The sequence below is a fragment of the Lagopus leucura genome, unplaced genomic scaffold, assembly GCF_019238085.1.
Source record: "Lagopus leucura isolate 7727_CA_CO unplaced genomic scaffold, USGS_WTPT01 Super-Scaffold_100002, whole genome shotgun sequence".
Classification (NCBI taxonomy): domain Eukaryota; kingdom Metazoa; phylum Chordata; class Aves; order Galliformes; family Phasianidae; genus Lagopus; species Lagopus leucura.
In genome coordinates this window covers 9,386,489-9,457,805 of record NW_024962263.1, presented here as the reverse complement: position 1 = coordinate 9,457,805, position 71,317 = coordinate 9,386,489, and the positions used below count along the sequence as shown (strand labels likewise).

At 42.4% G+C, this 71,317-nt stretch overlaps 1 protein-coding gene and 1 long non-coding RNA gene across 5 annotated transcripts; one reads left to right on the top strand and one right to left on the bottom strand.

The window, feature by feature from the left end:
• Positions 1-33,075: 33,075 nt before the first annotated feature.
• On the top strand, positions 33,076-70,248 carry LOC122178779 (desmoplakin). 4 transcript variants are annotated; one of them, XM_042869188.1, is made up of 24 exons: positions 33,076-33,390; positions 41,356-41,458; positions 43,102-43,250; positions 43,555-43,729; positions 46,318-46,446; positions 47,538-47,588; positions 48,437-48,598; positions 49,560-49,664; positions 50,794-50,889; positions 51,427-51,552; positions 51,950-52,102; positions 53,232-53,386; positions 53,912-54,038; positions 54,557-54,761; positions 55,262-55,479; positions 56,259-56,425; positions 56,740-56,878; positions 58,210-58,403; positions 59,216-59,378; positions 59,968-60,051; positions 60,924-61,031; positions 61,661-61,759; positions 62,575-64,866; positions 66,295-70,248. In XM_042869188.1, exons 1-24 carry the CDS (start codon positions 33,200-33,202, stop codon positions 69,487-69,489), a joined length of 8,586 nt encoding a protein of 2,861 aa, XP_042725122.1. In that variant the 5' UTR covers positions 33,076-33,199; the 3' UTR covers positions 69,490-70,248. The 4 variants fall into 4 exon arrangements, with proteins under 4 accessions (XP_042725122.1, XP_042725121.1, XP_042725123.1 ...); XM_042869187.1 differs by having other exon boundaries at positions 33,076-33,396; XM_042869189.1 differs by having other exon boundaries at positions 33,077-33,396; positions 62,575-63,540.
• Positions 35,060-35,685, bottom strand: LOC122178780. Its single transcript, XR_006178477.1, has 2 exons — positions 35,557-35,685; positions 35,060-35,394 (listed from the first exon to the last, which is right to left on the bottom strand). It is a non-coding gene; the product is annotated as an uncharacterized LOC122178780 (long non-coding RNA).
• Positions 70,249-71,317: the final 1,069 nt, after the last annotated feature.

Below are 71,317 nucleotides of genomic sequence, written 5' to 3'. Positions count from 1 at the left end.
ATGGGTTACAGCAGTGCTGAGGCTGATGTGATAACTATCCCTTAGGCGGAGAGAATTCCTTTCTGTTGACCGCAGATCTGCTGCTCCTTCATTCTATTGCTCACAGGGTATTCAAGTGTCAAAATGTAGCATCCAGATGAGTTTCTTTCCCCCTTCTGAATGAAAACATCTGCACTGCTGTCATGACTTGAACTCAAGCTGCTTTGTCACCGTGGCTTTGGGAATGTTTCTGTAAGCAGGACTGTATATTGTCTGACACGTTTGTCAAAGTATGCATGTTTTGTTATCTGCGTTCTCTGAAAATGGATGGGAACGCAGTTCTGTCAGGCAATTGGTATGAGTTTTTACAGCTGCAAAAGAAACAGCACGGCTAACTGAACTGCTTTAACACTCTTTTTCTGGCTAAAATATAAAGACTAAATATCTGAAGTACCACCTATGAAATCAAAACACCCATATGTGAAATGTTCAATTGGAGAATCAGGTGGGGTATTTAAGAGAGGACTATAGCCTTGTCTGGGGGAAGTGTAGTGAAGAAGACCACATCCTAAGGCTGGTATTTAGTTCTGCTCAGAACATGAACCCACAGGGCATGCTTCTGTCCCCTGGTCTGGTGCTGTGTGTGCCATCAGCTGCTATGTGAGGAGGTTGTGGTAGCATCACCCATGGTCATCCCAAGACTGGTGGCTCAACCCTGTGGTGTCAGTGCAGGGAGGAGTACAGTCAAGGCGAGAGCTGAGGCTCCTCACTTTGGACAGGAGAAAGTGAAAAAGCAGGATGAGAGGCTTAAGGAATTATGGAAACAGCAAAGAAAGTTAATGCTCAAGTGTTGTTCACCAAACCCTGCGATAGTAGTTAAAGGAAACTTAACCTGGTGGAGGGTTGGTTTGAAGCAGATACAAGTACTTTTCTTGGGACAGCCCACAACAATGCAGATAAGCAGAGGTTGAAAGTCAGCTCTCTAATGCTGAGGTGCTGTTAACTTTTGTAACTTTGTATTTTTAGACAGACTGAACATGTGGAAGGCGTCAGATTCTCAGATATGGGTCAGATACTTGGAGAGATGCATTTCTTGGAATTCACAGCCAAAAGATCTAGTGATATTTGAAAGCATACGTCATACAGTGGAAGTATTTACAACTGCTATCAAAGACAAAAGCATAAAAAAGCAATTTAGTCCTATTGTAGGACATTCCAGAGCAGTTCTCAACTGCCAGTCACTGAGCCTCAGTGGGAGGAGAGGAGTAAGAAGGAAGTACTCTCAGCAGGTATCTTCTGTTCCATAAAAGTTGATCTGTGAGGTGTCTGAGTTTTCTTTTTTCCCCACCCTGTCCATCTTCCTAAAATGTAGTATGGCCAATTTGCCTTCTGAACTGTTGTGAAACTGCATCTCGGTTCTGAGGACTTCAGCAGTCCTTCAGTCTGACACTGATTTGTTGCTTCTCCATGCTGTGGGTCTTACAGTACATAGCAATAGAAGGACTGGGAGGTGGAGGTTGTGGATTTAGTTTCCCCATTGTGAGGCCAGTAGAACCAGCTTTGCATGTAAGGAGCGGCTGCTTAGAGAGTTTTCATTTCATTTCTGTGCTAAAATATTTTGGTTGAACAATACAAAACTAGCTGTGGCAGGCCTCTATAGCTCAGGCACGCTTGCTTTTGGCATGTGTGCCCAGACAAGAGTCGCAGTGATGGTCCCTCAAGATATGAAAGAAGTGAGGCTGCTGTTTTCTGAGGATGAATGTGCCGTGCAGCTTTTGTTCATGGCCGGTTGAGATGCTACTGATGTATGGCTGCAGAGGTGGAAGAGGATTCCATGAACATTCCATTACTTTATTTAGCAATGGGGTGTTGTAGAGGTGAGGCACCAATACAGAACATGTTGAGTGCTTCTCAGCGTATCCTTAAACCTATGGGATGCTCCCTGGGGATGCTTGCAGAATGATGAGAGACTGCAGTGGTTGGAAAGTGTATGGAGGTCTCCCATCTGTTTACATGGAATTGCCTGTCTCCATTTCTTTACAGAGAAAGTATTTGGACACTCAGTGAGCGAGGAAGCACTCAGAAATGGTTTTGCCACTTTTAATGAAATTTAAGATGCTGTTTGGTAAAGAGCATCACAGATAATTTAAATACAGTAAGCTGAACGAGAACTCATTTCTGAGTTTCTATGGCATTGCTGTAAAAAATAAATACATAAATCTGTAACTTGCTGTTTTTACAGTTGTACTTTTTGTCCTTCTACAACACCGATAGACTTTGGAAGCAGTACCACTGAGCTCTACCTTAGTGTCTCATGGCTTTCCTTGTCTTGATGTGATCTTACTTCCTTGTGCTCATTTTCATATCCTCTAGAGGGAGAAGTAAGCTGCTCAGGCTGTTGGAAGGTCTGCTGAGAATGAATTAGTGTATGAACAGTGCTAATGATGTAAATTTTGATGGATCTGTATGTGGCACCTAAGCCTTTTAGTTCTCCTGAATTTGTAGTTCTTGGGCAAAGTGTTATGCTCTCAAAGGTGATAGAGTCATAATTTGTTCTGGGCAGGGCTCCAGCTGGTGTTAATGATGGATTTAGGATGAGACTGCAGGCAGCACATGACAAACTCCAAGGAGACATTTTTCCTGTGTGTATGAAGACCTGTGGTGAGAATCTAAAACATCCTAAGGATGCCACTCTGCAGCTGTTCAAACTTGTGGGCATAAACTACAATCTTGTGTAATGCAATAGACAGTAACTGCTTTCCCATAAGAACTAGCTGTAAGCACAGTTTGACAGCTGTTACTCTCTTCTCCTATGATTGTTTGTTTTCAAAGGGCAGAAATAAGGACAAACTTGGCCTTTCTTCGTGGTGTGCAACAACCCGCCTCTGATCTCTGCAGACTGTGTGGACCTGTAGCCTACAGCACTGGATTTAGGATGCTCTCTAACCTAGCCTGGAGATCTGTGTCTGCTTTGAAGCTCTCAGAGGCCATAAGAGGGGGATTGTTGAGCAGGAATGGCTACTGGCAATGTTGCTTGGTGTTTGATTTTTGTTGTGTATTTCGGTTTTGGATTTGGTGGGCTTTTAAAATTGTTTTAAGATATCTGATTATATTGGGCTGCTGCACAGCAAGAAGGCTGTGACCCTTATCTTGGTATTAATACTGGGCTAAGGGAGCGATGGGGATGGAGAACAGAAAGCTTGGCCTGTGGCTAGCTTCTGAAGGACACTTGAAGCCAAAGAGTTTACTTGGCGTTCCTTTTCTTAAGCCTTGCTTTTCACCTCCCTTTACCTAATCTGACCCCTGGCTCTTGCAGCTTGACGTGAGCACCATGCTTGAGGGAGAGAGATGTTGCAGACCATTACCAGCACTTTGGCTTGAGATCTTGACAGCAAGTTTGAAAAGATTTCTTTATGGAATTCTTCACTATGTAATTCTGTGTCTGTGAGGTATATGAGTTACAGCAAACTTAGCAATATAACTTTTAGCCTATAAATAGTCAAAGCAGGTTGGAGTCCAGGTTTGGAGAGGGAGGGCTGGATAAGCAGGCTAGGTCTGAAGATGAAGTGTTGAGGTGAGGTCAGGTATGTAAAGTTTTGGTTTTTTTTTTTTTTTTTTTTTTTTTTTTTTTTGAGTAATGTTTCCTCCTTCCAAGCATTCCAGTTTTGATGTGCGTGCTACTGCTGATTCTTTTGGGGATATGCAGATCTTGCAGAGCTGTGAGTTGGCTGGAGTAGATGAAGGTAGATGCTAACTAAAAATACGTAGCGCAGAGACTGTTCAATTCATTCTTATTTGTGTGCTTAGGATAAGACATTGCTCCTAATGCACTTATGCTACTAGTTAGAATAGAAACCTGAGAAATCTTTGTCCTCTGTCCTCACCAGCCTTCTCATTCTGCAGTCCTCTGATGTGCACGAGCTTGCAGAGTATGAGTTTGCATGCCTTGCAGAGTGTTAGGTCTCTTTGGGCTATAAACTAGCTTCAGTGTGGACTTGAGCTACTACTACGGATGGTAGACCTCAGGTCTATCATGTATTTGGGCCCTCAAGGGAATGTAAGGAGGCAAAATAACATGTGGAAACACTGTTGGTACAACTTGTTTTGCTGTAATAGTGGTGAATATGAAGAACAGTGGTTCTTTGGAGGTGGTGACCACTCAAATGATGGAGCAAGTCAGGATGAACAAAGCTAGCAAGGGAAAAAGCGGTTGAAGAGAGGAGCTGTCATGTGGTGATTCTCCAGCACCTTCTGCACCATCCCTTGTTCTGGATGCTGTCATTAATCTGTCTGCAAGTTGCCCTTCCTTATTGGCCCTTCCTTGGTTGATCAGTGCAACCCAGGGTGCTATTCACTGTTGAGGATTGGTAGGGAGCAGACCAAGGGCTTCATCCCCTGAAAAGCTTGAGTCCTGGTGCAACTGATGGGAGCTGAGAGATGGGAGGATTAAACAGAGCTGAAGAATTCCTATCTGAGCAGGGGTGAGGGATGTGTTTCTTGAGGATGGTCACACTTTTGATGTTCTATTATGTTAGTATTAGTGGAAGAGAAAATAAGTAGTTCTTTCAGAGTTCTAAAGAAAATGTCAGTTATGTGGCTTTATTTTGCCAATTATCATTACTACTTACAGCACTGGAAAGGACTGTAAAGGAAGAAAATACCCTATTTACAATGTTCTCTTTAAATCTCTTGCATTAAGATGCACTTTAGTATTACATACATCACAGATGAGGCATAAAATCTGTGGGATCATCACAGAGAAAAACCAGCTTTTTTCCTACTGCAGTCAATCAAACTCTACTTTTCTTTATTTCTTTAAAGGGCAAAATTTATTACTGTAGGAAGTCACAAACCAAGTTGAATTTGACCTCATTCATGGCTTACCAAGTATTTAGATGAATTTAAAGCTTTCCTAAGATGTCGTACTAAGGAACATGGTTTAGTGGGGATATATTGGTGGTAGGTAGGCAGTTGGCCTGGATGATCTTACAGGTCTTTTCCAACCTTAGTGTTTCTATGATTAGCAAGCCCTTGTCAGACATGTTGTATGAGCTTATTTCTCCTCCCACTGGTGAGCCAGGAACTCCCTCTCATCTTCTTCATTTGGGGAAACCAGTAGCGGTGCCCAAAGACGCTCCTGCTAAGTGATTTCCACTTAAAAATGAAACGTCAGCTTTCTATGACCAACCCGTGTAATTGATGGACTCCCTGTAAAAGAGCCGGAGTCCCCTGTGGCTGCCTGTGTATTGCATTGTGCAGAATTAAAGGATTCCTGTTTGTATTGGATCAACAATACCTGTACTGTTTGCTTTGAAGCATGTTTAATGAGTCCATTTTATTGATGGTAAGCCTGGGTGGTGCGCTGTTCTCTTCCTTTGAGATGCTGGAAGTATTAGAGATGGGAACTGAGAGTAACGAAATGAGTTTGGTGGTGAGACTTAAGTGAAAAGAAAACATATTTCATTGAGGCTTGAAAGTAACCTGCTATTGGCACTGAATTCTGGGCAGCCAGGAGAAACTATCACACAGTTTGTGCGGAAGGGAAAGAGGACAAGTGAGAGAGGAAATAATCTGGCAGAAGTGGGATGCTTCAACACAAGGTGCAGCTTATGGAGAGCTGTCAGCATGCTCTGTGCTATCAGCCACGTGTGTCTTGGGTAAAAATGCATAATAAGGGCACGTTTAGACTTGAGCCGGCCTCCTTGCTGCTGCTTTTTGCTATCTCATAGTTATGTCAGTCAGGACAGTGAAGAGATATAAGTTCCCTGACCAGTGTGGCAGCTCTTGCAAAAGCCTCGAGATGGTGATGTCTTCTGACAGCTTGCTTCATACGTAAGGGGCAGCACAGGCAAAAGATGAAAAGATTTCAGTGGGAAGGAAGCTAATAACAAGCACATCAAAACAAGCTTCATAGGAGAGGTTTTAACTTAGCATCACAGGGAGCAATTCTTTGCTGATGTAACGGAGTCCACCAGAGGTGTGCTTGGGAGCATGATACACTGTGGATTTATGCTATAAAGACTCCCAGGGTAGCTGTAGCCTTGCATCTCAGGGGAGATTTGAGTTGGATATTAAGAAAAACTTATTCTCAGAAAGAGTGGTCAGACACTGGAACGGGCTGCCCAGGGAGGTGAAGTCACCATCCCTGCAGGTGTTAAAAGATGTGTGGATGTGGCACCGAGGGACGTGGTTAGTGGGCATGGTGGGGATGGGGTGGTGGTTTGACTAGGTGAGCTTAGTGGTCTTTTCACACACACAGTAACTCCCAGACCCCAACAGGGTCTGGCTGCACAAGGCATGGTGATTGAGCTACCTGTGCTTTGGATGGGTCTATGATTTCCCCCAGATGTCTGCACTCATACAATTTTTTGGTTGCTGGGTCAGAGATAATGATGCTGTATTGGTGTATTTGAAAGAAGCTGCAGAGTGCTTCCAGCCTTTGCCAATAGTAAGACCCCAAATCTGAGTGAAACAAATGGTTAGGTGGTGTGGGTAGGAGCAGTTGTGTGGTTTGGGGCTGCAAAGTGACTTCTGGAACAGGGTACTCACAAGCCCAGTTCAGGAGCTGCCAGCAGGAGAGGTGAATGTAAAGGAGTTGTTTAGAAGAGGATAGATGGATTGACTGATGCTTGGAGTCTACTTCTCAAAGGGAGAACTTGCAACTCCTGCAGGTAGGAGATGGGCAACTGCAAAGGAAGTGCTTCCTCTGCTGTTTGGAACTGGGGACTCTTCCGCATCCCTCTTGTAAGTTACAGTGAAACCCATGCAAATGCTAATGGCCAAATTCTGTTCTTAGTTACACCCATGCAGCCTTCCTGAAGTCAGCAGTTGTCTGTTTTGCAACCATTACCTGATGCAATAACTTCAGGGCTGTGTATCTGGAAGGTTTAAGCCGTGCTTGCATTCTCAGCTCCATGACAGCAAACGCTGTCTGATGTGAAATTGTTGCAGTCTGAGTAATTGGTGATGAATAAGTGAGGTCAGTGGCATTTCACAGCAGTAGCACACAGTGCTGGGCTGGGGGTGTTCCTCCTCCTCCAATACCTGTAAGCGTAAAGGGGCCCAGGACAGGCTGACCCTGGCTCTCCCTCAGGTTGGAATGCCATTTTCCCACATCAGACACTCCCTGTGCTAATTACACCCTTCTTAGACTCGCCCTTCAGCAATTACTTGTCTAAGCCCTGCCTCAAGCTGACATCACTGGAAAGTCCAATAAAAATACAACAAGCTTTCAAACCATCCCAGGAAAGCAGAATGGTGTATTATTAGTAGTAGTATTTCAATGCAGCTGTTTGCTGCTGATTTGCTTAGCCTTATCTCATAATAGGAAGAGTTTGGGCTCCCTCCTGGCAAATGGCCTCCAGGGTCAGCAAAGCCCTTGTCTCTTCTTCAGTGATGTGCTTGGCTCAAAGCGCTTTGCAGCAGCTCCTTTCTTTGCTTCTCTTTAACTCTTCTGCTCAGTATCAAATGCTTTCTGTTGGAGGTTCAATCCTGAGCTTCCCAAACCTTGAGATACCATCCCTATAAGTCACTGATCATCACCTTTGTTGCTTCTCACTGTACGTCAGCATATGTACAATGTACATCACCAATGTGCATCTGGGGGTGACGGGTTGATGATAGGACTAGATGACTCTAGATGCCTTTTCCAACCTTAACAATTCTATGCTCTGTATTCCCTTTTTTTATTCTTATTTCAAGGTTGATCACCTCCTTAAGATAATACAGATATTTTCAGAACTTGCATTTGCTCGGGAAGAAAGGAAAGCAAGTGGCAACTTGCCGTTTCTACTCTAGTATTAAATGTGGAGGTTGACAGCCCTGCCTGCAGCACGGGGGTGATCCTTGATGATCCTTGACATCCCCTCTAACCCAAGACTCATATTCTAACCCAAGAATCATATTCTATGGTTCATTTACATGTTGGGTTTTTTGTTGGTTTTCTTTTTTTTTTTTTTCAGTAATACAACTTCAAACTAGTCCATGAATTCTCTAAGGACAGAATTATCACATTTTCGTTATAGGTAAAGCTGGAAAATTGGACCTGAATCAGAGCAAACAGATTTCTTTTTTTCCCTTCATTATGATCCTGTCTTAACTGGTACACGGCTCATCCCATGACATCAGAGTTGGTTTGTTTTTCAAAAAAAGCTCTTGGTTTGCATGGAAACAGTAGTACAGAAAATAACTTTCCAACTAAATAATAAGAAAGGAAACTACTTGTGCACACACAGCCAACAGAGGTAATTGGAAATTTTTGCGGGCCAGGATTCCTGTTCTGTAACACCTGATGATGGAAGCATGAGGCTTTGCAGTTGTAAACATAATTTCTTTCCACCCTGCTTGGCAGTCATATTCATTTTTTGGGTGTAACCCTTTCATATGCACAGCTGTGCGCTCCATTCCCACAGCCAGGCATGCCGGGTAAACCTTTTGATCTCTCATTCTGGCCTTCTCTTGCTTGCACTGTGTTTATTACAGCTTCATAAAACTCCTCCAGACCAGGGTGTGATGGGTGATCCTCGAGGAGCTGCCCTCCCTCCAGATCTCTCTGATTATATCGAGCTGATGGTTTCTCCCTGACAGGTGCAGGCAAGCTGATCCAGAAAACAGAACAAGTCATTTCTGTAAAGTACGGCTCACCTGGGGTTGTCTCTCTGCTGTTGTGCTCGGGTTGGGAGAGCAGAGGCTTTGCTCAGCTTCCAAATCATCGACTCCCGGTTTTGTCTCTAGTACCATAACCTCTTTGAATCCCAAATTGCTGGCCTTGTGCTTGCTCTTGCCAATTGGTACCAACCATGGCTGTTTCTCTAGGCACAAGGAGCACAAACGGGAACAGCCCTTGGAATGTGTCTTTACCTTATTGCTTCATTGGTGTTTTGCTGTCTGGTTTTTATTTTTATTTTTTCCTTAGGATACTGATGCACAGTGTGCAGTAGGCTCTGCAGGAGGTGTTTTCTTTTAAAGTTGTACACTGAAATCCCTGGTTGAGATAAATCCCTGTGTCATGCCCCGCATGCAGAAGGTACTGCTGTGCTGTACTGCTGTGCTGGAACAGCTGCCCAGAGAGGTTGTGGATGCCCTGTCCCTGGAGGTGTTCAAGGCCAGGTTGGATGGGGCCCTGGGCAGCCTGGTCTGGTATTAAATGGGGAGGTTGGTGGCCCTGCATGTGGCAGAAGGGTTGGAGATTCATGATCCTTGAGGTCCCTTCTAACCCAAGCCAGTCTGTGATTCTGTCCTGCACCTCCCTGGGCCTTGGCTGGCAGGTGATTTGCAAGCGTTCTGCCTGTTTGCAAAACACCACAAGTAAAAACAACTGTCTGTGTTTTGCTCTGATTTAAGTAGTGTGAAAACCAGCCACAGACCTTGGTCTCCCTGCAGATCATGGCGTGTTGCCTTGCTGTTGCAGTGATTGAGAGGAACAAGTGCTCTGGAAAGATGAGTCCCCTTCTCCATTCCCTGTGGCTTGATATGGGGGAAGCTCTTTAATTTTGGGGGTGCTGCACATGTTCTCAGTTCAATGTCATGGAAGCATCAGAGCTGTGGTGTAGGACACTGAGCTCTCTGATGCGTTTCCCATTTGTGCGTGTGTATTGATCAAGTGTAGGTCTGTGATGACACGAAGCCATTCTCTGCATGTGAGACACGTGAAGCAATGTGAAAAACACTTTTTAAAAATTTGCATATACTTCCAAGATGTGTTTTTCTTTTCCCCTGTATTTCTGGGTGTGCATACATCAGTTGAAGCTGCATTTTGCAGAAATACATGGTGGATTATCTCTCTTTTTTGTAAGGGAGGAAAAAACAAATCATGTTGCTAGCCCACCGTGTGATGCCTGAGGAGTTGGGATCGAATCTTACTCTGAGAGGCGATGATATACCAAGCCCATGCGTCAGCTCAGCTACTTTTTTTTAATCTCTGTTCTGTGATTTGTCTGTGCTCAGCAGCTTTCTCTTGGCTGCAGCAGGAGCCAGCGCGGCGCTGGGGGCAGAGGCGTCACCCAAGCTGTCTCTGCTGATGAAACTGAAGCTGCTTCCCGAGCGTTCCTGTCCTTGTGTGCTGCTGGGTGAGCCCGCTGTGCAGCTGGGGCCCATCTGGGTGTCTGCAAGTGATTTACGGTGCTCGGAGCTGCAGCTGCTTTGTGTACAGAGGCGGCTCTGGGACCACCGCTGTCAGCCGTCACCACCACCGCTCAGGCTGAGAATAATGTTGAAGAAAAAGAGATCCTTTTTTTTGTTTGTTTTTGTGGTACTTCGTGGTAGCTTTTTCCATTTATTCTTTTGTTAAAAGATGGAGGGCTCTAAGTCTTCAGCACATCTGAGCTTCGCTCTTTCCTTGTGGTTGTCTTTTGAGAGTGAGTTACTGGGAGCTGACAGGAGGAATTGCAGGGGGCTGCTGTTCTAAAGCCTGTGCAAGGAATTCCAAATCCGAATACAAAAATCTATTCTTGGTAGAGTTCAGGCCTGGATTAACACGGGTATTCATTAGGATGCATTCGATCCTGATGATTTGAAGGCAGTAGTGACAGTGATGACGGAGTAGGAATCCTGTTTCCTTTTCTCCCTGCTTACTCTTAGTTATCTGAAATGCCCCAACTCCCCGAAAGGAGGTGGTGGCAAGGTGGGAATTGGCCTCTTCTCCCAGGTAACAGCGGCAGGACAAGGTGATGGCCTTGAGTTGTTCTAGGGGAGGTTCAGGTTGGATATTGGGAACAGTCTCTTCTCAGAAAGAGCATTGAGGCAGTGGCACGGGCTGCCCAGGGAGGCAGTGGAGTCACCATCCCTGGAGGTGTTCAAGAACTGTGTGGATGTGGCAGTGAGGGAAGTGAGTTAGAGGGCATGGTGGGCTTTTGGATCTCAGTGATCTTTTCCAGCCTTAATCATTCTGTGATTCTATAGCTGCAAATCAGGAAGGTTTAAGCCACTGTGATGCTTGTTGACAATGCAGTGTGTCTGTGTAAATGCACATAAAAACAACACTTGGTATCAACGTTACCAAGATTCCTGAGAGTTTTACTTGACAAAAACTTGAATATTGTTGGTTACTTGATAAAGGAATGTTGTCTGATTAGTGTCACAGGAACATACAGGCTATGCATATTAAAGCAGGGATTAATGCCCATTTTTTTTTTTTTTTTAACATAGAGATGCACTGATCTTGTTGATGCTCATTTGAAGTAAATTATAAAATCAGCCATCTTCAGAGTCTCATAAATTAATACAAAATGAAGTTGGAAGAGTACCGTATTTTTTGTTTTTAATGAAAACAGATGGTATTTTCCAACTCTTAAATCACTGTAAGAAACAGACCATTTTTGTCTCTCTTTCACTGAAATTGTGCCACAAATGTACTTTTCTTTCCAACCACAATCTAATAATGCAAACCTCACGAGTCTACTATATGGGGCATATCTAGCTATGAATGCTTAGATAATTAAAATATCCCTTTTGATATTTTCTTCCACTGAAATTTGAAGGTAATAAAAATAATTATGATGTATTTACAGAATTCAGTGGTTTTGGAACAAATACAGAAGTGTCCTAAAAGAGAAAAACGTCCACAATTGTGTAGCAGTTAGTGTGAGAGCATTCATGTTATTTGAAATAAATAGATCTCAACTAACAAATACACCTCCATACGTAAACATGTAATACACCACAGTAATATTTCTGACCCAATGATAAATGTGTGTGGGCATGCCATTAACACTAGGATGTATGTTTGCAAGCTCTGGATAGTTGGAAGGAGAATGCATGGAATCTGCATGCCCCTTGCATATTTCTTAGACATGAATGTGCTTCTAACCTTTCCTCAATCTGATGACCTTTCCATGACAGGAAGGCCCATTTCTTGTATGTGGACACTGTGCAGGCACTGGGCACCCAAAGTCTTGTAGGAGAAGAGAATTCTCATAGGAACATGAAGCGTATTTTGTCTGTGGTTCTGTGTCTTGCTGCTAGTGCTGGGGGTTGAGCAGCAAGCAGTCCTGAAGGATTAGTGCCTTCAGGGTGGCAAAGGCAAGGTGTCTTCAGTAAGGGGGCTGACTGCAGCATGTGCCATTGACCACTCTGCTGAGCTCAGTGGCTGTTTGCTGGTGCTGTATTTACAAAATCAGTTAACAGTGGCAGTAGATGATTGGAGAAGTTTAAACTTTGGGTCTCGTGGGAGAATGAATCCTTCAGAAGCACTACATGGAGTTCTGTGAAAAGCTTTATTGAACTTAGAGGTGATGTGGAGCAGTGGATGCAGGTTTGGCTTCTGATCTAAGTCAGCAGTTGGATGTAATACAAGTTATAAAATTTATAGGTGCTCTGGTGAATCCATTGTCCCTTATGCCCATTACAGCCATAAATATCTGAATGATGTAATTACTAAAGTCAGTTAAAGGGAAGATTATGACTGAAAATGAAGGAGCCTCCATTGATCGCTATTGCAGTGTCCGCCCTTGGGGAAGGATGCAGAAGTGTGGCCATAGAGAGAAGTCATTGGTGGAGTCTCACACAAGTCTTGGCTGTTCTCTATACCCATGCATGATCTGGGAGAGTGAGCAGTGAGTTGAGAAAAATCATCGGAGAATGCTTAGGGATGAGGAGGTCAAGGGTTAACTTTGTGGCACTAACTGAATGAGGAAATAGGTAGTAAAATACAGTGCAGGTAAGCGAGGCGTTTGATAAGGAAGTGGGGAAGCAATCCCAATTTTATATACTGCATTGAGTACCAAATTGTGATTGCCAAGCAGGAATGAGTTCTGGGTTTATAGTGGAGCTGTGAAATACTCTCAATTTGTATTTATAAAAAAAATAGCAATTCCTTAAAATCCATTGTATCTGAGTCAAAACAGTCATTCCAGTTCATAGGTGTAGGTACGTACCCCAAACTACCCTGTGGAGTCTGAATGCTGACATTGGTCAACCAGCCTTGTGTTTCCCATATAAGCTTCTTGTTCTCAGTTACTGCCACTTGGTTTCTCAGTTCATAGTACTGTATCTGCCTCAGGCATAGGGAAAGGGATCAGCCTGAGACATGAATTAAGTGTATAAAAATTAATCTCTTAATGTATCCCCTTCCATAGCAGTTGGTGCTGGTACCTACATATTGGATGGGACCGTACTCTGTGTTTGGAGAACCAAAGAAAACATGGTATCCTCTTGTTTATAATGATTTTTGGTATCGATACTGGAGGTTTCAGGTGCTAACAAGCATTTTGACAGCACTGTCAGTACTTTGCAATTGCTGGGGAGGCCTGCCATTGCTTCTGCTTTGCCACAGGCAATCCATTCATTGCCTGCAGTGATTGTTATTGACCATTCATTAGGTTTATGTTCCAGACTCCGTGGCCTAACGTTTCTACAGACATGGACTTGGGAAACACTTGTTTCCCTTGTAGGCCACCTTTTACCTACATAGCAGAGGGCTTATGTAGAGCTCAGTGGGACTTCTCATTTCTGAAGGGCACAGAGAATGGGAAAGTCATATGCCCATCCATATAGGTCATCCATTTCACACTCTGTACCAGAAGAAGACAATGCGAGGAATGTGCCTCGAAAATGAGAGTTGCTTAAAGAAAGCATCTATGGCTTCTCTCTTGATTGGTATGCTTCTTGCTCTGAAGATTGCATGAGCATGGTGGGGAGAAAGGAGCTGGATATGTTCCTGTGCCTCTTACAGGCAACTGATGGATCTCTGCAAGGTGCTGTTCAGCTGGGGCCTGATGGGAGCTGGGGCACAAAGGACCCGATGAGAGAATGGCTCAGCATCTTCCCTGACCAGGTTTTTGGGTGAGAAAATGTGTAAAATAACTGAGGAAATCTAGCAGGAGCTGGGAGATGTTGCTTGTTGCAGTGGGGGAAAAGATGGCAAAAAGTGACAGCATCATTGGGCTTGTGAACATAGTATCTCCAGCAGGTCAGGATGAGTTTTAAAAGCATGTTTGTCCAAATACAAATTAATATACGAGTGAAGATAGGCATCTTCACAAGCAAAATCTAGGTGCTACAGTGACAGTGTGGGTTTTCCCTCCTTTCCCTTTCACCTGCTGCTTTGCTACTCTCAATGGGCAAGGGACAATGTCCAATTTGTTTTTACTGTTTTGTGATTCAGTGCTCACTATTGATATTGTCTACTTGGATAATGTTGTCTTTTCAGGCAGAAGACGCTGCCTGTGGAAAAAGCACACAGTAATAAAAATAGGGGAGCTATAAATGTGGGTTGGCCCACTCCTCAGCTGCTGTACATTACTGTGTGCACAGTAACTTCCCGATAAAGTATTGCCTGATAAATATTGCCTCACTACATGGCACAGTAAAAGATATGTATAATAAGTTTCTGAGGAGGCATACATAATAGAATGGTTTTGGTTGGAAGGACCTTAATGTTCATTGAGCTCCAACCCATTGCCATGGGCAGGGTTGCCACCCACTAGATCAGGCTGCCCAGGGCTTTGTCCAGCCTGAATTTGGATGGATAAAGTTAAAACCAAGTGGTGGGCCATGTTTAGAAAAAGAAAAAAAAGTGGTTGGCCATAAAAAGCTGATGTGTCAATGAGCTCTGTGCTGCAAAACCCAGCAGTGTGATGGCCCCTCTAGGCTTGTTCCCTGGGGCAGTGCCAGAGAGGCCGCAGCCGCTCTTGGTTGCACGGCTGGTCTCCAAACTGTGCTGGGGTGTGCAGGCTGTGGCTGGCCTTTCAGCATGGTTGCAGCTGAACCATTGGCGAAGCTGTGCCTGGCAGTTTGGTCTGCTATTGTGGCACATGAGGAAAGGGAACTGCAGGGAGAAAAAGGCAGGCTTGGCTTTTAAAAGCATTTCTTGAACAAGGCCATTGGGATCTTTGCACTCTGCCTGCATTCATCACACACCTTGTGATGGGAAGGGCAGCTTGGGAGCGAGGCAGGACTGAAAGCCAGGCACACCTGAGAACAGCTTGGAATTGGCAGGAAGCATCGGTGGGCAGTGGCATGTAACTCCATCAAAGGACATGCACCGACTGCGTTGTTGCTCTTTGGCATAGGGGCAGGGAATATTGTTTTGGCTCTCCTTTGAGTTGGGCATCGAACCTGTCCCTGAGCTTCCTTTCCTTACCATGGTATGCTAATAAAAGCCCTGGCCTGACTCTTTCATCTCATCCCATGCTTTGCTTTGTTGTTGCGGAGTAGGAGCAAGGGAGGGGGCTGAACAAAGAGAGATAAAGCAGGTTTGTTTATGGCTGAGTCAGAGGAGTGTTTTCCTCCTCACCTAACAGCTGCATTAATCACTGGCACTGCAGCTACTCCCACTGATGGCCAGAAAGAGGCCTGGGTTTCTCACAACTTTGCTGATACCAAAGGAGTTCTCTGCAAAGGCTTCCTCTTAGCGGGTACAATTATAGTGTTTTAATAGGCATGCAAGATGTGGAAAGATTTTTAATTATTGTGCACTAAATAGGGCTTAACCTCAGCAGGAACAATTGTTCTGAATAATTTCAGATTAAATGAAATGATTTTGTACTAGCAGTGAGGTAATCGGAGCATCACTGGGCAGCTGAATAAGAGTGGCTGATTCTGCAAAGGCATTACAATCTAATTATGGCATTGTGTATACTATTGTGGGGTTTGCTGAGGGCCAGTCAGTTCAGTATGGTCTAGGTAAAATCATGGGTCCAATTTGCAGAAGCCTTTGACTGTACGTGCTCAAATGCTTGCATGTCAGGATAAAGTAAATAAGACGTTTATGCCTATGTAGGGAGGGACTGAATAGTTCCATGACTGAAACTTGCTCTGATTTTGCAGTAATGACCTCAGCTCCTTGATGAGGGCATGGAGCATATCACTGGCTGTCTCCATCCTTGTGCTTCAGGGCCATGTTTAGGAAGGGGGAGACAGTATTTTTAAACATAGGAATCCCCTTCTCTCTCACTGATGTCCTTTAAGGTAAAATTTCCCTGGTGAACCATTCATCCCAGCAGAGTGAAGTTCAGCACTTTCCCCTTTAAACTCTACCACAGCTCTCTGAGCTTCCATCTCTCAGATCCTGCAATACCACGTAGAGAATTTCGAAAGTACCTGTGTGAGTTGCTATAAATCCAAGTGAAAACAAGTAGAGCTTGTGCTCCTAAATTACTATGGCATTTTTGAAAAGCCTCCTCTTAGACTGATGGGGAAAAAAAAAAAAAAAGAAGAAAAAGAGTGGAAGGATAGAGTGGCAGATTACTCATTTATCTGAGTAGGAATAGTACAACGATAGGGGAAAGGAGGGGGTAAATATTGCAAAAACCTGACCACTTTATTTCAGTCCTTCTGGCCACAGAGGTGCCATCCCTGTTAGGCCCACAGTATCTGAAGCCTGTCTTAGAGAAAGGACTACAGACTCATAGAATAGCTGGAGTTGGAAGGGACCTTAATGACCACCTAATTCCAACCTCCCTGCTGTGGGCAGAGACACCTCCCTTTAGATCAGGCTGCCAGGGCTCCATCCAATCAGGCTTTGAACACCTCCAGGGATGGGCATCCATAGCTTCTCTGGGCAACCTGTTCCACTGCCTCACCTCTGTCATTGTAAAGAGTTTCTCCCTAATACCTAATCTAAATCCACTATCCTTTAGTTTAAAACACTTGTCATGTCATTACACACCCTGATAAGAGTTCCTCTCCAGCCTTCCTGTAGGCATCCTTCAGGTACTGGAAGGCTGTTATCACGTCTCCCTGGAGCCTCCTCTTCTACAGCCTGTACACCTCAACTCTTTCAAGCTGTCCTCGTAAGACTTGTACTCCAGCCCTCTGAGCATACACATGTCCCTCCTCTGAACTCTCTCCAACAGATGAATGTTCTTGTGCTGGGGACCCCGGAGCTGCAATGGGGTCTCATAAGAGCAGAGTGCAGGGGAACAATCACCTTGCCTTGCTGGCTGTGATTCTTATGATGCTGCGTAGGATATCGTTGGCTTTCTGGGCTTCAAGCACTTGTTCAAGCTCATATTGAGCTTCTCATCAACCAGCATCTCCAAGTCCTTCTCAGGGCTTCCCTCGTTGCCCTCATGCCCAGTCTGTATTTGCACTTGGGATTGCTCCAACCCTTGCAGCTTCTCCTGGGCTACCGCAAGGCTGAGCAGGTAGTGAACTCTCTGGGGCTGGGAGCTCCTACTGCCTTTTCCCCAGGTTCTGTCTATGTTGACACGTCACAGTTTCTGACTCTTTGAGTGTGCTCAGCTTCTGCTATAAGCAGTGGCATGTTCAGTTGCTTCTAACCTTGAAGATTACCATGCTCATTGTGGGGTCTCTTGCCAATACCTGCATGCTCAGTAGTACAACAGGTTGCAGCTGTTCCCCCATCCTCAATTCCTTGGACTGACCTTGCACTTTGCTCTTCGGCATCACTAAGGCTTCCCATTTTGCCACATATCCTTGGCTTTCCTCTTTGCCTGCCATGTGTTTACTGGAGCAAATTCGATGTCTACAGTGTATATGCCACCCAGAGTTCAGAGTTTCTGTTTATCTGATTGCCTTGTGCACATGATTTTTCTTCTCACGCTTCCTCAAAAATGTTATTTCCCCTCAATCTTCACAAGTCCCATGGGTGGCTGCACCCTCTGCTCCTACCCATCCTTACTGCAGTAGGCATCTTTTTAATGTATTTTTCATTGTCAGAGTGATTGCCAAGCCAGGGAGTCATTTTCAGCTTGGAAGGCAATGCTGCAGAGAAGCTTGAGGGTGTAGAGTGGGGCAAATAGAGAATGGCAAGTGTTTTGGGCACCCTGGTACAATAAAGCGCCCCTTGGCTGCTAAGGGAAGAGAGCATTTCCTCATGTTTAGAGAGTGAAAAATCCTCTATTTCCACACGTGGTTGGCTGTGTAGGTTATTTTCACCCTTTATTGTGGTCTGCAGCTTGCTAGACCCGTAAAAATAGTACCTTGTGTTCTCTGTATGGTTAACTGCTAATTACCGACAACCATCACTTATGGAACAAAACCAGGCAGCCATCCAGGTAGCATGTTGCTACCTGTGACATTGAGCAAATCATTTCAAATTCATTGATAGGAAGGGGGATGGGAGAGCGGGAGCCACCTGCCTTCCCACACCCATAGCCAACCGCCAGGACAGCCTTGTGGGAGCTGGAACCTGCATTAAGAATTGGAGAGGCACAGTCTCCTTCCCCAGAATGAGGGTGTGCCCTTCATAAAGCTCAGATCCTGTGAGACATTGAAAAGAATAAATGGGAAATGGCTTGTCCTAGGGGTGCCTAACTTAGACATTGATGTGGCTTGGCTTCTTGGGAAGCTGAAGGCTAAAACTGTTGACTGGTCAGCTTGAAAGTCCTTTACACCCAAAGCGTGTGAAGGAAGTAGCTTTGGACAGTTTCTGCTTTGTGATGATGTTTTGGAATGCGTGGAGACTTGAAGATGCTACATGCTTTTCATGCACTCTTTGCAAGTTTATTTTGTTCCCAAACATCACTTACCAGAGGCTCTGAAAGATTCCTACCAAAAGATGGTTTTCTAAAAAATTGCTGTTCATTTCAGATCACATATAACTAGTATGGAGGAGAAAGGGAAAACTGACCCAACCAATTCTTAGTTCCTTCATGCACTATTTCTTTCTGAGCCACTGCAGGATAGAGAGAGCTAGAGCTAAATAAACAGCAAGTCTGGGCCAAATCTGGAGCCTCTGTGCACGTGTTGAATTTGCTCACCTCAACTTTCTCCACTTTTCAAGTTCAAGTACCTTCTGTTTTCATATTTACACATCTTGCACTTCCTAGGCAGGTTGCAGGAGTTTGGGGAGTGAGGTGTGGGTCTTCATTCTCCCAGGTAATGTGGGTGGAGGCAGAGGGACATTTCTTTATGCCCATCTCATCTCTTTTAATTAGCAAGAACTTCAGTGAGGACTGAGATCGTTTTCCTGTAAAGTACTGGGGATGGAGCCCTACCTCTGGTTCACAGTTCTCCAGGACTTGTGTTAAGGTGGCAGACACAACCTGGGTGACCACAAGTGCATTGTCTTGTAAGAAGAAGGTAAGTTATCATGAGCATAATGCAGCCTTGTGCCCAATTCTTCTATGTGAGCAACAAACCTATTTCACTGTGAATTAAATATTTCTCTAGGCAGCATGGTTGTACAAACCAAGGTTATGTGTCAGTCACTGAAATTAGTCTCCAGTCCTTTTGTATCTCAGAATGCCTTGGTGTACAGCCATGCAGCAAAAAAACTGGATCTACAGTATGGTAATACATTTTAATTGAGGCTTAAATACAAGAATACATAGCTGAAGCCAGACAGTGCCTCATCTTGTGATAAGTCTTCCCAGGTGCCATAGGCATGAAGTGAAAGATGGAATTCCTTTCCTTTCTTTGTATTAACAATCGGAGACCTAGTCAGGCAGTTCCCTCCACACCACTCTTGACCAGCAGTGGTTTGGCTGTGCACCAGCAATGAGCTGTTTCCAGCTCATGTCAGAGCTCAGAAGAGAGATGGGAGTTTACCTCCCACTGAAGAGATGATAAATGCAAGAGAAAATCCTGCTTCTTTAGGTCAGAGCCTTTTTATTGCAGAGGGACCCTATTGCTGGAGGAACACCATGAAGGCTTCTGGCTTGTGGCCTCTTCTCACCCCTCCTCTTCTCAAGAGGCGAGCTTGGCAAGAGCTGACTTTCTGATGTTCCAGGACTCCCTCGTGTTGCATTGGCTGCCCAGGGCCATGAGGGAAGGGCCTAAGATATGGCTGTTTTCAGCTGTGGCAGCTCCTCTGGGATGGGGAAGCCCAGGAAATTTGTAACCACAGATCTGCTGCTAGCTGCAACAAGATGAAAGGCATGCTTAATGAAATAAATATATTCCAGCATTACACGTGCAAGTCAGGAGAAAGACAGCATGCATATTACTGCATTGCCTATTTGTTTGTATACATTATGCTACATGTAGGGGATCAAATGTCTGTTATTTATGCTATGCTGATAACAGGTCTCCAGACCATGCTGTCTGGCTGTGAGCCAAACGGTGGGGCTGTAATATGCTTTGCTCTATTGCTGTGGTTTTCCCTTTTATTAAAAGACTTTTTTTTTGTGAGTACTGTTCTTCAAGGTGAGATGCAGGATGCAGTTGTAGAGCTGTGGTAGATGGCATGATTTAAGAATGAAGGGGTAAGAAAAGCTTAAGAGACTAAAAATCTTCTATCAGATCAAGAAACATGGCTAAAAACTTTTAAGCTTTGCACCACAGCATCCATCCCTCTATCTTGTCTTTTTCCCACTTGAGCTTTATCAGCTGGCCCAATGCAAGATACCACTTCTCCTAGCAAGTCTCCCACTCTGCCTGTAGCTGGGTAAGACTGAAGTGTCCCTGCACTGCTTACAGATCTGGGGACAGGTTGAAGTTAAGATACCAAACTGATGGACCCAAGATCCAAAATGATCCTTCGAAACTAATTTTTCCTCTTAACCACTCTTCTGCACAGTCATCTGAGGTAGGATTGGGACTGCCTATCTTTCTAAGAGCTGCTCTAACTCAGCCACAGAACACTACTTTGATTCAAGATTAGATTTACAAGGTGAGATTATAGATTTTTGCTCTGCACCTGGGACCATTTATATTAACAAAACTGTTCCTTTTGGCTTTAAAAAAGTTCATCTCTGTGGAAAATTCAGAGCAGATTTTTGACTATGCAGGTTATAATAGGATTTAGAAAATGTCTTCTCTGTTACATGTCTTGCAGCTGCCTTGTGCTGCCATATCCAACCTGGCTTTCCTGTGAGGCAATGGTTTGAAGTGTTTGCGGGCTTTTGCAGATGAGGGGAAGGAGTGGAAAGCAGCTCCTTGGCTCAGGGCAGACTGGAATGGCAGCAGTTGCAGGTCTGGCAATCCCCATTTGGATGAGCAGTTTGCTCCCTTGTGCTAGGTGCACAAACTATGTGTTTGTAGCTCATCCTAGCATCCCAGCCAGGTCTCAGCTTTCTGTAAAACTGCTGTATCAGACAGCTATGAAGTCTGCTCTTGGCCACCTGTTTCTCTGTGCCTTTTTTCCTCCTGAAATTCTGAACTGCGCTGTTTTTTGCTACTAAGTTTTATACTGTGCCTCAGCTCCACTGGAGTTTAAATCCTTCCTTTGGGGGTGAAACTGCCTCCTGCGACATGAATATTAGTGAAAAGCATTAGCATCTCATGCATAAATATGCTGTTTTGTTTCTTTCCCTCGAGTAGTTTTTGGCTGCCTTCTTGCAGGTTATAGAAGGAGAGATGATGCCGACAGGTTGGGAAGCGCAGCTCTATCTTTCATACGCTTTTCTCAAACCCTTTCAAGAACAACGAAACGTATTGCTTTAACAGAAATTAGCTAAAAATTGTGGGCTAAAAGTTTTTCATCAGTCTTACCTCCCTTTTGGTAAATTCATCAGTTGTACCTCCCTTCACTGCTCGTTCGACGTGCATCTCTCTGCTCAAGTCAGGCTCCCTTCCTGCCGCACTAACTGTGAAACACTCTCCAGATTTTCCTTGTTCTCTGTGCGGTTTGGAGTCTGCTGACACCACAGTTGATGGCCTGTGTGACCTCTTCTCCCTGCACCTCCTCACAAATTCCTTTCTTATCTGTCTTTTGCTCTGCTCCAGATTCCCTCCAGACCGTAGACCATACGTGTTTACAGATCCCGACTTTATGCCTTCTAACAAAGCTGGCTTTCATCCTGGCACTGAGTAATGTGACTTTCCTCTTCTCCCCACAAAAACCCACTGTATACGCATGAAGCCTTTAAACAGTGGCATCTGAAAGGTTTATACGTCATTCTCCATGTCTGTCTGCTTATATCATCAATGTTTTTATGAAGTAGTTGCTACACTTTTCTGAATCTGCTCTAGCTGTATTTTGACTAGACTGTGGTGACCTTCGGATTCTCTGCTCTGCATGTTTATACATCACTAAATACGTTGTTGATGCTCAATAAGAGAATTCCACACCTTTGAAATTACTTTTACATGAGGAAGCAGCTTAAGAAAAATTTGTGGAATGAGAAATTGTCACCTCTAAATTCCATGGAATTCAGCCACAGGGTGTTTAGGGCACAGTCGTACGCTGATTATTGTCACCTTGTAGTTCTAGGTTACCACCTCACTTTGTCATTCTTTTCTATGTGGATCAAACATTGTCCCTGGAAAGTTCCCTTGCTTTTTGAAGTTGCAGATCTCAGTGATTGCTGAGTTTGTAAATTTGTTGCTCAGAGAAGCAGTGGGTGCCCCATCCCCAGGGCCAGGTTGGATGGGGCCCTGGGCAGCCTGATCTGGTGGGTGGCAGCCCTGCCTCAGGTGGGGGGGTTGAAACTGGATCCTCTTTATGGTCACTTCCAAACTGAGCTGGTCTATGATATGAAATACTGGTACATTTTTGCCCGTTGAAATGACTTGATCTCACTGCAGCTTAGTTTTTTTTTTCCCAGATGGATTGTATGGGGCAGCACCTTATTTTTTGGGGGTGATACTCAGCTCCAAGAAGAGCTCTGCTGTGGCAAACTTCAGACCTGCAAGAAATCCTATTGTTTGTCAATGGGAGAGGCCCCACCTCAGCTGTAATTAAAGCCCAGCTCATGTCATGACTCTGTTGGCATCCTGAGTGAAGCTGGTGTTCCCTGAGATTGAAGATTATCTGTTTCTTTTGCTGCTAGTCCTTTGAACTTCCTGTGGTCAGGGATTCCTAGTGTTTTAAACTAGAATAACAATTATGAAACTGTCCCATCTCATCTGGCCGGGTTCGTGTCTAATTAACTTTAACAAGAGTCATAATTTTAAAAGTGATTTCTCAAAAGCATTATAACTTAGGACAATTAAGTCTTGAGAGAAAGAGCGCGAGACAGGGAGGGGAGAAAAACAGAGGCACTCCTTGGGGCAGGGCACTTCATGAGTATTAAACGGCTGTGACTCATTCCTGCCTCTAGTCCCAGCACAAGTAAGACCTTTTGAATAAGTTCTGCCTGCTAGATAAAAACTTGTTTGCAGGTGCAAAAATCCTACAGCACATGTTGGAACAAGCACCTTTATGGGCTGCTCCCGTTTAAAACAATTACACAGAAATGGATTTATTTTTCAATCTGTTGGTGCAGCTTTTTTAGTTGTGGAAACTTGTCAAAGTCTGCAGAAAGAGGGGAGAAAGGGGAAGGAAATGCAGACCAAAGAATGAATGAATTAACTCATTTGCCCTTGTGGAGCAGGATGTTTTTATTATTATTATGCATGAAATGTGTATTAGTATGTATGGAACAAATCCATCAGTCCATTTGATGGGCAAAACCTGATCTTTTTGAGGATGTGAAGCCAGCAAGGAGACTGCTCATGTTCCAGCACGAGCGAGCCCTTGCTCTGACTTGTGTCACCACCTGCGCTGGTGGAGATGGGCTCTTGCTGGAACAGCACTTAACAGCCACACTGTGTGCCCTCAAGGCTGGCTCTGCACCTATGCAGGGCAGTGAAGGCTTTCTCTGCTCCCACTGAAGCCACGCCAGCAGCTGCTTCCACACCAGGGATGTTGGATCCTTACAGAGGGCAGGGAGATGGTGGCAGGGAGGGCTGCAGATGTTGTGTGTCCTTATGGTGATTACCATCAGTTGTGCAGAGCATGCCCACACTGCAACCAAAGGTGCATCTGCAATATGGGTGAACTCCATCGTGCTGCTCTCTGTGGGGTTGGCTTGGGTGGCAGTGGCAGCGTGACCAGTAGCAATGTAGCAGCAGCATGGAGCTGCCCCAGCCTGCTCGAGATGTATACTTCCTTAAAAATACTGAACAGTTGTGGCATGACTTCAGGCTCTGCCTCACAGTCATGTTTTCTCCCCTTGCTGAGAAGTCAAGGATTTCAGCCATTGAGTGCTTTAGATCCTCCAGTGCTTTTACATCCTTCAGCTGTTCTAACAGCTCCTAGCTGCCCTGTAGGAGAGTGTTCATCTACTTCAGATGAAGCAACACAGTGAAACGAGTATCTTGGCACAACAAGACTAAAAGCAAACCTACACCATTGCTGGGTTTCTCAGAAGGTAAACGCTGACACGTAGGAAAGAAAAATCTGAGCTACCATGTAGCAGAGTGTCTTGTGTCCCTGAAGCCAGGAACTGGGAATTTTGTGCCCTCTGGGAGGGAGCTGGTTGGCTGCCTCTGTGTGAGAGCCTGGGGCAAACCAGCATGAATGTGGTATGGACACCAAGAGGACCAGGAGTGAAACAGAGTAAACTGCTATGATAGCACGCAAGTATGCTAAGGATGATGCTTAATAGTTTTACAACTTGTATTCAATAAGTGATGAACATGAATTTATTTTTTTTTTAAGTTGTGGATTAATTTGCTTGAAGAAGCTGATCTTATGGCCTTTGGAATAAGTAACATTCCATGGTAGGTATGCTGTTTGTGCTGTTATCAAACCTCTCTGGTGAAAGCTTTATTACATGAATGAGATGAGGGTGATTGGGAATAGCCTACATGGATCTCCCAAGATTGTATTATGAATCATAATGATGTAGGCACTGTGGGACTCTGGAGGTCTCTCATCCCACCCCTATCCAAAGCAGAGCAGATTACCCAGGGTCTTGTCCAGTTGGATTTTGAGTATCTCCAAGCTGGAAACTCCACAGCCCCCCTGGATACTTACTGCAGTGTTTATCCTCACTGTAAATTAATTTTCCCTACTGAGATGAAATTTCTCACTTGAGCAGCATCTTTGTATCCTAGCTGGAACATACTGGTCTAAATGAACGGATTAGTAGATGAGTGAATAACTGCCTTCTTTGTTGAGCTTGATGAGATAATATTGTATTTGGAGGCCCTTATAAGCACAGTTCTTCTAGATTTATTCTGCTGTGTATCTGATTTACCACTTTTGTCAGTGACATGGAGGTGGAGCAAGAACTCACCCTCATCAAGTCTGCAGCTGACACCAAACACCATGATGATGGGGACAGCCATCATCATGGACTGCCACTCAGAGGAACCTGGGCAGCTGGAGGAATGGGCCAACAGGAACCTTATAAAATTTTCTGTAGTTTGCTCTGGCAGGGAGGAAGATCAAGAGCCTGAAGCAGCCTGGGCTACATCAGAAGGAGCATGGACAATGTATTGAGAGGAGTTAAACTGAGAGTATTCCCTTCTATATAGTGTTAATTAGATCTCATTTACAATCTTGCATCCAAATTTCAGCCCTGTTGCAAGAACTAAGTTTATAAAGTTGCTGCTAAGCCCTCTTAATGTTTAGTATTTGGATATCAGCCCTGTGAGGAAAGGCTGGTGGACCAGGACTTGTCCAGACCAGGGGTGAAATATCTTCATGAAGTAAAGAGCAGCTATGAGGCAGTTATCAGAGTCACCAAATCTCCTCACAGTGGTATGTGTGGTAGGAGGAAAACAGACAGTGGACAAGAGGAGGTCAAATGGGAGATAAAGAACCTTCTGCTATGAGATCAACAAGCAGTGGAACAGACTGCACAGTGAGGCTGTGCAGGCACCATCCATGGATGTGTCCAACTCTGGCACTGAGGAGCTCCCTTCAGGCACAGTGTATTGCACCACTTTCCATACAGCAGCACCAGGTGCTCCTGCTTCTCCTGGAAGATCCAGATCTTGTTCTTATCTGCATCAAAGGAGAGTGCATTAGCTACAGAAATACAAGAAAGCACAGTGTTATAAACAGCTGCCCAGTCCATAATTATTGTCTTATTGCTTTCTCACAGACAAGACTGGCACTTTTTCAAAGATGTGGCTAGAGTCTGTCCTGGAGGGGAGGACGTACCTGGCATGAAACTGGCAGGACTAGACTTATTCATAATTTAAACTCATACTACATTTAGCAGAGTAGTGTGGACAAGTGAAGTTTTATCCCATTGAGGGAAATCATGTCTACAGCACGTAACATAGCATGGTCTTTCTTTATCTGCTTACAGCTGTTCTGAAGGAACATGGCAATCTAGAGCTTCCTCACGAGGGGAGTAAAGGGGCAGCACTGATCTTTACTCTCTGGTGACAGCAACAGGACCCGAGGGAATGGCATGAGGCTGCAGCAGGGGAGGGTCAGATGGAGTCTAAGAAAAGCTTTTTCTCCAGAGGTCAGTGGGTATGGAACAGGCTGCCCAGGGCAGTGGGCACAGCCTCAAGTGCTGGAGTTCCAGAAGCATTTAGACAACACTTTCAGATGCAGCGGCTGGATTTTGGGTAGTCCTGTGTGGAGCCAGGAGTTCGACTTAATGGTCCTTGTGGGGCCCTTTCAACTCAGACTATTCTATGATTCTATGATACGTGAGCATGTTAAACCTGCTAAAATGCATGTACAAGGAGGCATTGTTACATTGAGGTGATCTTGTTTCCTACAATGTCATTCAGAGGTATTTCCCAAGAATCCACACAGAAAATAAGACCTCAGAGCTGTTGCAATAAGGTTAATGTGTAATGACCTTTTTCTTCCCTGTTTCCCATCAACTTCTTTTGAATTGATGTTAGCCTCAATAATCATGCAAGAGATTTGCATTTTTATGGAAACAGCTATATCCTATAGCGATCTAAGTCTTCCTCACAGAAAGGTGGATCTGAGCAGAAAAAGAAGAAATTAAGTCATATTTTTATTTCCTTACATGTCTGATTTAGAGCTACTCACATAGAGAAGACATTGTAGATGTTGAAAGATATATCTAAATCAAATGCGGAGCTGGGAAGAAAACATTAATGCAAAGTAAGTTCCTTAGCATCTCATCTCCTGTCAGGGTTCTAATCTTCTGGTCTCTTTATCAGACTGTTATGGTTGCATGCAGCGCAGAAAGAGAAGGCAGAAAATTAAATGTAATAGTTTTATTTTTAAATACAAGATTTGTGAAGGTGTTTGGGGAAAGAAGGCAAAGTGCACCAGCTCTTGAACATGGAACAACACAGGAGCAATAATTGAGGACCGAGAAGGAAGAGAACATTTCGTTGTAAGTCTGAGTGAAATTTATACATCTTAGGAGCTGTGGTAATCACAGGTAGTTCACAATTCCCAGTGGCTGCCTCATGGTATTCTGGTCTTGCTGATGATGGCCTCTCAAGTTTACAAGGGGTTATGGTGCTGTCTCTGCATTTGTAATGGAGAGGAATACCATTGTCATAAAAGAGCCTCCCATTTTTGTCTTTCTGCTTAACATGACTCAGCTGGATAGAAGAGAAAGGCGACCGCTTTTCACTTCTGAATTCGTCTTTAGAGAGTTGCGGATGTGTGTGGCAGGGGGAGGCTGCCTCTTTTTTCCTTCACTGCATACTTTATGGTAACAAAATTCCCTGTTCACTATACAAATCACAAATCCCTGATCATAACAAAAAGTCTTCTAGGAAACTTTCTTATGTCAAGTTGTACATGTTCAAAAAGGCTTTCTCGGCACAAAACAGTTCTTAATGCAGCTCTCACTGCATAGCCAGGTTCTTTTGTTTGCATACCCAACATACTGGTTGGCTCTATGAGCAAGCACAGCTAGAGCACACAATGCTGTGATAGCATCTGAAGTTTGTGGAGTGGGAATCTTGGTAAGAAGGTTTCCATTTCTTCCAGGAGATAAATCACCCTCCATAGCCTTGGGGTTTTGGAGAAGAAAATCATCTTGTAAGGATGACACCTCCACTTCTCAGTTGGAAGAAGAAGAGCTTCTGGCACGGTGAAGAGCTAAATCTTTATCTTTCCTGTTTGTTATCAAAATAGCTTTGGTATGCCCCACAGCTGAACATGAAACAAGTCTGCTTGCAAAAATTAATGCAAACTGAGCTAACTGCCATCCTTTTTTATATATTAGATCAAATTCTCCACTGTCCTCCACAGCCTGCAGCCATTATACTCTGTAAAAGTTCAGCACAGGGGAGATGTGCTTGCAAATCTGTTTTAAAAGTCCTACTTTTCTACATTAAGTTGGTAAAGATATTTAGGATCTTTATAACTGCTCTGATCTGGTTTTCCTTCTTACAAGTTACAAGGTACTTGTAATTACGGTGGTAGCATTTTAATAAGACTATCAGTGCCTCAAGCCAATGCCATAACCCAGTTGTTTGACATGCTGGGATGACAAGCATCTGTTATAATGCTCAGCCTTGCTGATGGAAGATTCATGCTAATGAGGGGAAACCCTGGCTGTCTATAGACCTACTGTTGCAGCTCCCATTTGATCCTTCACTCCCATTTCCAAGAATGAGCAGAAGAAAGGGATGGGTGTCAGTCATGCTCTTCATCCCTTTGGGCTCACAGGTACCTGGATGCAAATCAGAGCAGCTCTGGTGTGAAGTGGCTGTGAAGTTTCCTGGAGAGCTTCCCGTCCCATTTCTGATACTGTGTGCAGCCCAGCTGCACTGCAATATCTAACACCAAATATCAAACTGAATAATGAGGGAAGATGCACTCCTCAACAAAATATGAACTTTTGGTAATAATTCATCCTCACAAATGAATGCATATTGCATGCATGTTATTTGGCTGAAGAAATGTTTGACCCACTACGACACAACAGCTAGGCAGAAATAGCCTCCTATTGCTGCCAGCACTATTAAGTACCTTCCTGTAAACTTCTCAAGCTCTGGCAAATGCCAGCAGGTGTTGATGAAACATCATTGTAAAGGGAATTTTTAAAGGAACAGAAATAATGCATCATTACATAATTGACCTTGTACTGTCACTGTTAGGTTTCTCTGCTTGCAGCAACACAAACTCAGGAGCTGTGTAGAAAATATTGCGTGAACAATCAGTCGTGGCAGGACCCTGGTGGGAAAGGGATGTCACATGCCATTCTCCTTCACCTGAAGCAAAGCAGCAAGGCATCCTGAAACTTTTTGTCTGAGTAGTCAGTCAGGTTCGGCAAGGATGACACATCCTTCACCACACCCTTTACTTTTGCATGGTAGAGAAAGAATTTTGCAGACCTAGGATGCATTTTCTCCTTGAATTCAAGAAGGTTGCTTTTTTTTTTTTTTTTTTTTCCCCTTACTAGAAACTAGTAGTGTAATATTGTCTAAAAAGAGCACAGATGGTGTTCAGGTGCCTGGGAATGGCAGCCCTTTGCAGACAATCCTGGGCTTGGCTAGTTACAGGATGATATGGAAAATCTCATGTCAGTCATTCCCTGCCCTTCCCAGCCCCTCCAAACACTCACTGGGGCATACCTACCTTTTCAAATGGATTATGCTGCAGGGCATTATAAATCTGCCCATAATTAGACAACAGTTGAGTGAATATAAGATATCTTGGAGTAAGTTGTCTAAGTTCTCTAGCTTTGTTATTAGTGACATTTCAGACTGTAGTTGCTGTAGAGGTGTTGCTGCTGGTGCCAGCTGGCGAACCTCTTTTCCCACTAAGAGAGAAGGTCAGAGTAAAGACTTGGGATTTTGAGGTCAAGTGAAGTGAGGAAGTGAAAATTCCTGGGACTGGCCTTCATTTCCTCAGAAACAGAGACTTTGTGAGTGCTGCCACTCAGGCTGAGCTGTCGCTTCCCAGGCAGTCATTGCACAGGAGTGATGATGCACAGCAATCACGCTACAAAGATACATACCCAGATAAGTGGCTTGCACGTGCAGACTTGTCCTCGCTACGCAGAACTGTAGGAGGTAGGAACACGGAAGTAACATTCTGTCTTACCATGACGATTTGGTATTTGTTTGGAATTCTAGACCTATTTTTCATAAGCAACAATAACAAAAATCAATTGCCAGGTCATATTCACATTGCTGTTTTGAACGTCAGCTACCACCAGTTATCAGCGTGTTTCAGCTGTTTCAAATTTGGTTCTTCTCCATGTGAGGAACGTATCAAAGAGAAGATGGTATTAAATAAGCTCACAAGATGGCATGTGAAGTAGGACGGGATGGCAGCTGCTGTTATAAGCTAATTAACAAGCCATGGAGAGGAATTCAGCTTATGAATATCTCCCTGGTATAGACAGAGACAGTCACCTCAGGTAGCACCATGATTAATAAAAAACCCACTACCCAGTATTTGAAGCCTGAAACACAGTTTTTGGGTATATCACTTGGGGCTGAGAAATCATTTTCCACAAAACCTAAAGAGAGAGAGAATGCATAGCCCTAGTGTTATGAATAAAGCAGCTTCCCTCTGTTCACTGATCTGGCATTCAGACACAACCGTATCATCTTCACATCCATGTAGTGGCATTCTGTTAATTTATCCAGTTCCAGAGGAGGTGAGTTAGGATACAGGACTGCAGAACAGACCACAGCTCTTGCTTTCAGAAGCAAGGAGAGAATATTACGTCTACTTTAGACTAACTTGCTTAAAGACAGTCTTCTAAGACCCAGACAGTTTTCATGAATCCATGTATTAAGAAACAGAACTCTGTATTCTAGGAGCAGTGAAGCAAGGTCAAAGCAGTTATCTTCAAATTATGACTCCAATGTTTTCCCACAGTAAGTAGAGTTTTAAGCTATGCCCACGTCACTTGTTATTGTTTCAAGATAACCAATTCCACCAATTCTACCTCCAGATAGCACCTACAAAAATTTGCTTTGTTTCAGCAAAATAAAAATAGCTGTATTTACTGATTTCTACTGCCTATGCATGAAAGTAGCTTGCATGGGAGCACTGAGCTGTTCTCAGTGTCAGTTCAGTATTATTCTCTCCTCTGAATTCCAGAGGGGCTAATTGTGCAAGAAGGACCAGCAGAATCCATTTGCTACTTAAGCACATTTTTCAACATGTCCAGGTAACAATGACTCATTTGGGCCTCTGGGTGTATCATATACATGCTGTCTCCATCACAAATAATGGAGTGTCTCACTGAGCTGGCACACTAGACCAAGCTGAAAAAGGTGGGGCTGATTGGAGGTGGTGCTAAAACTCAGCAAGAATGCCAAATCACTGTAATACTTGCAGATTTCTAAATACCCATACATATAAACAGACAACTTTCAAAGGGACCTGCTGAAAAAAAATGCTTACCATTTGTGTATTTATAAATGCATCAGCTCTTGAAAAATCTGACTTTTAAATATGCAGGTGTCACGAATGCAGTGATCTCTATATCTGCGTAGTGAAAACCTGGACTGTATCTGTCGTTCTTACTCAGCCTTACTGTTTTTGTATTCTGCTCCCTGATGACTTGGAGTGTAACGTCAAATCATCAACTCGTGCAGATTTGTTCAAAAAAGCACCCCAAATCCACATGAATACATAAACCTGTATCAATCAATCGATACATGCGCTGCTACGTAATGATTCAATAGTACAGAATACATATTCCAATATGGAAGTCACTGTGTGACTTCACAACTAATGGCCAACTTGCATTTTGCTACTTCGTAGTACTCCGTACAGCCCCAGGCAACATCATATTTGCTCAGAACAGCTCTTAGCTTCCACTGTGCTGCATCCACCACCAACTGCAGCAGCAGGTTAGGTTCTTCTGTCATTTACAGCGGCACTGCAGAGGATTGCTCTCTTTCAGTTGTTTTTTGAATCAGATGTGTCAAACACATGAAGTGTTCAGATGTGTCAAACACATCAAGTGTTTGAGTTGGGATGTGGTTTATCACTCAGATCTAAAATACCAAGAAAATAATTGGTGCAGGAAAGATAGAAAAGGGCCCAAGAATTTACAGATGTGGATGACTTACATAGCTGGCTGGCTGTACAGCACTTTGAGATGAATGCCTTGGCAGATTTATCCATGAGTGACAGATACTTCTTAAAATTTGACCATCTTTCCTCAGCTTTCTAACATCAAGGTCAAGTGGCCAGAACAGCTGATGAAGTGCAGTTAAACACAGGTAAGAAACGGTTTCAAGTTGGTCCTTGAGACAAAGCAGCAGTCAGTGGCTGAGAATGAAGGAGCTGCTGGGCGTCCTACAGCAAACTGCCTTTGCTGACATTCTGCACACACCCAAATGTGTTAGAGCAATTTTGTCTCTGGCATCTGACATTTTTCACTTTTTAAAACTAAACTTTCAGGCATCAAGAAAGCCATCCATGGATGTGATGGTTTCAGGGCCTTTTTAGAAATGGACTGGGCTTGGAATATTGGCAGTGCTTCTGCCTGGCGGACCTCTGGTGAGGTCACATCTGGAGTACCCTGTCCGGTTTAGGGCTCCTCTGTCCAAGAAAGATGGGGAACTTCTAAAGAGAGTCCAGTGGAGGGCCACCAAGATGATGAGGGGTCTGAAGCATCTCCACTGTGAGGAAAGACTGGGGCTGTTCTGCCTGGAGGAGTGAAGACTGAGTGGGGATCTCAACACTGTTTATAAACATCTGAAGCGCAGGAGCCAAATGGATGAGACCAGGCTCTTTTCAGTGGTGTGCAGCAATAGAGCAAGGAACAGTGGGCAGAAACTGGAATAGCGGAAGTTCTATCTGAACGTGTAGAAAAACTTCTTTACTTTGGGGGTGACAGAGCACTGGAGCAGGCTGCCCAGAGAGGCTGCGGAGTCTCCTTCAATGGAGAGATTCAAAACCTGCCTGGATACTTTCCTGTGCAACCTGCTTTAGCAGGAGGTTGGACTCGATGATTTCCAGAGGTCCCTTCCAACACCTACAACTCTGTGATTCTGTGATTCCAGTGTGTCTGTGAACTGGTGGAACCATTTATACTGCTTTCCAATGGGCACATCAGCGGGGAGATGGCTGCTGTGTGCAGAGCACGCTCGTCCATGGTATAACCACGCTGACTTAACAGGTGCTGTCTTTGTTGAGTTCAAGTTGCCTTCCGGAGTTGTACCATGGTATTCGGAATCGTTGGTGCACCTACAGCTATCGTCACCACAGCGCTCTGGAGGCCATGCAGTACCATGAGGAAAGCGGTAGATTTCGCCTAAATTCGATCGGAAGTTTTTAATGAGGCCACAACGTCCGCACCGAGAACTCGTGAAGGAACCAAAGCAGTCAGCGAGCCCGGCCGGGGCCACGCCGGTGCAGAGGGCGGGGTGGGAAAGCGCCGGGCCGGGCTGAAGGCGAGGCGGCTCCACGCCCCGCACCGCCGCTTAAAACCGCCGTCGAAAGGTGTGGCTTCGCCTTTCCTGTGCCGGCGGGGAGGGGACGGGACGGGACGGGACGGGACGGGACGGGACGGGACCTTTGCTCTTGCTGCAGCCGCCACCACCACCGCCTGCAGCCTCCGCCGCCCAAGACCCGCTGCTTCGCCCAGCCACCCTCCCTCACATCCCGGCCCCCGCCCGCCCTGCCGCCCCCTAAGCTCGGGCTCTCCGGGCGGTGAATGCCGCTCTCCCCTCCGGCTGTGGGTCGGCTGTCCATCCGCTGCCCGCTTCGCCCTCTCTCCGTCCCGCCGCCATGAGCATGAACGGCGGCTCGCACCCGCGGATCAACACGCTGGGCCGCATGGCGCGGGCCGATTCGGGCACCGACCTGCGCTACGAGATGAGCTCCCATGTGGTGAGCGGCGGCGGCGGCGGCGGCGGCACCCACACTCACAAGACCTACTATTACCAGAAGACCTACGGGGGGGACTACGCCTCCGACGGGTACGGGTAGGTGGTTAGGCTCGCCGGTGGTTCTGTTGACCTCTTGGTCTCATTATTGATGCCACTGAGCATTGCTTCTGGAGTGCTGTTTGTGTTCAAGTCCAGCCCTGGCTTTATTGCTAGGACATCCTGATCGGATTGCAGCAGGATGAGAGTCCAGTGTATACAGTAAGCAAACAGCAGCTGGCAACTTGCAGGCTACACGAAGCGAAGCTACGTGTGCCAGCTGAGAATCGGGCTTTTGGGAATTAGGGACCCTACCCAGTGGTGAGAGCTGTGCTTAGCATCTGCTGCCCAGGACCAAAGAATGAAGGACCAAACTTGTGTTCTTCCCAAATTTGTTTGTTGCTTTGCACAATTCTTAGTTCTTCATTTCACCTTTGGTTTCGTTTGTACCTTTTGATTAGCTGCTGCTGGGACATGTCCACCTACTGCTGCAGTAATACGAGAATACCTATTATTGCAATATAATTAGAGCAATGCAGTGCTTTACCAAGGGAGAGTGAGTGTTAGGACTCCGAAGTATTGTCACTGTGTTGCATTTTTGAGGGTCCGTTTTGCCAGCAATGCTCCACTACGAGGGGTTGTACTGCTTTTAAGAGGCAGACGTGAAAAATTAATGACAGAGCATGTTGCTTCCTCACTGTTCTTCTTCCTGACTTCATTCCAGCACTGTTACAGTGGTGTGACTTCCCTGTTAGTCTGGCTTTCACTAGAGAATAAATACTTGTCTTTTACTTAGCATTCTTTGGCTTTTGTTAGGTAATGCAAACAAGTACGTAGTTTGCTAGATGCTTCTTTCTTTACTTTTCAGTGGTCCCTTAGCACAGGCTTGATGAAGAGGTTAACAGTCTTCCATCAACATACTTTCATTGACTCTCTGTAAGATAATGTTCTTACCTCTTTTTTGGCAAGGAAGTTACAATGAAAGTTCCTTTTCACCTTATTCCAACGTCTTTTTGTGGAACTAAAGACCCTTGCTAATGAGATTCAAATACATATACGTATTTTATGTATAATGTACATGAAGAGGTCTGACCATAACATTTATATAAGTAATTGCAATGCGTTGTATGTGCTTGCATCTTACGCATGGCATAGATTTGTTTTGGATTGGTGCTGACTTGAATGATGTGTCCCAAAAAATGATGGAAAAAAAACAGGCCTGATTTTGCACACGTGCAGAAAATGCTCTGAATCCTATGTGTGTTGTGCTTGCAGAACCAGGACTGTGGTCTCTGGAATTGGTTTTGGTTGTTGTTAAGCCTGATATTGTTAATGCTGAATTTCAGTGCCAGTTACCAAACCTAAAGACAGAGGCTTCTTTTTTTTCAATGAGGAAAATTCCTGTTGCTGAATTTTCAACGCAGTAGGATTCAACATAGGGTCTGGTCTTGTAAGATTTGGGGCGTATTCTGCCAAACAAGTCTGTGCTGAGTGTTACGTTAGTCACAGAGCAATATAAGCCGCTCCTTACCCTCAGGGCTCAGCAAGGTGCTTTTACAACGTTCCCAGTTTCTTCTGGCTTGGGAACTCAGGATGAGCTTGGCCCTGGGTACAGATACTCAGCTTGACGTTGAGTCATACACCTCTGAACTGCAAATTCATCAACCAAGTATTTATCAATGCCTTTGCAATGGGGAGATGCTAGCAGAGAAGAAGACAGTAGCAAGTTTTGCAGTTTTATTTGTCATGGCTGAGATCAGGCGAAAAAATAATAAAAAGAGCATAAGATTTGTGGTTACCAAGTGATGCCTTGCTGTAAGAATTAATTGGTTTACACACGAGATATGTTTGAAGGTTGATGTAATGTCAGTGCCTTACATGTAGAAAAGGAGTCAGAAATTCACACTGAAGCCTTGAAGTTACTTGCAGGGGGCTGGCAGACTGAGTAAATTTAAAAGAAACAGATTCAGAATTGCAATTTCGCCCATCCCGTTGGCCTTGTGGTGGTCTGCAGGATCCTGCCCAAGGTGAATTGCTGTGCTGTGCTGGCCATGAGAGCTGCCCCAGTGACAAACAGAACTATCAGAAAACAGAGAGTAAGGAATGTGCCTGAGCTGCCAAATGCCTGCTGCGCTAACAGAGCCAGCAGAACAGCTCTTATCAGTAGCTGGTAATGCTGCCACGAGGTAAAGAAACCACACTGTGCTTCTCCTAACTCACCTTTTTTATAGGTACCGGTGAGAGATCGGTTCCATTGCAAGCTATTCGTCTCTGAAAGCATGAAAGCTGCTTTCAAGCGCAGCCATGTTTCGGGTGGCTGTTATTGGAGGGGGTGCCGTGCCGTGCCGTGCCGTGGGCTCCAGGTGCACCTCTCTCCCAGAGTGAGCAGTGCAGACATGCGTGTAGCCACCAGCTGCTGCCTCTGCAAATGGTGCCTTTGCTCTCAGTGACTCATCCCGGTGGCAAAAGTCCCGCTCAGGAGTGTGAGAATTTCTACAAACAGGTGTGGCCGGACCCCTTGTGAAACCCTGCAGCTTCCACTGCAAGCACCTGGCAGTTTTAATGTGTCAGCACTGACTTTTTTGCACACACCTAAAAGGATTAAGAGCCCAATAATGCGAGATACAGATTTCTTTTGAGATTTATCACGTTGCAGTCTACAAGTGTGTTCTGTACTTTCAAATATGAAAGTGTTGGATGAGGCTGCAGCGTGCCAAAATGGAGCCAGTAAGAGCAAATAAAGCACAGAAGGAGAGCACGCAAGAAAATTCCTGGTCATGGAATCGCAGAATCATTTGAGTTGGAAGGGAGCTTCGAAAGCCATCTGGTCCAACTCCCCTGCAATGCACAGATTGTTTGCTGACAGTTGTGTTTGGCTGTCAGAGTTCAATTAAACTGTATTCAGGCAAACTATAGTTTAATTTTTGGTTGTATTTGCATGGATATTGCTGTTAACTACCTTTTATCGGTTTCTCTCCAGTGTATTGGTCAGACTTTTCCTACAAATCAAATCCATTCCCTAACACTTGATTTCCAGGTGCACACAAACAGCTTGCTGATGACTGGTGCAGCCTGTGTGCTGGAGATTGCTGCTCCAGTTCAGGTTTTTCTTTTAACTTGTCTACCCTGACCATACCGGTAATCCCTTGATGAAGCTATTGCTTGTTCAAACAAGTTTGTGTGAATGGAGGAAAAAAAAAATAGGAGGTGCTATTGTTTTGCCTATTTTAGCCTCCTTGATGAATTATGGGAATTGCTTGATAACTTCAGAGCTGCAAGAAGACCTTTCTTAAAGCTTCTTTTACTTTTTGAATAATAATTAGGAAAAAAAAAAAAAGCCTTGAGTTTCTAAAAGGGTAAATATTTTGTAGAGCAATCAAAACATTTAACAGGGATTATTCTGACCTGTTGTGCACCCTCTTCAATCAGGTCTTTGGGTGAAAGTATCCCTTTTGTGCTTCTAAAGCATTTGGAACTGAAGCAGTTCTGCGGTGCTGCCAGCTGGATGTGCTTCTGTGTGCCCCCTCCAGAGTGCTTGTCTGGACTCACTGCCCTCTGACAACAGCAGCATCTGTTATTTCTTCTTTCTGGACAGTGGCAGCACTCATGGGGATAGCATTTACCAGTAAAGTGCAAACCTATTTCAGAAATACACGGTTCACCAGCAAGGCAATGACTGAGCACAGCTCAGCTCAGTGGGCATTGAAGTGGAGAGGTGTTGCAGCAGGAACAGGCTGCAACAGGGCTTTGTGCTCTTCATGTTTCTTTGGGAGAGCAGGAATGCAGCACAGCAAGGGAACCGTGTGTTCTGCCCTACCATGAGGTAACAGGCCTATTATACAGAGCGATGGCAGCATGAAGGTGCTCTCCCATCCCTAGAGCCACATCTTCACATCTGCGGCCCTCACACAATTGTAGGAGTTGGAAGGGACCTCTGGAGGTCTTCTTGCACAGAAAAGTGTCCAGATGGGTCTCGAATATCTGCAGAGAAGGAGACTCCACAGCTTCTCTTGTCAGCCTGTTCCAGTGTCTGTCAGCCTCACAGTAAAGAGATCTTTTCCCAATCAGAAGTGATTCTTCTGCGTTTTGAAGTATTCTCAGAGATTTAAAACAAAGACATTATCCCCATATGTTTTCTTTTCTACCTTTAGTAATTAATGATTATTAAAATCAAGTCATTTTAATAAAGAATTTGGTTTCATAGTGCCGTTTTAAAATTCGTAAGTTGCCTTCAAAATATATATTGCAGTCTGGCATGTCGAGATGCAGGTAGAAGGAGGTAGGTAAGGTCTGGAGCAGCCTGGGCTGTTTTGCTCAGCTCTGTTCCACAGGGTTTGCAGACACAAAGCAGCACAGCCATTAACCAGGATCTTGCAAATGTGTGTATTTTTCAGTAGGTGCCCCTGCGCTCCTGTATTGTAAATCTGGCTGAAAGGTCCAAGCTCCACTTCCTTCCCTTTCTGCACAGATAGTTGGAAGGTTTGAAAATTCTTTCTGTATTTACAGCTGTGCTCTAGACCAATTGAAAATCTGGCCTATTCTTATTGCCTGGCGCGTCCACAATGTTGATGCTGCAGGATCCCATTCACATGTTTAAGCTTTAGATGATGTCGGGTTAAAACCAAATCAAAATGTCATCGTGACTGCTATCAACAATTACCTTAATACTGTTCATGTAAATGAGAAGAGAGAGGACGAGGGAATGAATTTAAACTGAAAGAGGGGAGGTTTAGATTAGGAAGAAATTCTTCATTCAGAGTGTGGTGAGACAGCGGCACAGCTGCCCAGAGAAGCTGTGGGTGCCCCATCCACAGAGGTGTTCAAGGCCAGGTTGGATGGGGCATCAGCCTGAGCTGGTGGTTGGCAACTCTGCCCACAGCAGGGGAGTTGGAACTGTATCTTTGAGGTCCTTTCCAATGCAAGCTATTCTATGATTCTAAAATACCATTCGTAGGTAAACCACTATGTGTGTTATGTGAGAACTGTCAGGGTCCTATGTCCTTCTCAGGGCCACGAACATCTTTTTAAAGAGGACTTAGTTTACATGAGTGTACTTCAGAAGTCCAGGTTCTTTTGTGCCTCCACATTGTAATGCCACCAAGTTAGGATTTGCAAAGATGTCTATGGTCCAGTGTTTTTCTCCTTCCTGTACACTATTATGTAGAATATGGTATTTCTTTGGATTTTTACTTCTATTTCAAGGTTGGATTTCTCCTTACTCTATGTAGGGGTTTTTGCTTTGATCTATTCATTCCCATTAAAGGCCTGTTGGCTTCAGGAAGAGGTGTATCAGAATCACAGAATCACAGAAACATCAAGGTTGGAAAAGACCTACAAGATCATCCAGTCCAACCATCCAAATCAGAGTTGAGGGTTTTGAAACTGCTTATTAAATACTTTCTCCTTGCATGGGTGACAAGTATTTTATTTGTGTCCATGTTGGATTGTCCTCATTGCATTTGATAAATCAACCAATATATGTTGAGGTAAGCTTTTCTAGAGTATACTTGTGTAGCTAAATCCTCTTTGAGATGTAAAGGCCTCACATCATGTTGTCTTGGTGGAGCTCTTCCTCCAGACCATAATCTCTTCTGTGGGCTTCTGCTGGTTCTGGCCGTGACCCAGAATGCTGAGCTGCCGTGCTCTTTCCTGGTTTCATTTTGTGTGGCTACAACTTCTGCTGTTATTTTTGATTATGTCTTTATTTAGACAGACTAGAGAGCCTCAAATGTTTGCTGCTTTCTTGTGAATGCCCCCATAGCAATAAACAAAGAAGTTACAGGTCTACATTTAAAGATTTTAGTAGTTCACACTGAAGCTCATGCTACAAGGCATTTATTCCTGCCTTCAATCCATTCTGCTCATCTGTATTAAGCCATCTTAAGCTTTCCAACTTTTTGAATTTTTGGGCAGTAATGCTGGATGTGGTATTCTAAAGCAGTGGAATGAACACACAATACTTACAATTCTGTATTTTTCTGTCTACCAACTTGTTCTTGTAGTTTGGTTTTAGAAAGCACCTTTTCTTCACAGTTTCTCCTAGTATTAACTGTGACAGTCATTGTTTGGACATTATTCAGACTTCTCTCAGTGTAAGGTGAGCTAATCGCTTTGAGGTCAGTCAAGTTACACAGAACTTGGTGGAGGAATGCTAATTTATTAGAGGAGAGGTCTGGTTCCTTTGGCTTTAATGGACATCGGGCGTTTGTAGCTATCAGGAGATGATTACAAAAGCAATTGAAGAATAAAATACCCTTCTTATGTTCCAAAAAGAGAAAATCATGTGGAAGAATCCTCTCTCTTCTTTAGTGTTTCATTAATGAGCGTAACTGTAGGTATAATTAATGTAAATTTTAAATGCAGTCAGATACGTCTCGATCCAAACACAACAGCGAGGCCTAAGGTGAAGGAATTATTTAGAAAAGGAAACCAATGGGGAAACCTGGCATAAAATCAGTTGTGCAGCTGCTTTCTTTAAGCTGTTTCCAAGATATACAGGCATGCATAGCACAGTAGGGTGTACAGTGTTTATGCAGCCAAAGGTCATGGTGTAAGCAAGAGTTGTGTGTGTACAGCTTGTTTTAGGTCATCCAGTGATTCTCCAGTCCTGCCTCTGTTTTCAAAGGTTTATTCCCAGATATTGACAAGAACAGCTTTAAAGTTTTTGTTACCACTTATTCAAGAAATGCTCATAGGAAGGAGAATGACAGGCTGCTAGAGGAAGAGCTACACACACTTCAGAAGCCCTCTTAAAGGGTACTGTTGAATGTTTCCCTTCACAGCAGTGATTTTTCCCAAGGACAGCTCTACCATGTGTCACAATTCCTTTTGCTAAGTATGATCGGAGTCAATGGAAAGTTTTCCAGAGTATCCAAATGACATCCTGGTTATGTAGCGTTGGACGGGCTTGCACAGAGATAGTCTTTTTGATATTAGTGTTGTATGGAAGATTTGGGCCTCCAGTGAATTAAAATGGAGGATGTTACCTGCTATGAACACTGCAGTCAGAGAACTAGGCAAGGTGTGGAAGCCTCTTTGTTTCTTATCCTCTCTTAGTAAGGTTTACTTCAGTTCTACTGGCAAGCGCCTGGGTTTGGGAGCTGCCTGAGCTTGCTTGGGAGCTCTGATTCTATCAGCAAGGAATGATTCCTAGCTTGAAGCACCTCACCCACCTTCAACTAGCAGTGGCTCACTTTGGTGGCAGGATCCCAAGGTGACCAAATCCTGGAAAAGCAACCTTCTGGTGGTGCAGTTGCAGTGGATTATGTACAAGACAATAGTAACGATCCCACTATCTACCTTAGCTGTTTTCTCCTCTAGTGTTTCTTAACTAGTAGTTTTACATGGCACCCCCAAGATTCCCTTTCACATAGTTGTCAAAAAACAGGTCCTCTGACTCCAGCCCCTATATCTGTTTTTGTAATAGCTTAAGCATCTTGTAATGCCTTTTTTGAGACACTGCACTGATTTTTTTTAATAATTTCCTCCTATGAAAAGGCCCTTTGTATACTTGTATAGACGTGTGTGTTCATGCACTTGCATAGCAGAGAATCCTGTGATCTTTTTATACTCTTAAGTTCAGTGGCTGGCATGATAACGTATGCAATAATGTAACTACATTCTAATGTGTTGACTCTAAGAAAGATCATGAATAATTTACTTATACTGTGCTACTGTCAAAATTTCGTCTGTCAAAGCTGCAAATACCTGTACTGGAAGAAAACCTTTCTCTTAACTTCATGGGAGGCTCCATCTTCTGCACGATCCTGCGGTGAAGTTATTCCATGTCTGCTGATGCACAATGTCAAAGTTGCTCTACCACTGTGGAATCAGCATTAAACTTCACAGTGAAGTTATGGAGGAGAGAGCAGACCAAGCATGTTTCTGCCACCAAAGCTTAACTAGGTTTCTTATTTCACATAACTTCTTGTGGCTATTGGGAATTCCTACTAAACGTTTCTCTTTGTGAAGTGTGGTTACTTTGTACTTACTTCATCTTATTCTTCTCTTCCCCAACAGTCAGAATGGAACCTGTACAGTTACCAGACGTCAGAACACCATTCAGGAGCTTCTGCAAAACTGTTCGGATTGCCTGATGAGAGCTGAGCTCATAGTACAGCCTGTGAGTGCTTTTTCTTCTTAGAAAAAATGATTATGAGTATTTGTAGGGAATGAGTGCTGCATTGTTAACTGAATACAGTGGCTGTGGTTCTTCATCTCTTTTCTACCCTTTTAGCAATTTATGTGAGGCAGCTGCCACTTACCCTTAGAGTGGAGTGACATACATCCTTACTGGATCTCTTGCTTCTGTCTACAGTCATTGATCAGTAAAACTGATTGACGTGCAGCTGGTTAAAATAAGGAGACCTTTTTGATTTTAAAAGGCAAAATGCAAAACCAAAAAAGAACAATAAAACACCTTTTGAACAAATTCTAATGCATCTCATTTTTCATCTTATCAGTGATCAAGGCCACTACTGGTGAAGATGCTAATAATGTTATGGCCACTTACCCTCCCTTAGTGTATCCTGTCAGGTGTCATCATAATTTTGAGCCATAATTAATCTGAATAACTGTCATAAAAACCTTCACCACGTTTGTTTTTCCAGCTGATTTCTAAAGAAGCATTTGAAATAAGCTTAAAATCTGGTCAGCTGTTTCATCTGAGCTATGTACAGATGATCTTTGCTGTGTGCTTTGCTGTGTGTCACACAAACCCACTGTATCTGGGGATGGGTTGTCACTAAGTCAAAGGAAGTGCAGGATGGTGAGCACATCTTGCTGTTGAGGCCATTGAATTCTAGAATCTGTTTGCAGTGCTTGCAGTAGAGGAAATTTAATGTGCGCTTTTTGACCCTCAGTGAACAGAAAATTCTTCTGGGAATGAACTCTGTTGTTAGCAGTTTATTTCCTTTTCAGTGGTACAGCATGTGAGAGCGTATTTGCATAAAAATCAATGCCATAGTAAATAATGCCTCTTGTTAAGGATTAATATTATTGCAGTGAAGTTAAAAGGAAGCGATGTTTAGTTCCAGCTTGGTGACACAACATTGCTGTTTTTTTGTTTGCTGTTTTTTTCCCATGGGACTAAGTAACGAGGCCCATCAACATTTTCTTTGCAGAATCAAATCACAGCTGGATTATGTTTAGTTCAGCATGGCCTTGTCAGTGCAGGATGAGATCAAAAGGCCTTGTCTTCCTTCTCTGAAGCACCATGACCATGCTGGTCCAGTGCACTGGAGACACCTGGCTATGCAGCTGATGCCAGGCAGACGAGATGCAGGGTGTATTTTGTGAGAAAAGAAGCAATGGCTGTAGCTCTTAGAATCTTAGGAAAAAATCTGAAGAACTGGGAGAAGAGATCACCAACTCCAGCTTGGACAGAATGTTTGATTCTTGCCTTCTAAACACAAAAGCCATTCCTACTTCATGAGGTCTTAAAAACTCAGTGCACTGAGTGCTGTCTTGGCTCCTCTGAAATAAAACTCAGTCATAATGTGCTGTTGTTTATGGAAATGTTTATCTGGTACTTTATTTAAAATTTTTTCTGTATGTTTTATTTGTAATTAGGACTTTCAAATGACTATGAATCTTTTAGTAATTGGACTTCAGCTAATTAAATCTGTCAATCAGAGACCTAGCAGTTGAAACCTTTTATTCTTCTTAAAAATTATTGGTCCTCATAGCATCACTCTTGAAACAATGTGAAGTTTATGCAGTAAATATTTAATCTCCATCTTTTTTTTTTTTTTTTTTTAATTTTAGGAATTGAAATATGGTGATGGTGTTCAGATTAGAGGAAACAGAGATCTGGAAGAATGTTTTGCACAGGCAAATGACCAAATGGACATCCTGGATGGGCTGATCAGAGAGCTAAGGCAGATGAATCAGCCCTGTGAAATGTATCAGAAAAGGTATTACCAGGGAAAGGCTGGGGCAGAGAACGTGACTGATATAATCCTGTGGTATTTGAAACGTTCTCTGATGTGGCAGGCAGAAAATAATAACATAGAAAGAAATGGTAGTGATTTATTTTTTTTTAAGTCTTGGTTGTCACAATTTAATTTTAGACATGATATATATATTTTTTTTTTACAACCTGTGCTATCAGCATTTATTTTTGAATATCTAATGGTTCAGTAAAAGATGGGAACTGTATTGTTTTCATGTTTTCTGGGTGTTTGCCTGATAGAAAGTAACTGGTTCCTTCCCTTTCAGGCTGCTTCAACTTCAAGAGCAAATGCGTGCTCTGTACAAAGCCATCAGTGTTCCCCGTGCCAGGAGGGCCAGCTCCAAAGGTGGTGGTTGCTACTCCTCTCAGAGTGGTTCAGGCTGGGATGAGTATACAAAACGTGTCACAAGTGAATGCTTAAATTGGATGAGGCAACAGAAGGTAAGTCTGTACAAAACCTAGAGACAGTGATAAAACCTAATTTTGCTTATGAATATCACCTTGTCATGCAGTGATGTTATGAATGCTAGTAGAGCATTAAAAGTATGTTTAGATGATAGTAAGTTGTTTCCAAGTTCCTCTTTTTTTTTTCCTCTTTTTTGCAGCATTTTATGAGTGGTGAGTTTTCGCTAATACAAAAATGGATTTGGAGATCTTTTGCAGGGGAAAAAGTGGAAGTCAGATTTGAAAACAAAAAATGAGACACAACTGTTAACATAACAAAAGACATTGGCATGTTTCTGCTAGAGATTATGGTGTTCATTATTTCCTTCCTTCCTTCCACATATTTCCTTAATGCTTTTTAACTCTTTACAGATGAGGCCAACTTCATAGATTTAACTACTACCCAGTATTTTGCAATTTTTCTTCCTCTACTACATCCTTATCAAAATGGGAGCTAGAAAGTAGAGTTAACTTCCACAGGACTAAACTTCCAGAAGTTGCTGCCTTAAAAGCAGCTTCAGCATTTTCATGTGTACCTGCTGCAAGCACAGAATACATTTGCCTATCCACAGCTGTTGATGGTATGGCCTGGAGTAGAAGCATGCATTAAGAGCCTGAAGTGTTCTTGTGCTGCTGGTGTGGAAGTTTTGTGTTTGTAGTTGGACAGCACTTACTGAGAGATAGTTAGGAGAAAAAGGAGCAGGGAGGCCCAAGACAGAATTTGCAGACTCCCTGTAATTTGAAGTTGCAGTATTTTTGTCTCTCTTTTATTAGGTTGTTGCTTAGTGATCCTGTCATTGTTATCTACATATGGTGTTTACCAGGTGGCTGCTATGCAAACCAAATGAGCAGGGGAGAGCTGTGTACAGTTCCCATACTTATGTGAGTGCCAGTCATAGTGTGGTCGTCCAGTGCCCTCCCATATCACGACCTGTCTTAGAGGAAGAAAGGGAAGTGGAGATGCACTCCTTTGAGTGCTAACATTTACGGGCATTGTGCCAGTAGAGCAGCAGCAGATAATGATTGCTCTTCACGTACTGTGGGAGAGTAGGCTGATTATCAGACCTGCCATGGCTTGAGGAATGATGTTGGACAGACACTGGGCCTCCTTCCAGTGATGAAAGATTCTGAACATGCTGCACCTCGCAGAGATGCCAGTGACTCCCTGCTCAGGCACCCCTCACTGAGCAAGCACTTTACAGCTGAGTTCCCACACAATAGCTGCAGTGAAAGAAAAAGACTCACTCTCCTTTTCAGTCTCTAAAGCAAAGCTGAGGCTTCCTATTTGGCTTTTGAGCTTTTTTTTTTTTTAGGGAAGGTTTATTTTCAACTTTGCAGCCTACCTCTCCTTCCCTCTCTCTTACTATCGGCTCATGTTGTGACCAAGATAACATGATGAGATAGCAGAAAAAAAGTCTGAGCAGCTGTGGTGGTTTTCTGCCTGTGTTTTTTGTATCTTGTGTCTGGATGGTGTGCTGACAGGAGAGCCAGGTGGTAAGAGGGCTGGTCAGATTTCCATTGCAAAATTAAGGAAGGTGGACTGATATCCAGAGAGCCTTTGTTTGCATGTTGGCAGTCTTTCAAGTCTGTTGCTACGGACTCTCTAGACTGTATAAATATAATTGAGAAGGGTCAAAGTCCTGTAACTTTTAGATAGCTGAATGTAAAATGGTTTCATTTCTCAGAACGTTTTCAGCCCTTGCCTTTGAACCCCTACGCCTGAGTGTGGTTCAGGCTTAATTGACATCTGCTGACTCATAGAGATTTGGCCCCAGGCTGGTAATTACCAAATTGAGTCCCAACCCAAGATTAAGATACATAATTCTCTACAGTGCATATGCTCACAGAGGCATTCATAAAAGGATGGATTGTGATTGTCTTCACAGAGCAAAAGATGCTTTGGAATTTGAGGATTTGAGCTGTCAATTTGGTGGATTTTAGTATTTGCAAATAATGAAACCAAGAACTGGAGTCAGACAGTTTTCAAGCTAGGAATTATCCAGGTGTATTACTGTTCTTTCAAATGCTGTTTCTAGAGATTTTTCTTCATCATCCTATAATAAAAGTTGCCAAAGTACAAGACAAACAACATGTTTTATAATCTTTTCAATTTATTTAATACATAGCTTGGCTTCTTTTTTTTTGTTTGTTTTTCTTGTTTGTTTGTTTTTTGTTTTTAAATTAATTACTTGGTTTTTTTTGTCTGGCTTGACTGAATTTAACTGAAGTCAGTGGTGTTACTTGTATGTAATTAAAATGGTATGTGGTGTACTGGACTGCAGAACATGATTGTACATTTTCACATGTATTATGAACAGTGTTGTAGAAAACTTTATACTAATGAGTGTGCTTCATCTTATCTAATTTCAAACTTAAGTATATTCCCTACTTTGTTTCTTCTATTTTGAGAGCCTCTCACGCAGTTGAAGTGAAGGCAATTTAAAGACATTTTTAACCCCCATTCTAAACTACAGTGCAGTTTTCCTTCTTACTGCATGATCATGTTTCTTTCAACCTTGTTGCTCTGATTTAGGTTATAGCGTCTTGTTTGAAATGAAAGTACAAATGCTGTCCCTTTTGCCTAGGCTGAAATGGAGCTGGTGAAATGGGGGTTTGATGCAGCATCCATTGAGCAACAGATTAGTGACCACAGAAGAACTCACAATGCCATTGGAGACTATCGCTGGCACCTGGACAAAGTCAAAACAGATCTGGTAATTACTGTCTTCCCTTATGCACTGCTTGGTCTGGATTTGTAACCTTGGCTTGCCAATGTTCCATTGCAGCAAGTAACACTGAACAGCAGAGCTTCTCTTGAGAAAGCATTGACGTAGTGATAGCAACAACTTTCCATCCTAATATTTATTATTTCACGATTATTTTGTGCTCCACTTCTTTCCTTAGAATTTTATAATGGAAGTTTAGTGTTATTTAATGTTTCATCATTGTGTACCCAAACTGGCAATTACGCATTGGGATATTTTGGGTGAGAGAATGGCCAAGAGTTATTGTTTTCACTTTCTTAAGTTAACATAAGGAAGTGAAAGGATTATGTAGGTGCTTAGCCCAAACTGTGGGCTAAGTTTAGAACTTTTTTGTATTTGTTTAATCCTTCTGCAGTTTCTCATCTATCTAAGTTTTGTGATTGGAATAAAGAAGTGCAGTAGTTAATTTCTTCAGTTATTAGCCCAACAGCTAGGTATAGGAGAAAGGCTTACTTTATCTCAACTCTTTTCTGTTAATTCCTCACGTGGACAAGAGGAGAGGGAGTTGGATCTAAAGGAAAAAAGATTCAGTTCTGGAGCTCTGTTTTCTCAGACAAGCTAGAGTGGAAGGGTTATTTTTCCCTTGTTCCTTCTACTTATTCAAAAAGTAGGAAGGGTAGCCCTATCAATTATTAGTTCCAAGGTTATGCACACTCGCATTCATAGAAACAAGAATAAAATCAGAGCATGCTGCTCAGGTCATAATTTACACTGCTTCATAGTCTTTACAAAGCTCAAGGACTGGATTGTTCCCCATAGCCATCTAGAGTCTGATTCAGAAAGAGATCCGATTTTGGAAGCTGTTGTGGTATTACAGGGTTTATGTTCAACCTTGCTTATGAACATCTCTGTGGGAAATTTGTTTGCTCAAGTCTTGTTTTTATACTTCTGGTCCTCCACTGGTGCAAACCTGCTGCTGACCTGTTTGGATCCGTTGCAGACATTGTGAATTACCACCTGAAGTTTTAACATTGTGGTGCTGGCTCTGTAAAGAAAGGCAATTTCTAAAAGGCACACTACATGTTTGCTCTTTATTTCAGCGTGAGAAGGCTGCCGTTCATCAGCTGGAGGAAGAATACGAAGGACTGCTGGTGAGCACAGGATGTTTTCATGTCTGATGCCTTCTATGATAAATGTTTTTTGTTCTAACATTGGTGTGAGAGTCAATATAGATGCATATATAAGTAGTGCCATTCAGCAGTGCTTTGTAGCTTATATAAGGCTCAGTTTGAAGCACGAACTTGAGATTAATTCATTGCCAGGTTTATAATTGATTTACCCTCACCAGAAAGTTCCTACTTTGCAGTGGTGAAGCTGCCTTGGTGAAGGTGTTGATCACTAAACAGGTGCAGAGTAGTAGTCTACTTCCTTAATAGGAACTGATATAGCAGCAGAGTTGGTCTATGTTAGGAGGACTGTGTGTCTTACCCATGTCATCATGTAAAACACAGAGAATCTTGTGCAAATTATAGACTTAACCCGTGGGATTGGAAGCTGTTTCCTGTGTGCATTTCAAATAGCAGATATGCAGTATGATGCAAGGACAGAGAAAGAATCTTTTCATGAATTATTATCTGTGCAAAAGGCACTGGTACAAAATGAAGGGTATACTATCAGCAGCAAATGGAAGTAAAAGCCAGGTTAAATTTTCAGGCGTTTTATTTTCCCCGTGTCTTTTTGCTTGCCTGCCTGCACATCTGCTGCATTTGCTTGAAATAACTGAAGAACCTGGTGACTTCAGATCCCTGTTGTTCTTCAAATCTGTGCATGTTATCCCTTGTCCATTGCCAGCAGATTTTATAGCTGTGTGGATTTTACTGTTATTCTTAGTTCAGATAAAAAAACGCATGAATGTGCATGCTGTTCTCTTGGCTTCCCCTTCTCCACCCAGCACAGCCTCTTCTGTGTTTATTGCTTCTCATTTTGGAATTCCTTGCAGAAATACTCCTTTGAGAGAATGGATCAGCTCCGTCAATTCCAGAACCTTATCCAAGCAACCAGCAGAGAGATCATGTGGATCAATGACTGTGAGGAAGAGGAGCTTCTCTATGACTGGAGTGACAGGAACACAGATATCTCCAGGAAGCAGGAGGCCTTCTCTGTAAGATAGCACAATCTCCTTCTGCTTGCCCTGGAATTTTCTTTTGGCATATTGAGGGAGGAGCAGCTTGTCTCAGGGGAACTGATCATGGCATTTCTTCACTAAGAATCTATTGATTTTTTTGTTTGTTTGTTTGTTTGGTTTTTTATTGTCAAAACACTGTTGGATTAAGTACTATGTGACAACCTTTTGAATCAAGATTAAACATCAACTGGAAGATAATACTCACACTCAGCCACCTGTGTATTCATTTGACCTTGGATACTAGCTTTATCAGTACAGTTCATTGAGGGCTAGTAATTACACGTAGCCTGTGCATGCATGCTAAACTAGAGGACTTGAATCAAGCTGCCCAGTTCTCCCTGTTAGGGCTTATGCAGGGGCTAGTGATCCCTGATGTGGTCCTGATCTCTTCACCAGGTGCTAAGGCTACACATGAGGGAACTACTCTCTTTTCCCCTGATGGTCTCAGCACATTGAGAGCACCATCAGGACTGGCTTGCAGTTCTCCTAATTGTTTTCTGTGGGTACAAATGGAAATTGAGCATGTGTTTCTTTAGCCAGTGTTGGTGCTGGTCATCAGAGTAAAAGAGAAATGAAAGTCACACCATTAAGGAGATTCTCTATTCTTTTTCAGTTAGTTGTTATGGATCTTGCAAGATGCACTAATTCTTGCTTTCATCATTCCTCTTCAACAAGAAAAGCTGCATTTTGGGTGCTTTGCTCTATGAAGTGGCAAGTCTAGAGACTAGAACTAAAATGAACACCTTCTTTGATTCTTCTGACTTCATATGTAGCTTCAGTGCATTTAGTAGAATTAACATGCACTGTTAGCAGGGATAATTTTATACAGTCATTGCTTTTATGCAATCATTATACAAACTACCAGGAAAAAGTTAAGTAAATCACTCTAAGTTCTGTGTCTTTGGAAGCTCATTTAACACTGTGTTTTGGTTATTAGAAACGTATGAGTGAACTGGAGCTTAAAGAAAAAGAACTCAACAAGCTAAAGCAAGAAAGTGACCAGCTTGTGCTCAACCAGCACCCTGCTTCAGACAAAATTGAGGTGAGTTAAGCCTCATGTGGTTTAACTTGCTCCTTTAGTTGCTGTATGGGAAAAGTTCGTAGTGAAAGTCGACAAATGAAATGCTGCATTTAGACATGAGAACAGCTGGCTTGCCAAAAACCCTATCAATTTTTATCCAATTGTGAGAACTGCTCTAATAAATGTTACTACCTCCTGCAAACCTGCAGACACAGCTACTGAGGACTTCTTAAGAGCGTGAGAGATCTCATTGCTACCAAATTTGATGATGGATGCATGTAAAAATTAATATGGGGGCTTAGGGAGTTGTCTAAATATATTGAAATTGCTATATTTCATGTGAGTTAACTTCAGTGCAGTGGAATATAGCAGGAAGACATGCCATTCTCCTGCTATCTCAATAGGCATGTTTTGAAGATAGCCACACCCTCTAAGGGTTTATGTTTAATCTAGTGCAAATACTTTTTGCAGCTGAAATTTATAGTATGTTTCTACACCTTAGTCAAGACTGAGGAAAAATCTTACTCTTTAGGAACTGCTGTTGTTTTAAATGTGTGAAAGAACTCACAAAAACAGAGTTCTTTCTCCTTTTCAATATGTTTAGTTTGTAATTTGCTATCGTACTGCGTAGAATTCACTCATAATTCACTGTGTGATCAGTTTCTGCCTTAAAGAAAAATCACTGTGGGCTTCAGCAGTGAAGTAAAAAGCAGTATGTAACTTTCCAAACGATTTACATGGAGGGTATGTGAGACGTCTTGCTATAGAAGTAGCCATCATGAAAAATTGTTTGACAGTACCCCTTGGAAGGAGGACAGTTTGCCATTGAAATGTTTCATGTACACTGCTGTTTTTGCATTTCACCCCTTTGTTCATGCACTTCAGGCTTTATGCTGATCAAACAAAATTCAAGTCAAGAACAAGTTTCTCTTTATAACCCACAAACAGGTATGTAACTGCCTTCAGTTAGGTAGACACTTAGAAGCAGGGAAACTATTTGCATGAGTTACCTCATTCTGGTGTACATTAGTTTGCTCTAGTAGATATTTACTCTCTACAGAAATTCAAGTTAAATAATTGTGCTTGAGTCTAGATACAGAAGAGAGATCCATGTGGTAATTTGAGTTCTGGATATTATTTGTTTTCTTAGGCCTACATGGACACACTGCAAACTCAGTGGAGCTGGATTCTTCAGATCACCAAGTGCATTGATGTTCATTTGAAAGAGAATGCAGCTTACTTTCAGGTGGGTAGTGATTACTTACTTTTGTATTATGTAAGTACTAGGCAAGTACTTGTTCACAAGTGGTTACTTTAAACTTCATGTTCTCGCATCAAAACATTTAAAACATACACACTTATAAAAAGAACTGACTTATTTCTAAGAGCTCACTTCACTAGCTAGCAATATAGGGTAACATAAAACTGTGTTTATGCTTTTCCACCAGTAAGAATTGTGACGGCTGTCTACATGTTTTGCTCATGTTAGAGTTTTAAGAAATTAGTGGACAAATTGTGAATGTGATTAATAGTTTGTGGGAGATCTGTCCCATCCTTCAAAAGTTTGGTTAAAAGCGTAAATCCTACCACAGGTATTTGTTCTGTACCAAAATCTTCTTAAATCCATGCACAATTAGATGTAACACAGCGTTATCAAACTGTTGTAAATGCTGCAGTTCTGCTGGATGTGAACTGGGATTTCTCATGAAAGGAGTCCATTAATTTGTGGTAGACATTTCTGTGAGAACTGTGTGCAACTGAAATCACAACTCTTTTCCTGTAGTTCTTTGAGGAGGCCCAAGCTACAGAGAGCTATCTGAAGAATTTACAGGACTCCATCAGAAAGAAGTTCATATGTGATAAGAGCATGTCACTTCAGAGCTTGCTGGAGCAGATCAAGGAGCTGGAGGTACTGTTCCATCCTACTCACAGATAATGTTCTGCCTTGCATGGATAATAGTTGACCCCTTTAGAGACCAAATATTAACCCAAATATAATGGAATGTTGATAAACAGTACTGAGTGAACTTGAATCATTAATGATATATTCATCTCCTTTTCTTGAGATAGCCTACAAATGGGTACAAAAAACAACAGCTTGTTCAAGTTGCAAAAATAATTTATTTGTTGTTTCTCTTCTCTTTCTTCAAGCTACAATTTTACATTATAGGCTTAAGACATCCCCCTGTAGATAAAGAAATTTTTGCCTACAGTGAGCTCCAGATATATGCCTCTAAATAAACTAGTGGGAACTAGATGTGGTTTCTTTTTAGAATGAGTTTTTAACCTACAGTTGATCTTTGCAGAACGAACGAGAGAGAATTCTTGAATACAAGAGGCAAGTGCAGAGTTTGGTGAATAAATCCAGGAAGATTGTGCAGCTGAAGCCACGTAACCCAGATTACAGGAGTAACAAGCCCATTATACTCAAGGCTCTGTGTGACTACAAACAGGATCTGGTAATGTGTCCCTTTTTTAGCTGAAATGAAAATAATGTAAACTAAAATATGGCCAATGATTTAGTAGACAAACAATTGAGCTGATAGGTGTAACATTTTTGCAAGTAGGAGTATGAAGTTAATGGTGGTGATTTCTTCCTCTTAAGTGCTGGATATGCTGAAGTTTATTTCTGTGTTGTCTCTTAACAGCATGCTTACATGTATTTTCTACTTGCTCTTTTTCTTATTGGTTCCCAGTTACCTAGTTTTCCTATGTTTTATCTGTAAAACCTTTTTTACCTGACTCACTGAGTTGCACTCCTGTAGTGACCACTAATTGACCATTGTGATGTGTGTTTATAATCTGGGGTTTCTGCTATCCACTCTCTGTGATCTTCCATATCACACTTTATTCTGGAATCACAGAAGTTCAGCCCACGCAGAGCTAACTACTTGTTGGAACTATAAGCAAAACAAAACAAACGTAGGCAGTGTTTGCCTGGCTGCTTGGCAATCGTCCTCACAGTTAAACAAGCTAGAATCTGCTCAGGAGAAGATAAGACCAGACAAATTCAAAGACTCTGAATGATCAGGTCAGTGTAAAGCCTGTGGCTTTTTGCTAGTGATGTCCAAAAATGATACGGGGACTCCTGGTACGATAAATGATAGGAGGAGCTTTCCCCTCTTGGCTGTGTGTGGGTTGTAAGCTGCACCATCCAGGCCTGTGGCCTCAGGGTGTCAGAACGTCTGGCAGACATTGCTGGTGAATCTAGCTCTGTGGCACTTGCTCCTGGTCCCTTCTCAAGTATGATTTGCAGCACTAAGCATCCATTTGCTTCCAGCTTGCTGTGGGGTGGCTTACAGCCATAAATGATTGTGTAGCTTACAGTACCCATGTGCCCACGCTCTGTCTTTTGATGTATGTCACGGCAAGCCCCAGATCTGATCATCAGCTGGACTGGCAGATGCTTAGAGTGTTCTGTGGTTCCCAGTTAGTTTTACAGAGTTAATATCAAGCAGGGATGTACACATGCACATAGCAGCTGTTAAGCACTCCTGGTTCTGTAATCTAGGTACATCATCCTTGCCTGTCTCTCCTAGAAACCCCATCTTACTAAAGAACAAACATGTTGTTCTATGTTCCTTACAGAAAACAGTGCGCAAAGGAGATGAATGCATCCTGAAGGACAACAATGAACGCAGCAAGTGGTTGGTGACTGGCCCTGGAGGAGTGGATATGCTCGTGCCATCTGTTAGTCTGATCATCCCACCCCCAAATCCATTAGCAGTGGATCTTGCTACCAAGTGAGTTGCCAAGTTGAATTTTCTTGCAGACACGAGGTGGCTTGAGTGGATCCAGCTCAGGCATTGCTGTGCTCATGCCAGACATGTCCTGATTGTTAAAAGAGTGAGTTCTGTCTCAAAGCCTGATTTGTTCTATTGTTAATAATTTTTTATGGCTTTTGGTAGTTAGAATTATGTGCATAATATTACTTTAGCCTCTCCTATGAGAAGAAAAAAGTCTTAGCTTGCTCTTTTCTTTTTGGCACTGTGAAAAAAAAATTGTTAGCTGTGGCTACCTATACTCTTAAGCAAATTACTGGAGTTAGTTTGGAATTCTAGCTGTGTATTCATTGTTATACTCATTATTAATCTGAAAGTTATGGATAAATTCATTTTCAGGTTTGTTTCTTTTTCTGTTAGAGAAAAGCCTTAAAGCACTTAACATCCAACATCCATACTTAACATCCATAACTGTTTCTTGTGATATTTTTTAGCTAAGCTACTAAACTACAAGTTTTAACCATGAAATTTCTTCTCCCATCTCAGAATTGAGCAATACTATGAAGCTATTCTGGCTTTGTGGAACCAGCTGTATATCAACATGAAGAGCCTGGTATCTTGGCACTATTGCATGATTGACATTGAGAAAATCAGAGCGATGACTATTGCCAAGGTGAGACTACAGCAGGCCTTAACTGTAGACCAGGGACATTCGTGACCTGTCCTCTGCTGCTCCAGACAGTGCTTGTAGTTTCCAATTCAGCTGTATGTTCTGCAAAACTGTGGGCCTGCCTTTTGCTGGGTTACACAAGCAGTTATATATGGAAGTTGGCATTTTATTTAAAGAGAAGAAAAACACTTTCCCATTCAAACATGATATAGATAAAAATGAAGGTAAACTAAGGGGACTTACTGTATACTTGTACTACGTGTTCCCACTATGCAAGGGCATGGATGACATAGTAAAAGGCAGAATTGCAAACTGTTTTTAAGTTGTGAAATGTTTGTTACATATCTAGCTCAAAGGCTGCTTTGTGCATCATACTTCTAGAGCAGCCTGCATCAGTTTTGTTCTAAAATGAGATTCCTCTGTTCTTCAATAGATGTATTAGTATGTTCCTTCATGAGTTGTTAGTCATATATCCTCTCCAATTGTTGCCTTTTTCAAGACTGTCTTCTTTGTTATTTCAGCTGAAAACAATGCGTAAGGAAGATTACCAAAAAATAATAACTGACTTGGAGATCCATTACCAAGAATTCCTCAGGAACAGCCAAGGCTCTGAGATGTTTGGTGATGAAGACAAACGAAAGATCCAGACGCAGTTCACTGATGCTCAGAAGCACTACCAAACCTTAATAATACAACTGCCCAATCAACCACGGCAGCCCCAAACAGGTTTGTTGTCCTCCTGTTGTCTTGTACAGATTGTACTGCTTGGGTTTCCTTGTTGGAGGCGGAAGAGAAAGCTGTGTTTCCTTTTCATGTGAAAATAGCCTTGTAAACATATGCAGAGACATGTAAAAGAACTGTAACTGTTGTCTCCTCAGAAAACAAAACTTGCCATGCCCAGGAAAGAGTATGTTTTGTTCTTCTTTCCATTGCTGTGTATCTGGGAATAGTTCTCTGAAGTTCATAGAACTCGTTGAGAAAATGAGAGGAATTTAATCCATCAATTTTCAGTTGTTAGGAAGCAAAACTTCACTCGAGGAAGCAAGTTTATCATTTTGTGAAAGGGACATTTCATTGCTGCAGACTCTGCCTAATGGCCCAGATCTACCAGTTCTCCGTTCTACAATTCAAATCAGTGCTTAGGTCACTTTGACACTGCATCAGCTTTCTGTATGTAGAAATTCAGTTCTCTGGTATCTGACATTTACCTCCAACTCACTTTACAGTGATTCCAACTGAGAGTTGTCCTGTGGGTACCTCAAACACCATTATAGTTAATGAAAGAAACCGAGAACATGATAAACAGGAGGCTTGGCTGCTGATGGAACTTCAGAAACTTCGGCGTCAGATTGAAGCTTCTGAGATTCGAATGGTTCAAAGAGCTCCACTTGGTGTGGATCAAGGGGCTCTGCATGACTTCTCTGTCAGAATACAGGATTTAGAGGTAACTGTGTATGTTCTCAGTCGATCATCTCAAACTCATCGTGACTGTTCTGCAGAGCATACTGTATTTGGATTCCTGATCAGCTGGGAGTGACATGCACACTCTGCACATAGCACAGTTAGCTTCCAATTAAAAGATATATTTGGGTTGGCATTCAGCTTTTTATCTAGAAGCTTAAGTAGGAAAAGTTGACTCTTGGATTTTAGAAGAGAAATTCTTTCAGGGTATGGTTTCAAAAAGCCTTATGTCAACTGGATGTCACCTCATGTTAAGTGTCATCCAGGTTAAAGCACTGTTAACATTCTTTCGTACAGACCCCACTTTCCCACCTACCTTTTAAGTAAGCTGTCTATACATACATGAGGCTCAGACTTTGTCTCTCTCCCAGCTCTTCAGATTTGAAGGAGACTGGAGGGAGAGTTAGTAAAGAGAATAGATTTAGTTTGAGAAATTCCCTTGGGACAGTGAGGTTACTAGGAGGACCTTGGCATGACCACTGGGGAAGCAACTGGCAATAAGGCATTCTGTGAACTGCTTTCTACAGAGCAGAGTTCCAAAATGGAAGAGGTACTTAAAGAGAGATATTACCTGTTGTGGACCGTACAAAACAGAAACCACATAATGTTACTTAATTTAAAGGAAACGAGCTGAGGCCCTACTTTGTTTCTCAGTCAAGCTAGTTAGATAAGATAAGACTAATTGGATAGGGAAATCAACCTCAGATATGCAGTAGAATTCAGCAACCAAAAATGCATAAACTGGGCATTCTTTTTCTTCAGGGTGTGCAGAATGACTCTCAAATAATGGCTGAAACCCTCAATAAGCATAAGGACTTGCTGCCTAACTTCAGAGGCTGTGAAAAGTATGTGTACTTGCAATCAGAGATAAATGCCCTGTTTCAAAAACTGGAAAATATTAATGGTGTTTCTGCTGGCTACTTAGACAGGTAAGAAAATTGAGGCTGTAGTAATAACTTATTCATCTTCTTGCATAATTCTTCCATAATTCCATAGTCTAGAAATCCCGTTATTACCAGTAATATAAAATTATATCTTCTTTCCTTTATGTGGGTAGAAACACTTAAGTTTCTTCTCATTTCTGGAAGACTAAAGAAAACAAAAATGAGACTTGTGGATATTACTGAATTTTCTTTGTTTATTGCATATTCTCTTTAGTTAATGATCTGGAGGTAACTAGAATTATCATCTTTTCTGCCTCAGTCTGTAACTGATTTGTCTTGTTTTGTGTTCTTTACTGTAGCTTGAATGCACTGAGGTGTCTACTCCAGCTTATTCTACAAACTGAAGATGTGATCAAAGTTTTTGAAGTCAGGCTATCTGAAGAGGAGACTGTTCCTTTGGATCTTGATAAAGTAGAGGCTTATCGGGCTTGTCTGAAGGTGAGAGGCTAATTCCCAGGAACACAGCAAGACAGAAGTAGTAGCTGTCATCACTAGTTTATTGAGTTTATTCAGAAGGTAAAAGCCTTCTGAAACAGCAGGAGACAGAGAAGCTGATCCTGTCATATTTTGACGTAGATATACAATGCTTTTGCAGGTTATTAGAAGGAATATACAGGTCTGCCATCCACTGTCTATTGCTTCCCACGCAGAAAAGCCAAGGGCATGGAAGGTCTCCATAAACAGTTTCTGAACAAGGCTACCTATGTTTATTAATGTCAGTTACTGCCTTCAAATCCAACTTCCTCCTTTATTTCTTGCAGAAAGTCTTGTTGATTTCTCATTTTGTGATCTAGTTGTAACTAGTTTTTTTTTTCTCTTTTTTTTCCTGTGGAGTGCATTTCAAATTTTAAACTGAGAACTTCCTCCTGAACAAGGCAAAGAATGATTGCTTTGTTACTCACAATGACAGCATGTAGAAGCAATCTATCTGGTCCTGAGCCGATCATTTTTTTGCACTGAGTGCCTTTGGTAAAATTTTCACTCCTCCTTTCTTTCCTCTTCTCAGAAGAAGCAGTAGGGCAAAGGCTTGAGGTGGCAAAAACAGAACAACCAGGTTGCTCTTTTACCACATTACTCGAGAGCTACAGTTCCAGCTGCTGGTAGATGTATTTAACTGATGTAAACTTGAATTGCACACAAAAACAATAGTTGAGCAGATTATTGAAGGGTGCACACATCCCCATAATTGGGGAACACAAGAGAGACCTGCCTGTACTGTATATGCCATCTGGTCTTATGCTACAGTGTGTACGTGCACACAAACACCAGTCTACATGTGTGTGTAAAGCAACAACTTTGTGTAAGACATTGATGAAAATGCAAACAGAAAAGGAAAAAAAGCACACATAGCCATTGCAGGTCTTAACATTTAGAAACTGTATGGCAATCCCAAGGCCTGATCCTACAAGGAAGACTTTCTTCTTTTTCCCTCTTCCTCTTCCTTTTCCTTTTTTTTTTCCTCCCTCCTGGGACTGCTCAGTGTAGCTCTCAGAAATGGAAATGGTGGCTACAGAGTGTGACATCAGAAGGCAGTGGTTCAGTTAACTGTTTAAGAATAAGTCTAACTTCAAACATGGTTTTAAGTAAATTTGTTGAACAAAGTAGGTGTTTCACTTCAAATATACTAATTCCAGTTGGCACCAGCATACATACTATGCTGAATTTGATACAGAACGTTTAGATCCCAACGCACTGTGTGTGCTGTTAATGGTTAAGATTGAGTATCCTCTGAATAAAAGGTATGATACCTTTTTTTTTTTCCTCTCCAGAAAATGAAAAGTGATCTGAACATGAAGAAGTCACTATTGAATACTCTTGAAAATGAGCTGCAGAAAATGCTTCAGATTCACTCACAGTCTTGCCAGTCATATACCCTGTATGATATGGATGTTGGAAAGTTCAATGACAAAGTTACCCAATTAATAGACCGCTGGCAGAGAGCTGAAAAGCAGATAGATAACAGGTTTGCTTGAATTTCCTACTGGCTTCTTCTGTATGGCTATTGCTACTAAGATCTTCTTAACAATAATTCTGAAAGAACTAATATCCCTTGAAAGTAAAGATACTGTAGAAATTACTGCGCAGATTACTGTGGGGCAGAGAGACTGTAGTAAACAGTAAATAGCAACTGTGAATAGGTTGAGCATACTTCAAAATGGTGTAAGACCAAGCAAGAAAATGTGGTTTTTCATGTTACTGTGTAACCTGTGTGCTACAGAGTTAACTAGCATTTTGCCCCTCAAACAAAGCAACTGTGCTTATTCCTGAATGTTCTTTACGCAAGGGGTAAAAAAAAAAACCAACTAAGAAAACCACCACAAAACCTAACATTAAGAACTAAGAAGGAAATAAAAAATTAAAGCTTCATTAAACTGAAGGCATGTTCTACCATGTTTTTATTTTAGGCCAAATCTAGTCCTAACAATCAAAATTGACTTGTTGCTGCTTTTTTGGTGAACATTGAAAACAAGTGTACTGAGATCAGTGCAATGTCACAGCATTGCAATTCATCCTCTATTAAACTGTCAGGAAGTGTCGACCTCTGTGTAATGCACAATCACTCAAAAGTCAGGGACCAAAACCTCTTATTGGGTAAATGTAGCAAGTTCAATAGCCATTACTGGAAATTTTTATTCAGCATCTCCATTTAGAGCTCTATATTGTTTTACTCAGTTCATTACAATATTTATCAGGGTGTCTTGTTTCTGAAAAATGTTTAAAGAGAGAAAAAGCTAATGCACTTTCATTTTGACAGTTTTCTGTTTCTTTTTCTAGATCATGGGATTTAGAAAGACAGATCAAACAGCTGAAAACTTACCGGGATCTATATCAGGCTCTGTGCAAATGGATCTGTGATGCCAAGCGCAGGCAGGATTCTATTGAGTCCACAAAGTTGTGTGACTCCAACACTATTATGAGATATCTACATGATCAGAAGGTATGCAATACCTGGCTAAGCTGTCTTCAGTTTATTGGATGTTAAATTGCTTTACTGGTCAGGAAATACCACTGTGAATGCAGCCAGCAATACAGTGGCCTGTTTTGAATTAGAAAATATACAAGCTACCAAAAACCACCACATATGTGGAAGTTAAGAAAGAGGAAATATTATTACCCTCATTACTTTCTGTCAGCTGTGCTGTGGATTATGAAAAAGACTATGCTTGTCTCCATCATGATGACTGACACTTTGGCACAGCAGCTTTGAATTAAGTCAAGGAACTGTAAGATGCTGCAACTTATGGGACAGATTATAAAATAAATACACAGCACAAAAATAAAAATAGGGTATATTTTTGTAAGCTAAAGTCATGCATCTGTCCCTTCCCAGCTCGGAAAGTTGTTGAGTTGCTAGGTGTTCTTTTTGAAGAACAGCCTTCTGTACAGTGCGTCTGCCTCTGTGGGAAAGGCATGGCTACACTTCATTTCAGTCTGAGCCTCTGGTTTCATACTGCAGGCATCTTGTGGATGCAGTGTGTACTGGCAAGTCTGAGGGACTGCTTCACAGCTCACTTTTTTCTTGACAGAACTTGCACAGTGAAATCTGTGGGAAGCGAGACAAAGTTGAGGAGCTTCTCAAGCATGCAGATCAGTGCTCAGCTGCAATTAAGGTACTTGGATTTCAGCATTTTTACAGGTGGTTGTTTTCATGGTCAGGTTCATCCTATTGTCTCCACTCTAATGATAGGCAAAATGTTAGCTCTCTGGGATGTGCGTGTGCTTGCAAGAAGAAATTGCTGGGGTAAAATAATCATTCATACAAAAGATAACAAAAGCAATCTCTGCTTGCCTCCTGAAGATGGCAGAGTGATGTGGGAGATTCCAATGAATGCTTCTCTTCAGGAGAATCAAAGCCTCCTGCTAGCCACACCAACCTTTCCAGTTCACATGTTAAAAATGAGAGTAGAGAATAGATGGGTTGCTCTGAAATGTGATCTGATTAGGATCTGGTCTAGAAGGTTAGACAAATGCAGATTGTCAGGAAGAATGGTAGGCAGTAGCCATGAAAACTGAAAAGATGTACAGGGAATGGTTTTATGGTCTTTGCATTTCTTTGTGATCTTTATATCTACGCTTTCTCCAGTTAAGCCTTCCTTTCTATCACAAAGATCTTGCTGTACATGTTGTAGCAAAAGTGATGTGAAAGAGACTGGAGTCAGTTATCTCTGAAGTTTTCACTGATAATGAAAGGATGGTCTTCAACTGACAGAAACACGTATCTTTCTGTTTTTTCAAAATTTATATGTTCTGTTTTCCCTTTTATTATTCTCTTCCATGAGTCTTCACAATGTTTTTTGAACTGATGAACCTTAGTTTGTGAGAGAAGGTCATTTGTACATGGCCAGAGATAAACAAGGGAGAACGTAGCTATTTAAACAAAAAAATACAAAACCAACCCTTTATTTGCATGTTGAGAAATCCAGATCCAGGGAGTTAGTTAGCAGTTGCTATCGGAGTCTTACCTTATCCTGCTGTTTTACAGGATTATGAGCTTCAGGTTGCTTCCTACAGTTCTGGATTAGAAACGTTGCTCAACATACCTATCAAAAAGTGTGTGGTTCAGTCTCCTGCAGTGCTGATTCTGCAAGAGGTATCTTTCTTTCCTTCCTCATCAGTCTTTTGAATACATTTATTCATCTGCGTGAGCCGCTGTGAGTCATATCCAGCTATATAATAATTAGCACTGCCATTGGTAATGTTTACTAAGCACGTATGCAAAAGTAATTAGTGCAGAATAGTTGCTGCACTGCAAAATTATACCTAGGCACATTTAGACAGTAGATTAACCCTCAGGAATTTGGCTCATTCCTATCCAATGTCCATTATATACATATTGTGAGAAAGTAAGATCTGTGCCCCAAGTGGTTCAGTCACTTTCAAACTGGGAATTAACCATTACTTCAAAAGTTCAACTTGACTTACTTGTGACTGTCAGGCAGGAGTAGCATGAAGAACCAAGAGATGAAGGCTTGGAATTAATACTATGTGAGCACTGGGGGAAAGTAATACTGAAAAAGATGTGGGTCTGTCAGAAGAGAGAATTTATATACTTGGGGTCACCAGGAAACCATACAAATTTGCAAAGAGGAAACTTTGCTACTTAATTGTCAAATGACTTGTTTTCTCAAGTAAAACAGAATTCTTAAATAGTCTGAGAACTAGGTATGTTCATATCTAACTGCAGCATAAACTACTAATAATTCCCTTTTTCTTTTCAAGGCTAGCGAGGCTCAGGCTCGCTACATAGAGCTTCTTACAAGATCTGGAGATTATTACAAATTCTTGAGTGAAATGTTAAAGAGCATGGAGGACCTGAAGGTAATCTGCCTCTTTTATTTCCTTTGCCTTCTATTTTTGTCACAGGTTAGCACTATCCCTGATCCAAGACTTTATACTTTAGTACAGTGCTAAACAATACACAAAGCTAAATACTGAACTTTATCATTGAATAGGATGAAGGAGGCATATGAGTGGTTTCATGCAACCTTTTTTTCAGAGTGTGGTGTCTTGCAGATTTACTGCCAAGATCTTGTGTGAGGTAGAGAATATTAGCCTTTGTGGTAAATAAGAGGGGCTTGATAAAATATGCAGGATGTTTTTATCTCCCTGTCAGAGTGATCTCAATAAGAATACAGTTATCTCCATGCTGAAAACTTATCGTTAAAAGGACACACCTCATTGGTATCTATTGTTTAAAATGGAGTAATGGCTGCATGGATTCCATTCAGGCCCATTTGAAATGTCGTATATGAAGGATGAAAATTACTTGTTTGAAAATAAAATGGCCTGTAAACGAGGCTGTTTAATATTTTGCTGGTGAGCTCTTGGTACACCAGATTTTACTGTCTGTATTGCATCTCCCTTGCCCTTCAAGTACTGTTTCCCTCTGAAAGTCATCATGTTGGTTTCTAAATAAAATCCGAATCTGAATGAATAAGAGATTTGCCAGAATTTGCCTTGATGACTTTAAATTAAAAAGGATTTTGAGTTATCACTGAAGCAAATAAAATATATATCTTGTAAGTTGTCAGATTTGCAAGTGTATATTGTATTGATTGTGCTACTTTTGAAACAGTTGTCACAAGTGAGCATTTTTTTTCTTTTTTTCCCCTTCTTTTGTTACCATTTTGTAGATGAAAGCCACAAAAATTGAACTTCTGGAAGAAGAACTCAGACTTGCCAGGGATTCAAATTCAGAGACAAACAACAAGCATAAATTCCTGGAACAGAATCTGCAGAAGTACCAGATGGACATATCTCAGCTCAAAGCAAAGCTGATGAGTTTGGAGGAGATGAAAAGACAGGCTGAAATGGATGGAAATTCAGCTAAGCAAAACCTGGACAAATGCTATGCCCAAATAAAGGATCTAAATGACAGAATAACCAGGTTGACTTACGAGACTGAAGATGAGAAAAGGAAGAGGAAGTTGCTGGAGGACAGATATGAGCAACAAAAGAATGACTACGACCAGCTGCAGAAAACAAGACAAAACGAGAAAGACAGCCTTGGCTGGCAAAAGTTAGAATCTGAGAAGGTCATCAAGGAGAAGGAGTACGAAATAGAAAGATTAAGGGTTCTCCTGCAGGACGAAGGCACACGGAAGAGGGAGTATGAAAATGAGCTGGCTAAGGTAAGAAACCAGTTTAGCGAGGAGATGAGTAATTTAAAGAACAAGTATGAAACAGAAATTAATATTAAGAAGACCACAATCCAGCAGATAGCTGCACAGAAAGATGATGATGCGAAAGGTCTCAGAGCCCAGGTTGACAGACTGTCAAGAGAAAACAGAGACCTTAAGGATGAAATCGTGAGGCTGAACGATGCCATTCTGCAAACCACAGATCAGCGGAGGAGGGCAGAGGAAGATGCTCTTCAGCAGAAGGCTTGCAGTTCTGAGGTGTCACAGCAGAAGCACCAGTTAGAGCTGGAGCTGAAACAGATCATTCAGCTTCGTGGTGAAGACAACTCCAGATACAAGCAGGCTCTTGAAGAGGCTGCTGCTACTATTCAGGATAAAACTAAGGAGCTGGAAAGGCTAAAGCTTCAGCTTCAGGAAGAAGCTAAAAGCCGATGGGAACTTGAAAATGAGTTGGCTAAGGTAAGGAACAGTTATGATGAGGAAATTATTAGCTTAAAGAACAAGTATGAAACTGAGATTAATATCACAAAGACCACAATTCACCAGGTCACTATGCAAAAGGAAGAGGATACCAATAATTATAGAACGCAGCTTGATAATGCTATGAGAGAAAATAGGAATTTGTGTGAGGAAATTAGGAGACTGAAGAATACAATAACTCAAACAACAGATAATCTACGGAAAATAGAAGAGAATGCTCAGCAGCAAAAGGCAGCTGGCTCAGAGCTTTCTCAGAAGAAACAGCAGCTGGAGATTGAACTAAAACAAGTTATTCAAAGGCACTCTGACGAAAGCATGCGATACAAACAGTCGCTTGATGATGCATCTAAGACCATTAAAGAGAGAAACAAAGAGATTGAAAGGCTGAGAAAGTTGTTGGATGTAGAGACAAGTCAAAGAAAAGAAATAGAGGATGAGAACAATCAGTTAAAAAGAGTTCAGTTTGACCTTCAGAAAGCAAACACAAGTGCTACTGAGACAATTAACAAGCTGAGGATCCAGGAGCAGGATCTGGCCAGACTGAAAATTGACTACGAAAGAGTTTTGCAAGAGAAAAAAGGCAGGGATCAAGAAAGTGCAAAGTTCCAAAGCACTGTAAAAGACTTGCAGATCCAAAAACATAAGCTGGAGGAGGAACTTTGCAGGCAGAATAAGAATGTGATGGAAGAGACAGCCAGGAGGAAGAAACTGGAAGAGGAAGTAGAAGGCATGAGGAGATCTCTGAGAGAGCAATCTGTTAAAATAACTAATCTCACACAGCAGATAGAGGAAGTGTCTATTGTAAAGAAGAGAAATGAAGATGACCTTAGGCACCAAAGAGAAGCATTAGATGGTCATGTGAGAGAGAAACAAAGGTACATGGAGGAGATAAGAAAATACACATCTGACATTGAGACTTTACGTCGTCAGTTGGTACAAGAACAGGAGCAATTGAAGCAGGCTCACCTGCGAAATGAGCACTTACAGAAAACCTCCGAGGAGAAGAGCAAAAACTTGAACGAGTGCAAAATCGAAATCGAAAGGCTTCAGTCTCTCACTGAGAACCTAACCAAGGAACACTTGTTACTGGAGGAAGAGCTGCGAAATGTTAGATTGGAGTATGATGATCTCAGAATGGTCAGAAGTGAAGTTGATGAGAAAAATTCTGCCATTGCTGAACTAAAGAATCAGCTTCAGACAAGCAGCAAGCAAACCCTGGAACTTCAGGGGTTGATTAATGATTTACAGAAAGAAAGGGAAAAATTGAGACAGGAAATTGAAAAATTCCAAAAGCAGGCTCTGGAGGTATTCACACATATTTTGATCCCAGCTTTACTGTCTCTCAGATATATGATTACTCACAATGTCCATTTGAACCAACTTAATTCACACCTTGCTGATTAAGTTCACTGTACTTGTGACTAATATTCCTCTTACAGCCACTCTCCTCATTATTTTTAAAAGAAAAATGGCAGAATTTGGCCACTTTCTTAGCCCCTTTACTCCCTGAGGACTGTGCTAGGAAACTTTAAAGTGTCTTTTTCACCTAGCTGAGCCTTGCCCTCAGCATGGAGGAAACCCTGGATATGTACCGGTCTTCACCAAACTATCCTAAGGGAAAATAACAATACATGGAATACCACTGTGGTTTAGCTGTACTCTGCTGGCTGTGTGCTTCCTGGTCTGTTTTGGTCAGAATGGGTTAAAACAGTCCTTTGAGCCTGACCTGAGCTGTATCACAAACTAAACAAGCTAAAAGCCCCAGGACCAACAAACTATCTAAGTGCTGTTTAGCTGCGTAAAGTGGTGACTAAGAATTAAAAGTGATGCTGCCAGCTAAGATACCTAAAACCTAAATTTCAGTGACTGTTGGGACTTCTGTTCCTAAGTCATCAAGGGTGACTTAAATTTCACTATCAGCCCATGTTCCTTAAACTTGAGATGACAGTATAGATAAACTAAAGAAAAGATATTTTTGCATCTTCATTCTTCTACCTTTTGAAAATGTTTATTTTTTTCTGTATTTGCCCTCCATATTTTTTTCCTCATTCTCATCTATTCTGTCAGTTGTTTAGTTTTTCTTTATTTTTAAAGCCTTGATACTAATTTTTAATAACACTTAGCATTGCCTGACATCTATGCATACATACTGCATGTGTTACAAATATGTAACATGTTATTTGGTTTAATATGGACTGCATGTGAATGTGCATGTGTTAGTGTATAAAGGTGTGTGTGCATATATATATTATATTATGAAGATATGAAGGGAATTTAAATGTAAATCAACAAATTGTTTGAAACTAATAGGAAAAAGTGAGTCATATATTTCATTTTCATCCATGTGTGACCAGTTCTTAGCTGATATGTATTCACTCAGGTTAGTAGAATTATGCCAGGGTACACCTACTGGGCAGCAGATTCTTAAAGAATCTTGAGTGCTCTGTGAGTGTACTATGAGATGCATGAAGAAGGCATAAAGAGCTAACTAAATCACTAGAAAATTAAGATTGTAGGTAATAGATTGGAGACTCTGGTACTAAAGACGCCTTCATTGAAGGGACAGATGTACCTTCGCTGGTTTATTTTATTCATGGTCTTGGGTAAGGCACTGCTGTGACTGGAATGTTTTCCAGTGGCAGTTTGTTGCAGATTAAATGACAGGCTGAAGGGTAAGTGGAGAGCGTATGTCTAACTATCTTCTCTTGTTTTATTTCTTGTTTAAAATTTTAGGCATCCAATAGGATTCAAGAATCCAAAAATCAATATAACCACATTATGCAAGAAAGAGAAACCTTGCTGATAAAAATGAGTGCTCTGGAGCAAGACAAAGCCAGGCTGCAGAGATTAGAAGAGGAGTTGAACCGTTTGAAAGTTAACCTGGAATCAGAGTCTCGTTTGAAGCAACGCCTGGAAAATGAGAAACAACAAATCCTGAATGACCTCAACCAATGGAAGAACCAGCACTCCCGGACAGAGGAATCCATAAGGAAGATCCAGTGTGAGAGAGAGAAGAGTGAGAGGGAGAAGAACACCTTGAGGAGTGAGATTGAAAGGCTGCAGATGGAGATTAAAAGGATTGAGGAGAGATACCGATGCAGACTGGAAGAGACTGCTGTCAAAAGCCAGTCAGAGTTGGAATCTGAGCGTCTCAGGCTGCAGAGAGAGATCGAGAAACTTAAACAGCGCCCATATGGGTCCCACAGATCTACTCAGACTGAAGAAGACTTCTGTATTGATGCTTCCAAGTTGGTGTTCAATGGGCTGCGGAAGAAAATTACAGCAATGCAGCTGTATGAGTGTCAGCTTATAGACAAACTCACTCTGGATAAACTGCTGAAGGGGCAGAGGTCAGTAGAAGAAGTCGCTGCTGACATTGAACCCTTTCTGAAAGGGGCAGGTGCTATTGCAGGAGTGTCCGTTTTACCCAGACAGAAGTACTCCTTTGTTGAGGCCAAACGGAACCAGCTGCTTACGGCAGAAAATGCAGTCCTGCTCTTGGAAGCCCAGGCAGCAACAGGAGGAGTGATAGACCCACACCGCAATGAGGTATTAACAGTGGACAGTGCTATTGCCAGAGATCTGATTGACTTTGATGACAGAGAACAAATCTATACGGCAGAAAAGGCTATTACCGGTTTTAAAGATCCTTTCTCAGGCAAAACTGTGCCACTATCTGAAGCCATGAAGAAAAACTTGATTGACAGAGAAACTGGGATGCGTCTGCTTGAAGCCCAGCTGGCTGTGGGAGGGATTGTTGATCCTGTCAACAGTGTTTTCCTACCCAAAGATGTAGCTTTATCCCGTGGATTGATCGACAAAGATTTGTACAGGATTCTAAACAACTGCCAAAGCACCACGAAGAACTTCATTGATCCCAGCACCAAAAAGGCAGTCACTTACATGCAGCTAAAGGAAAAATGCAGGATTGAGCCACATACTGGCTTGCTACTCCTTCCAGTGCAGAAGAGGAGTATGTCATTCCAAGGGATCAGGCAGCCTGTCTCAGCAGATGCTCTTCTTGAGGCTGGAATTATTAAGGAATCAACAAGGAATGATTTGGAAAGAGGTGCAATTACAGTGGAAGAAGTGAGTGAGAGGATAATCGATTTCCTTCAGGGCTCTAGCTGTATTGCAGGTATCTACAATGAGGCTACTAAAGAGAAGCTTGGCATTTACCAGGCTATGAAAATAGGCTTGGTTAGACCAGGGACAGCCCTTGAACTCCTAGAAGCCCAGGCAGCCACCGGATTCATAGTCGATCCTGTCAGCAACGCGAGGCTGCCTGTTGAGGAAGCTTATAAAAGAGGTCTTGTTGGAATAGAATTTAAAGAGAAGCTTCTCTCTGCTGAAAGAGCTGTCACTGGATACAAAGACCCAGAAACTGGAAACATCATTTCTCTGTTTCAAGCAATGAATAAAGAGCTCATAGAAAGAGGCCATGGCATTCGCTTGCTGGAGGCCCAGATTGCCACTGGTGGAATCATTGACCCCAAAGAAAGCTACCGCCTGCCAGTTGAGACAGCCTACAAGCGTGGCTACTTCAATGAGGAGCTCAACCAGATTCTTAGTGATCCAAGCGATGACACCAAAGGGTTTTTTGATCCTAATACGGAAGAGAACTTGACCTACTTGCAGCTGAAAGAAAGGTGCATAAAGGATGATGCAACAGGGCTCTGTCTTCTGCCCCTGAGGGAGAAGAAGAAGGTGGTACACACCTCACAGAAGAACACTCTTAGGAAGCGTCGAGTTGTCATTGTAGATCCAGAAACAAACAGGGAAATGTCAGTGCAGGAGGCATACAGCAAAGGCCTCATAGATTTTGACACCTATACAGAACTAGCTGAACAGGAGTGTGAGTGGGAAGAAATAACTATTACAGGATCAGATGGTAGCAGTAGAGTAGTCCTTGTTGACAGGAAAACAGGTAGCCAGTATGATATACAAGATGCTATCGATAAAGGTCTGGTAGAGAAGAAATTCTTTGATCAATACCGTTCTGGCAGCTTAAGCCTGACTCAGTTTGCAGACATGATTTCCTGCCGTAATGGCACCGATGAGGTGTTTCGACATGAATCGGTGACTCGGTCTCCCACAGTCCTGAGTGTCAGGAGTTCTTCCTCGCTGATAAGGAGTGGTTCATTCTCAGAGACCCCAGATGAGTGCAGTCCCATTGCAGCCATATTTGACACCGAAAACTTGGAGAAAATCTCAATTTCAGAAGCTATACAGCGGGGCATTGTGGATAGCATCACCGGGCAACGGTTACTTGAAGCCCAAGCCTGCACAGGGGGCATAATATGCCCTACCACAGGCCAAAGGCTCTCCCTTCAGGAAGCTACCAATCAGGGCATCATTGATCAGGATATGGCCACGCGGCTCAAACCAGCCCAGAAGGCCTTCATAGGATTTGAAGGCATAAAGAGCGGACGCAAGAGGATGTCAGCAGCAGAAGCAGTCAAGGAAAAATGGTTGCCTTATGAGGCTGGGCAGCGGTTCCTTGAATTCCAGTACCTCACCGGTGGTCTCGTGGATCCAGAAGTACGTGGAAGAATAAGTATTGAAGAAGCCATTCGAAATTCGTTGATTGATGGTCGTGCTGCCCAGAAATTGCAAGACACCAACAGCTATCCCAAAATACTGACCTGCCCCAAGACCAAGCTGAAAATATCCTACAAAGATGCAATGAATCGGTCAATGGTGGAAGATATCACTGGTCTCAAACTCTTGGAAGCAGCCTCTGTTTCGTCTAAAGGTATATCCAGTCCCTACAATGTCTCTTCAGCACCCGGCTCTCGCTCTGGCTCTCGCTCTGGCTCACGTTCAGGCTCACGCAGTGGATCTAGGAGGGGAAGTTTTGATGCATCGGCAACTTCTTCATATTCTTACTCATACTCAACCTTTAGCAGTGGGTCTATTGGGCGCTAGTAAGTGAGGGAACATGAATGCATTTTAATATCATCTAGCTTAGTCTGTATCCCCTTTCCTAAATCAACAACTGATTAACTGAAAGCAATATAGTTTGTGGTCCTGTTGTTACTTGCACAAGCAAGACCACTTTGCTGAAACAAAGGAAATAAAGGCATGTCCAAAAAACTTTAAGTCTTTTCTGGGTGTGTTCAATGTCTGAAAAAGCTGTAAAATGCCTGAACACAGATTTGTGGAGAAGAGGATAGGGGAATGCAAGAAGTCATGTTTGTGAATTTTGATTTTCAGTTGCCATTTCCTTTTAGTGTTGGATTTTTAATGGGTCTCTGTATATTTTAAATACTGTCATTTGCCTTCTCCTATTAACTGTAACTGTCAACTCATAAACTGATAGCTGAGGTTTTAAAGTCCTGAAGTTTGGTTTGTTGTTTTTTTTTTTCCACATAGAGCCTTTCTCAATTTGCTATTACAGAGAAAAAATAGACTGTGGATAGAAAATACCTTAAATATTGGTCTACAATCTATGCTATAACATGAAAAGCTGTCTTCCAAATGTTCTGCTTCTTTATGTTTGTCTGGCCATTTTCTTACGTATAACTTGGTGAATATAAAGGGCTGGTATTAGGCTGGGCTTTTGTGTTACTGTTACCTGTATGTTTTCTACTGTTTTGCTTTATTTCCATGTAACAAAAAATATACATAAATCTAACTGCACCACATCAGCTATCCTGGGCAATAAACCTTTGCAGTTTTAAACTATTTGTTGTGTGCTTATTAAACAGAGCTATGAATACTGTTAGAGATAGGAATTATAGAAAGGACCTTTTAGAAAATAAAGAAGTAATAGTCTTGTTGTAAAAACAGCAGATTGGCATCATCAAAAATAATGTGCCTGTACATCATTTTATGAGTACAGACTTTTGATTCTGTGTTTTCAGAAGGAAAGTGAAGATTGCACCAATAATGAAAACTGCTCTAGAAGCAGAAAGCCAGTTTCCACAGTTGATTCTACAGTTGATTGTAGGCTTGATTTATTCTGCTCATGAGCCTTTGTCTCTGCAGCTACAACAGACTATGAGTTAGATTCTCCCTTGTGCATCATTCAGTTTTGAACAGTGAGCAGAACAAAGATAAGTGACTGGACTTTGCCAAACAGTCTAGTGGAATAGGAGGGTCTTTCAAATATCTAAAGTCACCTCCTATGATGTCCAGCCACCTCTGGTGGCCCCTGAAAACCTAGAAAATAGCAAACACGTATCATTGTTTGTATGATGGCTTCTTGTTGCAAGTTCTGCTAGCAGCCTGCTGTCTTCTTGTACCTGAGGTCTCTCCTGAGCTCAGAAAGCAGAGCAGGGCTGAGCACTGGACTCGAGGCATGATTTGAAGCTGCTTAGTTGCTGTGGCTGTTCTCAGCCATGGCAGAAAATGTCTGTGTCTGTTGAGAGCATCATGTCCTCTCCTGCATACAGCAGAGTGCCAATACCTCTGGTTGGTATTGTGTTCCTACCTCTGTTATCACTTAAAATAATGTAGTATGGTTTTAGACAAATACCAGTACAGAGCTTTAAATGAAAAAACTATTAGTGTAATTTGCCAGTATAAGTCTTCCTATAAGTACTTGAAACACGTAGCGGGCTTTTAGCTGTGTATCATGTAGGGATTTTACCTGTCTATCAGTTCTATGATTTGTTACAGGTAAAAAGACTAAATTGATAGGAACAAATGCTAATCACTGTCAACGGTGCTGCATGATTTTTGTAGCATATTCTTTTCCCAGGGTGAAAATAGATTGGATTTTGATAGTTTTGTCTCTGCTGAAGCATAGCTT

Coding starts and splice junctions, on each gene's coding strand:
- LOC122178779 (XM_042869187.1), top strand. CDS start 33,200: ATGAGCATGAACGGCGGCTCGCACCCGCGGATCAACACGCTGGGCCGC. Junction 56,426..56,739: donor TCTGCTGGCTACTTAGACAG/GTAAGAAAATTG, acceptor TCTTTACTGTAG/CTTGAATGCACTGAGGTGTC. Junction 58,404..59,215: donor GAAAAGCAGATAGATAACAG/GTTTGCTTGAAT, acceptor TTCTTTTTCTAG/ATCATGGGATTTAGAAAGAC.